This window comes from Leptodactylus fuscus, chromosome 2 (assembly GCF_031893055.1).
Source record: "Leptodactylus fuscus isolate aLepFus1 chromosome 2, aLepFus1.hap2, whole genome shotgun sequence".
Taxonomy (NCBI): Eukaryota; Metazoa; Chordata; class Amphibia; order Anura; family Leptodactylidae; genus Leptodactylus; species Leptodactylus fuscus.
The window spans coordinates 194,620,571-194,692,659 of NC_134266.1; positions in this window are offsets into that span (position 1 = coordinate 194,620,571).

The following is a 72,089-nucleotide window of genomic DNA, read 5'->3' on the forward strand; positions in this document are numbered from 1 at the left end:
TAGTAAAGTTTTAGATTTTAGTGGCTGTAATCTTAAACTTAGTGGGGAACATTTCCAGTGTTTCCTATGTCAGTCTTGCTCCCATGTGCATCAGAGTAAGAGATTGTGATCCTGCTGTATAGAATACTAATGAGATATCATGTAAAATACTGTGTCCATTTCTGGAGACCTCATCCTCTAAAAGACATAGCTGAAATAGAGCAGCACAAAGATGGGCTACACAAATGGTCTAAAGCATAAAACATCAGTAGAGACTTAAAGCAGTATTTCCATGAATATAACCCTTTATAAAATTGTAGATAATTAAAAGTTAAACATTTTTGCAAATACCGTATTTTTCGGACTATAAGACGCACTTTTTTTCCCAAAAATTTGGGGGGAAAAGAAGGGTGCGTCTTATAGTCTGAATGTGGCGCCTGGCATCCGCTCTAATAGAGAGGCGGAAGCCGGCAAGGGATAGACGCCGGGGCCTGAGACATCGCTGCGCTCCTCTGCCCTGCATGAAGCCAGCAGCGGCAGCGGCGATGCTATTCCGCTCCTCCGTCCCCCCGCCGCTGGCTTCAGGCCGGGCAGAGGAGCAATGTCTCAGGCCTGGCACCAGTGCCAGCGCCTATCCCTCACCGGCATCCGCCTCTCTAGTACAGCGGATGCCGGGTCAGTATCGGTGGCCCCTTCTCCCCCGGGGCCGGTCCCCACCGGCCCCGTACCTCTGAAGTTGCAGGCCGGCTCCTGCGCGGCGATATCACAGGAGCCGACCTGTTCGGGTGAGAGCCGGGAGCCTAATGAGGCTCCCAGGCCTGTCACGGCTATATTAGTATTGCGGCTGGTCTCTATGACCAGCCGTAATACTAATAGACAGAATGTCCCATAGACGGCAATACACTTGTATTGCCGTCTATGGGACTTGCAATCAAGTGACCGCAGGCTCAAGCCCCGGGGGAGGGGGGGGGGGAATAAAATAGTAAAAAAAAAAAAAAAAAAAGCTTTAAAAATATATAATAAAAATATGAAATAAATAAAAGTTCTAAATCACCTCCTGTTTTTTTTCAATACAAGGTGATCTAAAAAATAGACATCCCCCAAAATGGTATAACTAAAAAGTACATCTGGCCCCGCAGAAAAAAACACTCTATGCATCCCCATACAGCTGCAGGGTCACCTGTCAATGTGGCCTTGCAGCTGTTGCAAAACTACAACTCCCATATATTAAATATTTTACCAGTTTTTGCTTCAAATTTTTTTTCCCTATTTTCCTCCTCTAAAACCTAGGTGCGTCTTATAGTCCAGTGCGTCTTATAGTCCGAAAAATACAGTATATGTAATTAAAACTTTTTCAGAGTTTTGAAGATTTTCTCTAAATATCTTGTAGTTACTGTCTGTTGACTCGATCGGTTGCCATTGGACACGACCATGAATGTAGAACCTTTCTAAGCTCAGAAAAAAATTCATGATGTCTTTATTGTGGCCAGGATATCTTCTCATACATGTATTGTCCCTGTCTGATGACTCACCTACAATAAGGACATCAAGGTTGGGTTTTCCTTTTTTCTTATTTTTTATGTAGATTGTGAGCCCCATATAGAGCTCACAATGTACATTTTTCCCCATCAGTATATCTTTGGCGTATGGGAGAAAATCCACGCAAACACAGGGAGAACATACAAACTCCTTGCAGATGTTGTTACTGGCAGGATTCAAACCCAGGACTCCAGTGCTGCAGTGCTAACCACTGAGCCACCATGTTGCCCCATCATCTCAGAAAAAGTATATAAGTCCAGCTCACCATATATATGTAGTAAATGTCGGATACAACGAGCCCGGAACCTTTAGGATCCAAAGGTGAAGACAATCTTGGAAAATTTCTCCGAGATGTGGATTACAACGGGGGACAAAAGAATATGGCGTATAATCTACAGGAGTCAAGGTATTCATTGATTAGGGTATATTTGAAGTGTATTATGTATATCTATAACAAATTGTATGCTTGAGAGTTGTGGATATAATTTGTATTTATAAAGCATCATAAGGTTACTAAATGTCTTGTATAACAGTAAGTCTGGATATAGTTGTATATTTATATATATGTTAAATGGAAGTAATAGTACGTGTTAATTGGATTCATGATTGTAATGCAAGGGTTAAAGGTGGGGAGGTACAACTAATCAGGTGTGTATATTAAGACTAGAGTCAGTATGTGAAACTTAGGCCGTGAAGAAGGGAGACATCCCGAAACGCGTAGCTTTTCTGATGTGTTGTCCCTATAAGTCATGATGTGACTGTTTTATACTTTTTTAAATAAAAGTTATATTTTAATCACGTACGTTTGAAATTCATTGGATTACGGCTGGAGCTGGATTTTATTCTATTTTCCAATGTTGCCCCATCATGGCTGGGTTTTTGACAAGTCCCAGACCATAGAAAGTTTCTGCATTCATGGTCGTATCCATTGGCAACCGATCTAGACAACAGATGTCACCACTTAGAGTAAATCTTTAAAACTCTGCAGAATTTTTAACTACTTATATAGGCAAAAGTGTATAACTTTTAATTATCTATAAATAAGGATATGGTTATGTTCATGGGAATACCCCTTTAAGGAACTTAATCTCTATAACATTGAAGAAGAAGGGTAAGGCAGAGTATGAGTAAAGCCTTTAAATGTTAAAGGTATAAATAAGATTCAGAAGATAAATCACAATAAACACAATAAAAAGGAGAACAATCGGAAATTAGTTTGTGGGAAATCAGAAGGGATGTCAAGAAATATTTCACTGAAAAAATAGTTGTGGCTTGAAACAAACATCTAGAAGATGTTAGGAAATCTTCAGTAAGTAAATTTATAGTAAGTACATTTAATCATGCCTGGGCAAAACCTGTGTTTATCCTAAGATAAAATAGAAATACTATAACAATAGACTAGACAAAGTTTGTTCTCTTTTTCTACTATCAGTCTTCTATGAAATGATATAGGGGCAGACTAGATTGTACTGTAATACTCTATTCTTTTTCAATGGTTGTATTAAATGTACTAAACAAAACAGCACTGCTTATTTTAAGTCACCTCTCTTAAATTGTTGAAGTACTCCAAAAGGATCAAGTATAAAAAAAACATTTATTTACACATCTTCAAAGAGTGACATTTCAGTCTCTGTGTGAGACCTTTTCAAAGGAAACATAAAGTGTTGTGCTTTGAACACAAGTGAATACTTTTTTTTTTTTTTTTTTTACACTGGATCATTTTAAAGTGATGTAACATTTTCCCTACAGTGTATAAAAGTGGTGCTGGATCAAGGTCTGGTTGGCTGACAACCATTGTATTTTAAAGGATTTTAATACCTCCAAAATGACTTGCAAATAACCACGCATTGAATATGCACAACAGCTCATTTGCATGTGGATTCAAAGTTGATTTTCTCCAAAGCCACATTGTACTTTGACACAAAAAAGTATGTTAATATGTTCATTATGCCACTAATGGCCCCTACAAAAGAATATATCTGACATTTCTAGACTGGAAATCAGACATGTGATCTGATAATGCAGCAAGTTTTCTATGGATCAGTTTCAGTGTTAATCCTCATTAGAATAAGAAAATCTAAGCAATCTGAGTGACTTTGAATGAAACATAGTTATCGGTGCTAGACTAGCTAGGGCTCATAATTCTAAAACTGCCAACATTGTAAGGTTTTTTTTTCAAGCAACAGTTTAAAGGGTATCCTGAGAATGATATGACTGAGAAAAAGCATCCAGTGCAAGGGGTCACCCAGGGCACTAGGGGTAACTAGGCTTCTAGCTCTAGAAAGACTGAAGTAGTTGCTAAATGTAGAAGGTAGGATTTCATCCCAGAACTAGAAGAGGAATAGAGCAGGTCAGAGCTATAGAGTTCTCCATGAACAAGTACGTCTCAGAGAGCAGACTATAGGACCAGGTCAGAGTACTAAAGATGGAGTGACCAGTTAATGCAAAAAAAGAGATAGAGATAGATACCTGTTGATAGATGGGATGGATTCAGTAAATTTTGCACAGCAAACCCACTTGGAATTAGAAGAAATTTTTCCCTGATCAAATGTAAAGTTTAGGATGCAATTACTAGTGAACCAGGGAGATCCTGCAGAGCTTGGGTGGACCAAAGTAGCTTGGTTGTTGTGCTAAGTAACCAAAGTATAAGGAAAATGTTTGTTTTCATATCGTATTAGCCAGTGGTTAGGAAATATAAAAAAAAAACAAAAAACTTGCAAGTCTTCAGTGGGTGATACCTTTTTTAATGGCTAACTCATAATGATGACAGAATATAACATTTCAAAGCTTACTCTGGGATTCTTCTTCAGAAATATCTAAATTTATATAAATTGATATTTCTGAAGAAGAAGCTCAGAGTAAGCTTCAAAACATCATATTCTGTCATCATTATGAGTTAGCCATTAAAAAAGGTATCACCTACTGAAGACTTGCAAGTTTTTTTGTTTTTTTTTTATATTAAGTAACCAAAAAGAGACTTGGATTTGGCAGTGCTTTTCTCCTGTGTCTTCTTTTCACTTCCTGTATTCTTCAACAAGCTGGTGGTTGGGCTTGGACTGTTTAATGGAAAGGACACTATGATGTACCTTAGTAGATATAGACTTTCTTTTTACCATGAGAAATTATTAATTTTGATTACTAGAAATCTAATATGAATACAGATGAAATAATATGCACTGCAAAAGTATATTGAGTTACACATGTTTGGAGAGAAAAAAAAAACTTACATGCTTCTGGGGAGTGAATTGAAGTAAACTCAATATTATTTATATGCTTAAATAGAGAAGCAGTGAGACACGTCATCTGACTTGTTATCAGATATAGACCAGGGACCAAGGAAACGTGTAAGCAATGGGAGTAAAAATTTCCCATTGCAAGCAAACAACACAATTTCTAAAGCAATGTATTTAGGAAAACTCTTGAATTTACCTAAGCTAGCAGTATAGATAGGATCCTTGAAATCTTGATCTTGAAATACCCCTTTAAGTATAATTATTAGCAGAAAATAAAGTGTGATAATTAAGAGTCTAACCCTTACTTTCTGCATACAAATATGTCCACCTCAGCCTATCTGGACATGTATACATATGTTCATCAATAGTTAAATATCCTAAGCACAACATGTGTCAAGTTCACAAAGAGGTGTGCTGGCTAACTTATTTTTGCTGGGTTTGTGACCACCCAATGGGTGTGTGTGTGCAAATTTTAGTCTTTCAAGATTATTTTTAGCACGTCTTTTAGCATTATATGAATTGGTTTCAAATTGGAGCCTTCAACAAAAAATTGGAGTTAAGTCTGGGCTTGTATACCAGAATCTCTCTTAATCAAACATCTTAACAAACTGTATCTATCAACAACATGCAACAGTAACAATTGTCTGGCAACAAGGTATTTGACTATACAAAACAATGTGAATAGTTCAAAACACATTGTGCCTAGTATAAAATGGTAGCCACCATTTTGTGACATACAAACAGGACTCCAAAGTGGAAAAGTGACTACAGCAGGTTTCAAAGGCGGGTACCAGGTATGTTTACATTGGCTATGTATTGTCAAATTTGTACTTCAGACTAGAGGATCAAATTAAACGGTCACTCAACTTTTAAGAACCTGTTTAAGATTGTAAAAAAACTGTATAATACAGTATATCTTATTAGAGAAAAATGTTTTCTCTCTGCTTATCAACTTCTTTTAGTTCTCCTCTTCCTTCCTAAAATTATATTTACTCTGAAATTCTTGGCTTGTTTGGGTGTCAAATTTCTGTTCACAGCTATAATTTATGGTCAAGGAGGAGAAAAAGGAGTTGAGTAAGAGAAAAATAGAGACACAATTAAAAGTCAAGTTAAACTTTGCTATATCTAAAACATCCCAATGTTTTTAGTATTTTGTATTTGAACATGGCTTACTTTGGAACATTAAAGGGTGTTAAAACTGCAAAAAAAATTAATCAATTTTAATATTGTGTGTGAAAAGTAATTAGAACTTCTTGTACGTGAATATTCTTTTTAATATCTCATTAAGTAATATTGTGTACAAAATATAATACTCAACATCTCCCAAGGGTTTTCCTGAATCAGTTGTCTGCTATGTACCGTATTTTTCGGACTATAAGACGCACTTTTTTTCCTCCCAATATGGGAGGAAAATGTGTGTGCGTCTTATAGTCCGAATGCAGCGTGTGCAGCGTCTGTGTCCTGTCTATGAGAATCAAAAGGAGAGCAGCACGGTGCCTGCCTGCTCTGCCCCTCCTTCCCTGTCTGTGTCGCGTGTTTGCAGGAGCGAGATCTGAGAGGCAGGGAAGTAAGGGCGGGACAGACAGGTGAAGGAAGCGTGGTTTCAAACTTGCCGAGAAAACCACGCCTCTTTCACCCGTCTGGCTCGTCCCTCCTTCACTGCCTCTCAGATCTGGCTCCTGCAATAATGCCACACAGACAGGGAAGGAGGGGCGGGCCAAACGGGAGGAGGAGGCGTGGTTTTCTCGGCAAGCTTGAAACCACGCCTCCTTCACCCGTCTGGCCCGCCCCTACTTCCCTGCCTGTGTGGCATCATTGCAGGAGCCAGATCTGAGAGGCAGTGAAGGAGGGACGAGCCAGACGGGTGAAAGAGGCGTGGTTTCAAGTTTGCTTAGAAAACCACACCTCCTTCACCCTTCTGGCCCGCCCCTTTTTCTCTTCTTGCATAGCTTCACTGCAGGGTGTCTCTTTCCATCCATGGATGAGATTAGATAGAATAGATAGATAGACAGACAGACAGATAAATAGATTAGATAGATATGTTCAAATCACCCCCATATCCCTAGAATACATATAAAACAAAAACATTACTGTGAAACACATACACATTTGGTATCCCTGTGTCCGAAAGCCCCCGGTTCTATTTACATTTGTGAAATATTATATTATTAGGTTATTAAATATTTCACCAATTTTTTTTTTCCTTAAAATTTTTTTTCCCTATTTTCCTCCTCTAAAACCTTAGTGCGTCTTATGGTCCGAAAAATACGGTAGTCACTTCTTCATTTATTCTAAATGTAATAATATGCAATAACAGTGTATTGTAGCATCTAGATGGCGAGGTACATAATAGTGGCAATGACTTAAAATTGAAATGCCATAGAATAATTAATATCATATTAATGCTAATATCCTATTTGCATAACATTAAACATAGAAGTATCTATACATTAATAAATGTATTCTGAGCTTGAAAACTGATTTTACGCACAACACGGTTTTATGCTTTCAAGTAGTTCATGTTTTCTTTCAGTTTCATGTGTTTTGTATATAAGACATTAGATTTTGACCTATATGTGTGGAATAAAATTCTCTAATTGAGTAATCAAATGTTAATTCAAATAAAAATTAATTATCCATCATAAACAATTGATAGAGGAAAATTGATTTAATTAAAGTCAGTTAAATATCTATTCAATATATAAATGTATAGCGATAATACCTCCGTAGCTTAAAAGCACAAATGTATGCTGCATAGAATATGCTCACCATAGAAATGCATTAACAACCTATGTATATAACCCTAAGAGATCTAGTATAATATGCATAACAGTTTGATAATTCTTATAGTCAGATAGAAACCTGTGTATGTGTTGTTATTAGATGCTGCCTCCGCCCACTGACACCACATCCAACACATATTTTGGCTTCATCATGGGGTATTTTTAGACAACAAAGTTTAGTTCTATGGTGATAATAAGACCCATCTTTCCTGCAATTAAAAGAGTTTTCTCATCTCTCTCTCTCACCAGTTTTGCATGTTGTTTCTTCTTCTTGCTTCTTCTGTTCTTTGGCTGTTTAACTGTTTAAAGGAAACTATCAAGTACTTCACTAGATATAGACATTGCCTTTAGTATAGGCGAATATTTATTATGATATCTTGAAATGAATATAAGTGCAGATCAAATATGTCAAATATGGACTTGGGTGTGCAGTAAACTCAATGTTGTATTTGTGTGTACACTTTCCGAACATTTATCAGCAAACCGCAATTATCTGAACTGATTGCCAGAACATAACAGCAGGATAACAACTGTAAAACAGCTCATGGTCCTGAGAACTCAACCCCCCTCCCCTCCAGGGATCAATGAGTCACATTGCCTGACCTATAATGCTATAAAGCTAGATAAGAAGATAGAACAGGTTGTGGGCCAAGGTTAACAAGGTGTAAACAATGGGAGGAATAATTTCACATAGCAGGTAAATGAAGCAGCATTGTGAATAATAATAATAATAATAATAATAATAATAATAATAATAATAATAATGTTATTTATATAGCGTCAACATATTCCGTAGGGAGGATTTTTTCAATAGTGGCGTTATGAAAGCATGATTGAAAGAGGATGGGAAAATTCCAGAAGAGAGAGAGTTTAAATATTTTAGTAAGGTAAGTTGTGACAGCAGGCAACAGAGACTGGAGAAGGTGTGAGGGGAAGAGGTCACTACTGGGAGACTTCCCCTTCTCTAACAGGTTCAAAAGATGAGAATGGACAGTCTGAAGTGTGGTTGGTGAGGGGATCAGTACTGTTGAAGGTGAGGGGATCATTGCCACCTGGGGATTGAGCAGTTATTTTCTGACGGATCAAATAAATTTTATCATGGAAATAAGTGGCCAGGTCATCTGCACTAAGCAATGTATTTAGAAAAATGCATGAATTTACATAAACTAGCAGCATCTTTGAGATGTAAATACCCCTTTAAGTCTTGTTTTCCAGATCCAGGGAAGGCAAATATCCAGTTCAGTGGCAGTAACCATTTAAACAGAGCATCAAAAACATAAATATCTGAGAAGAATAAGAATTGACTTGGGCTTTAAGCACAGCACTGAACAGTTTAATTCTTAAATCCATGACAGTTTATATACATTTATTATTTTAAGTACCTTCTTTCTTAGCTCGCTGATCAGCTGGGACCCGGAGAAAACATCATAAATTAGAAAAAATAAATAAATAAGAAGTTCATTGCTTGATTCCTTAAGTACTAAATTGAATGTACCTCTGAGCTCCACTTAAATCTTATCTGGATGTTCACAAAAATCATAATGCTTATGAAACAATATTTTAAACATAATTTGTCACAGAGAACAGAATACTTGATTAAAAATGGGTAATGGATTAAAGTTCTGAAGAAAAATTGTTATCTTTTAGAACAGGCTTGAAGATAAAGAATTAGGGACCCTCTTGCAAGATTTTTGTACTACAAGCAAATAATTTGTCATATTACTTGAAACTGGAAAAACACATTACTGTATCTATATTACATTAATATAATTTATTACTATATCAAAATTCTAAATCCATTTCTAAAAGTATCAAGACCTCTAATCAGAAAGGTGTTTTCTACACCAATAGGCAAAATGAAGGAAGCGCCTTATAAAGATATATTATTATTATTATTATAAGTATTTTCCAAGACAATTTTTAATGTCTGTACAGTGGTTAGATGTGGTTACACAATTTTAATTTAAGGGAGTCTATCAGTTCTAAAATGCCTCTCAAACTAATAATCTTGCTATGTAGGACCTTTAATAGGAGCAGAAACAAATCTTTGGAGCCAGAAACCAATGAAGAAATACAGAGGTTGTTATTGTTAAGCAAATTAGCCTCTAGGTACATAGAGGCCAGAGTCTGATTTACTAGATGTGTTTGTAGACACCTCTGATTCAGACAACAGCTTAAAATGTCAATCAAAGCCAAAGGGAAAATTTTGGGCACCAATTACAAAGGAAAGCCAAATCATTTGCAACTGCCTGTAGGCAAATCTGGCAAATCAGTCTAACCCCAGTTGAACTTTTATGCAGATTTGAATATCCATAAAATTATGATTATTTCTGTATTGCTTCATAAGTTTCTGGACACAAAGGTATTGATTTTTAGAATTGTTTTATGATAGAAAATTAGCAAAACATAAGAAAACTTTTAGAAAGGTATAGTATCACTGACTGTGCAGACATACAGAAAAAAGGTGAACATGTTACAATCACCAACAAAAACATCTCATTTTATAATTAGAGCAAAAACGCTTGGGCACATCCAACAATTTACTGTTTCGAAAACAGGACATGTGACTGGCTAAGTTCAAAATATTTACAGTCTGTTCCAAAGTTTTCATTACCTATTTTTTTTTTTAAACTCGTTTTATTGAAGAAGATATAACAAAATAAACAATACAAACAGGAGAGTGCATATGCAATACAAAATTAAGGAAAAGAAAAGGGTTCCAAACAAACAAACAAAGGTCCACCACAGTGCCACCCCAACCCAGGCCCGACTATTTCGCATAATAAAAGTGAAACAGGAATGAAGCGCCTCGGCATTGGCAGCTGCATAGAAACCTAACACAAGTTACATTACCTATTTATGCCTAGTTTGTACCTATTTTCCACCTAAATATCTTTAGAGATTATCACATTTAACACTACACCTTCTTTCCCTTAAACCACAGCATTTTTTCCTATGCAAGACATGCACATAAGGTCCTAATAGGCATCTGGTCATGTGCAAAACATAATACAATAGAAATGTATTGCAGTATACTGTGCAGTAAAAAAATTGTAATGGAAAAAAAAGGCAGAATTTTTTCTAACCCCCTTTACTAGTAGCGGATAACTGATAATCTATAATAGTATTTTGACACTAATACCCAATCTGTTAGTGACACCTTTGTTCTCTGGAATGTGCATGATGTGTTTATGAGAGGCATATTTATTCAAGCATCTGCTCAAGAAAAACGCTACGAGGAAAAAAAGGTCACTGACTTAATATCTAAGATAGTCCAACTTGAGGTTTCCATTGACAACTCACATACCTTTCGGAACTTCCACACTCAACTACAAAATCTTTTATCTTCTAGATTTGATCTGATTCTTAGGGAGCATCAAGCTAATTTTTATGCCAACAATAGATTAGGGAAGTTATCGGTGAAGCAATTGAAACAAACACATCTAAAATATACTTTTTAACTAAGCTCAGAAAAGTGTAAAATGATCGATCCCAGAGTGCAGAATCTTCTGATTTTATTATGCCATGTTATATAATCTGGCATCCAACCCTGACACTCTCCAACCCAATGAGTAACCTTTTTAATTTTTTTGTCCACAATAAATCTCCCAAAAGTTATCTCTTCCTAGTTGGCCCCTTTGTCAGCTCTCTATGCCTCCAAAGATATATCTAAGGCCATTAAATCCCTAAAGCCGTTCAAGAGACCTGGCCTAAATGGATTTACTAACTTTTAATACAAGAACTATGCCCCACTTCTAGCATCTCCCCTTTCCCAAGTTTTTAATAAGGCTGCAATGTTATGTTTCTTTCCCTTGGAGAAGTTGGCAGCGACTACTGCTACTCTTCCTAAGCCACAGAGGGGTCCAGTCACTCCAGTTAATTTCCATCCTATTTCTTTTTTTTTTATTACGGATCTATGCCAAGTTTCTTTTAAATAGACAGTTTCATATCCTCTCCTTCCATCATGTCTCTTAAGTGGCTTTTGTTGCTGGGAGACAGGCCCCCGGGGGCACACGCCATTTCATAATTATGATTCAGTAGGTGGAGCACTCTCAAACATCTTCTCTGCTTCTTACTTTGGATGTGGGGAAAGAGTTCAATAGTAGAGATGAGCGAACAGTGTTCTATCGAACACATGTTCGATCGGATATCAGGCTGTTCGATGTGTTCGATTCGAATCGAACATCACGTGGCAAACTCCCAAAAAATTTGATCCCCCTCCCACCTTCCCTGGCGCTTTTTTTGCACCAATAACCGCGCAGGGGAGGTGGGACAGGAACTACGACACCGGAGGCATCGAAAAAAATCGGAAAAAGTCATTGGCTGCCAAAATCAGGTGACCTCCATTTTAGACGAATAGTGGATTTCAGATCCGGGTCATATGAGAATGTGAACTTTGTGACTATGAGACAGGGATAGCTGTACAGGCAGGGATAGCTAGGGATAACCTTTATTTAGGTAGGAATGTTATTAAAAATAACTTTTTGGGGCTCTATCGGGTGTGTAATTGTGATTTTTGTGACATAAACTTTTTCCAATAGGAATGCATTGGCCAGCGCTGATTGGCCAGAGTACGAAACTCAACCAATCAGCGCTGGCTCTGCTGGAGGAGGCGGAGTCTAAGATCGCTCCACACCAGTCTCCATTCAGGTCCGACCTTAGACTCCGCCTCCTCCGGCAGAGCCAGCGCTGATTGGCCGAAGGCTGGCCAATGCATTCCTATGCGAATGCAGAGACTTAGCAGTGCTGAGCCAGTTCTGCTCAACTACACATCTGATGCACACTCGGCTCTGCTACATCTGATGCACACTCGGCTCTGCTGCTGCATCAGATGTAGCAGAGCCGAGTGTGCATCAGATGTAGCAGAGCCGAGTGTGCATCTGATGTAGCAGAGCCGAGGGTGCACTAGAACCCCTGTGCAAACTCAGCTCACGCTAATAGAATGCATTGGCCAGCACTGATTGGCCAATGCATTCTATTAGCCCGATGAAGTAGAGCTTAATGTGTGTGCTAAGCACACACATTCAGCTCTACTTCATTGGTTTAATAGAATGCATTGGCCAGCGCTGATTGGCCAGAGTACGGAATTCGACCAATCAGCACTTGCTCTGCTGGAGGAGGCGGAGTCTAAGATCGCTCCACACCAGTCTCCATTCAGGTCCGACCTTAGACTCCGCCTCCTCCGGCAGAGCCAGCGCTGATTGGCCGAAGGCTGGCCAATGCATTCCTATGCGAATGCAGAGACTTAGCAGTGCTGAGCCAGTTCTGCTCAACTACACATCTGATGTAGTACAGCCGAGTGTGCATCAGATGTGTAGTTGAGCATAACTGGCTCAGCACTGCTAAGTCTCTGCATTCGCATAGGAATGCATTGGCCAGCCTTCGGCCAATCAGCGCTGGCTCTGCCGGAGGAGACGGAGTCTAAGGTCGGACCTGAATGGAGACTGGTGTGGAGCGATATTAGACTCCGCCTCCTCCAGCAGAGCCAGCGCTGATTGGTCGAATTCCGTACTCTGGCCAATCAGCGCTGGCCAATGCATTTCTATGGGGAAAAGTTAGCTTGCAAAAATCGCAAGCTGACAGGGATTTCCATGAAATAAAGTGACTTTTATGCCCCCAGACATGCTTCCCCTGCTGTCCCAGTGTCATTCCAGGGTGTTGGTATCATTTCCTGGGGTGTCATAGTGGACTTGGTGACCCTCCAGACACGGATTTGGGTTTCCCCCTTAACGAGTATATGTTCCCCATAGACTATAATGGGGTTTGAAACCCGTTCGAACACTCGAACAGTGAGCGGCTGTTCGAATCGAATTTCGAACCTCGAACATTTTAGTGTTTGCTCATCTCTATTCAATAGTGTACATTGGGACTACATGGTCGGGATCCTTACGAAATTTGTTCTAACAGGGTTCATACACTTGACTCTCCTTGCACTTTATGGTATTTGTTTGACAATATTTTTATCATCAGGCTTTCTATCAGATTTATTAGAATGACCTCAAATGCCAATGACGTGCTGGAGAGACTGTGGCCACAGTGGATCTCATATGCATGCATTGTGGTGTTGCCCTATCATCGCTCCCTTGGCAGTTTTGGTTACTAATAGAGATGAGCAAACACCGTTTGATCGAATAGGTATTCGATCGAATATCAGGCCTTTCGAGGTATTCGTTCCCAATCGAATACCATGCGGCATATGCAGCAAAAATTTGTATCCCCTCCCACCTTCCCTGGCACATTTTTTGCACCAATAACTGTGTAGGGGAGGTGGGACAGGAACTACGACAATGGAGGCAGTGAAAAAAATTGAAAAAACCCATTGGCTGACGAAAACATGTGACCTCCAATTTATAAGAATAGTCCAGCCCAATATTTGTCATTTCGCAGTGAGAGATAGGGAGAAAAAGACATCTGCTGAGGGATAGATAGCGATTAGTTTCAGATAGGCAGGGAACAACTGAACAACAACAGCTCTTCTCAGAGCTATTGTTAGGATTGGGTCCCGCAGGGCTCTCTCCCAGCGCACAGCGCCACCTGCGGGTCAATCTAACTCTTGCCCTCGGCCTTGGGCAGTGAGGTGTTGAGTGGAGTGTAAGTCCAGCTTTCGGCCTACTGAGCATGCTCAGACTTTTTGGAGCCGCTCAGAAGCTAAGTCCCTTGTAGCCTAGACTGAGCATGAGCTATTGGGCGGGGACTTGCCTTTAAATAGTGTGAGCCAACGCCCGCCCGGTGCTCACACTTTCTCCAAAAACACTTGAGACAGGAGGTTAGGACAGTAGCTTCAGGATGCTTCCAGTAGTTAGGAAGGTTGCTAGGCTGGGTTTCTGTGTGGGGTTAACTTAGCTTCTCCTGGCACTGTGAGTAAAGACCTGTAAGTCCTGAACTGGCAGCTCTACACTACGGTTTGGTGCAGTGGACTCTGTACCAGCCGGTGGGGCTTCCAGCAGGTTTGGTCTCTTAGCTAGCCTATCTATCACTGTCTACTTGTGTTGTAGCTCCAAGCTGTGCGGAGCCATTTGTGTTGCTGACAGGGGTGACGTTTAACCTCTGACAGCCTTTGTTGCAGCCTATTCACATGGTAGCTGAACAAACACATTTTCCCAGTGAGGTCAACTGGTGTAAATCTCTGTTGCAGTTTATTCACACGCTAGCGGCCCAAACCTTTTACCCAGTGAGGTTAACTGGTGTAAATCTCCATTGCAGTTTATTCACACGGCAGCTGCACAAACAGTTACCCAGTGAAGTCAACTGGTGTAAAACTTTATTGCAGCCTGTTCACACTGAAGCTGGGCAAGCTATTGTCCCAGTGAAGTTAACTGGTACAAACCTCGTTGCAGCCTGTTCACATTGTTGCTGCTCTAACGCATTCACCCAGTGAAGTGAACTGGTGCATGTGTATTACTCCCTGTTCAGACATACTGCTGCCTGGTACTGGCACGCGGCCGCCCATCTGGGCCTGTGGACCTCCCTGCAGTGTCCTGCAGTCTGGCGGTTCTGTAGTTGCAAAAAACATTTTTATATATACACACAGAACCGTAACAGCTATATACTAAAGGGACAGAAGTATATAGATCTTGGTATATACATTCCAACCAGCTGTTATTACAGGTGTCCGCACTCAAAATAGCAGCCATCCACAGCAGTTACTTCTTACTATATACCAGACAAGCAGCTTTTATTTAGGGGGACCACAACAAAATAGCAACAATCCATGTCCGCTATGTCCGCTCAATCCAGTTGTTCACAATGTGTAACCCCAAAACCTAGGTGGGAGAGACAGAAATTCAGTCAGGCTATGTCCGCTCAATCCAGTTGTTCACAGTGTGAAACCCCAAAACCTAGGTGGGAGAGACAGAAATTCAGTCAGGCTATGTCTGCTCAATCCAGTTGTTCACAATGTGTAACCCCAAAACCTAGGCGGGAGAGAAAGAAATTCAGTCAGGCTATGTTCGCTCAATCCAGATATCCAGGGTCAGTACCCCCAAAACCTAGGTGGGAGAGACAGAAATTCAGTCAGGCTATGTCCGCTCAATCCAGTTGTTCACAGTGTGTAACCCCAAAACCTAGGTGGGAGAGACAGAAATTCAGTCAGGCTATGTCCGCTCAATCCAGTTTTTCACGGTGTGTAACCTCAAAACCTAGGTGGGAGAGAGAAATTCATACAAGCTATATCAGCTCAATCTAATTTTTAAGGGTCTACCCCTTGTATTTTTCATTTATTTCTGTGACATTATTTTAACCAATAACTCAAGCAGTACAAGCACTGGACACTGGTACTAGAACACTGAAAACTGCTATATAAATGTAGTACAACTGCAGCCATTACTTCTCCTATAGCTTCAATGAGTAAGGGACATATTTTATTGTCCCGAAACGCGTAAGCAGTGTTTGTATTTGCAATATGGATCTATTTTTGTAAAGATTTTTTAATATGATTCAGTAAAAGTCAAGTTTTATCTATTTTTTGGCGCTGGAATTTTTATTACGGAACTTGTCTAAACGTCTTCGTCTTCAGTCGTGGAATTTCTGAGCAGCCTACAAAATGTGGTATGATCATTCCTTTATCTAAAGCTGGGGGTTTTGAGCGGATTTATTGTGTTTACTAGAGCATGTTGTTTGGACTATTAACACCTGATTAGAACCCTGTATAGGTAATGTAGAGTCCCACATTAGAGGACCATTACTGGTAGTAGTGGTTGCAGCCAATTCTTCACCTTTGCGGTCCTCTAAATAAAAGTTACCCCCAGGATTTGATGCCAAAATGTTATCAATTTCACAATCAAAATCAAGGTCAATGTCTGGGTCCTCAGCCCAATCCACTGCATCAGTCCCACACAATGAGAGTGATGGTTCTGGAACCACTGTTTTAGGGGCTAACAATTTTAAAGGGGCTAGCACTCTGCTGGTGCAAGGCTCAACTCACCCAATGGGCAAAAAACTCTGCTGGTGCAAGGCTGAACTAAGTTAAAGGGCCTAAAATTCTGCAGGTAAAAGGCTGAAGTCACCTGAAGGGCCTCAATCTCTGCTGGTAGCTCAGTTTAAGTGCCTCTAACTTAATTTGGAAGAGCTCATGTTAAGGGCCAGAAAAGTGAATTTTTGAAGGTCTCACCACATCACACACACAAACAATGACAGTTAAGGATGGGGCCTTTGGATTTCCCATTGCCTATTCCATCTGTGGTTGTCATGGGCAACATGATTTAAAGGGGTGCTTGTTATTATTTCTTTAGCTTTAAATTTGGGTATCTGTCCATCAATTGGGGAGGTAAGAAGGTTTCCAGGTATTTTTCCCACTTTGATAGAGGTTTTTTGAGTTTGGAAAGAGTGTAGTTGATAGGCTTTGATGGTGGGGTAAAACTGTGACTTGGACTTGTTAGATGCCCCAGGCATGCTTCCCCTGCTGTCCCAGTTGCATTGCAGAGGCGTTGGCATCATTTCCTGGGGTGTCATAGTGGACTTGGTGACCCTCCTGAGTCGAATGATGGGTTCCCCTGAAATGAAGCATTTTTCCCCATAGACTATAATGGGGTTCGATATTCGTTCGAATAGTCGAATATTGAGCGGCTATTCGAAACAAATAACTAATATTGAATATTTTACTGTTATCTCATCTCTATTAGTTATTAAGATTTAGAGATTTGTAAAGCAGCAGTAGTGTGTATAAGAGAATTCTATTATAGACTCATGATTAGTTTATTTTGTACAAGCTTTATATCAGAAGAACAGGGTTGGGTAGAGGGGCTGGTCCTGGTGTATACCATTTATAATGTTAGGTTGCAGAGAATACACTATTAATATGCTATGAAGTGTGTGTGTCCTGTAACAGAAAATTGGCAGACTTTGCTTTTTTGAGAAGGCAATTACTTTGGCTTCATTTTCTCCAGTACAATAAGTTCACTAAAATCTTTCACATTGTGAGACTTGATACAATTATTAGAATTCATTTAAACAATCTAAGAAAGTAGTAATTGATCAGATTGGGACTATTAAACAGGTATGTGATTCTTTTCATGGTAGTCATAAAACATTTGCAATTAACCAGTGGAGAGTATTTTCAGTACAGAATAGATAGTGAAGGTGCCCTTAGAAAGGGCAAAGGTGTGACTTAAAGTCATAACACCAATCAAGTGTGACATGTGTAATAGCGGTATATAGTACAGCACTCTAGGTTATTCTACTAATATTATAAAGGTGAAAGTTTGTGTGTTTGGATGTTTGTGTGTCAATCACGCAAAAACGGCTGAATGGATTTGAATGAAATTTGGCACATAGATAGATTGTAACCTCAATTAAAATATAGGCTACATTTTATCCCGGTAAATTATATGGTTTCATGACTGTTATGAATTTATATTCATATACTATATTACACTGCTCTTATCTCAGCTTCTGAGAAAGCGAGGGCTGTTATCTCTCTGTGTAAACACACACTAACCCTCGGTGTTCATGCATTTGCATATTATCTGATCTGCTTCAGTCACTGATGACAAACTGACATGGGCAAACACCTTCAATCCAAATTGACAGTTTGCCAATTTTCAACATGCCTGGAAAAAGAAAATCTCATTTGTTGCAAACAACGAGAGCTATAAAGGTAGCCAGAAGTCACAGAGTTCTCCTCAAGTGGAGCTGAGGGGAATCATCAACACCAACAAAGCACTCATTATATGGTGTCCCAGCGTGATGCTGAGATACCGGAACAATCACGGGCACAGCTTGAGGAATGAGTTCAGCAGCAGGCCAGCTTGACAGCTGCTGAAACGCTGTAGCAGGCGGATCATCAACACCAACAACACGCTCATTATATGACGTTCCAGCAAGGTGCTGAGATGTCGGAAGAATCACAGGCACAGTGCAAGAGCCAAATTCAGCGGCAGGCCAGCTTGAGAGCTGCCAAAACGCTGGAGCTTGCGGATCATCACCGCCAACAACACGCTCATTATATGGCGTCCAAGCAAGCTGCTGAGATACTGGAACAAGCATGAGCACAGCGCGAGGAACAAGTTCAGCAGCAGGCCAGCTTGACAGCTGTCAAAACTCCACAGCAAGCGGATCATCAACACCAACAACACGCTCACTATATGGTGTCCCAGCGAGCTGCTGAGAAGCCAGAACAATCATAGGCATGGTGTGAGGAACAAGATCATCAGCAGGACAGCTTGAGAGCTGCCGAAATGCCGGAGCAGGCAAACCATCGACGGCAGCAAATTCCTGAATATAGGTGGATCATCAATGCCAAGAACCCACAGAGGAAGTTGCGGGCAGAATCTAGTAAATGCTTATAAATTGTTTTTATTAGCGATCAAAATAAATTCTGTGCAGTATTACAAGTAGATGATAGTTATGCGGATAATATCTCTCCCTAAGCAGAGACTACCTTCTCAGGCATGTGGAGTCTTACAAAAAGCCCTTTTAGCTCCACTGGGGGATTATGGGAAAAATATGCAAATCTGTTTCCAAAGATGTACATAGGAAAACAGTGCCTTTTTTTGCTATTTTTCCCAAGTGGATGATGAGAACAGAAGATGTTTCGGCCACTAACTTAGACCTTTATTAGAGATGAGCGAACACTAAAATGTTCGAGGTTCGAAATTCGATTCGAACAGCCGCTCAATGTTCGTGTGTTCGAACGGGTTTCGAACCCCATTATAGTCTATGGGGAACAGATACTCGTTAAGGGGGAAACCCAAATCCGTGTCTGGAGGGTCACCAAGTCCACTATGACACCCCAGGAAATGATGCCAACACCTCTGGAATGACACTGGGACAGCAGGGGAAGCATGTCTGGGGGCATCTAACACACCAAAGACCCTCTATTACCCCAACATCACAGCCTAACAACTACACACTTTACACACTCAATACCACCTCTCTGACAGTAGGAAAACACCTTGAAACATGTGTATTTGGCACTTGCAGTGAGGAGAGCTTGTCACCAGCAGTGAATTTGGCCCTTGTAGTAAGTTGAGGTTGGCACCAACATTTGTTTTGAAAATCAGGGTGGATTGAGCCTCTAACCAGCAGAGTTTGGGCAAATTCATGGTGGAGGGAGCCTCTAAAAACCCCAGTTTGGACCAATTCATGGTGGAGGGAGCCTCTAACCAGCCCAGTTTGGGCAAATTCATGGTGGAGGGAGCCTCTAAAAAACCCAGTTTGGACCAATTCATGGTGGAGGGAGCCTCTAACCAGCCCAGTTTGGGCAAATTCATGGTGGAGGGAGCCTCTAACCAGCCCAGTTTGGACCAATTAATGGTGGAGGGAGCCTCTAACCAGCCCAGTTTGGACCAATTAATGGTGGAGGGAGCCTCTAACCAGCCCAGTTTGAACCAATTCATGGTGGAGGGAGCCTCTAAACAGCCCAGTTTGGGCAAATTCATGGTGGAGGGAGCCTCTAAAAAACCCAGTTTGGACCAATTCATGGTGGAGGGAGCCTCTAACCAGCCCAGTTTGGACCAATTAATGGTGGAGGGAGCCTCTAACCAGCCCAGTTTGGACCAATTCATGGTGGAGGGAGCCTCTAAACAGCCAAGTTTTGGGAAATTCATGGTGGAGGGAGCCTCTAACCAGCCCAGTTTGGACCAATTCATGGTGGAGGGAGCCTCTAAACAGCCAAGTTTTGGGAAATTCATGGTGGAGGGAGCCTCTAACCAGCCCAGTTTGGACCAATTCATGGTGGAGGGAGCCTCTAAAAAACCCAGTTTGGACCAATTCATGGTGGAGGGAGCCTCTAAACAGCCCAGTTTGGGCAAATTCATGGTGGAGGGAGCCTCTAACCAGCCCAGTTTGGACCAATTAATGGTGGAGGGAGCCTCTAAACAGCCCAGTTTGGGCAAATTCATGGTGGAGGGAGCCTCTAACCAGCCCAGTTTGGACCAATTCATGGTGGAGGGAGCCTCTAACCAGCCCAGTTTGGGCAAATTCATGGTGGAGGGAGCCTCTAAAAAACCCAGTTTGGACCAATTCATGGTGGAGGGAGCCTCTAACCAGCCCAGTTTGGGCAAATTCATGGTGGAGGGAGCCTCTAACCAGCCCAGTTTGGACCAATTAATGGTGGAGGGAGCCTCTAACCAGCCCAGTTTGGACCAATTCATGGTGGAGGGAGCCTCTAACCAGCCCAGTTTGGACCAATTAATGGTGGAGGGAGCCTCTAAACAGCCAAGTTTTGGGAAATTCATGGTGGAGGGAGCCTCTAACCAGCCCAGTTTGGACCAATTCATGGTGGAGGGAGCCTCTAAACAGCCCAGTTTGGGCAAATTCATGGTGGAGGGAGCCTCTAAAAAACCCAGTTTGGACCAATTCATGGTGGAGGGAGCCTCTAATTAGCCCAGTTTGGACCAATTAATTGTGGAGGGAGCCTCTAACCAGCCCAGTTTGGACCAATTAATGGTGGAGGGAGCCTCTAAACAGCCCAGTTTGGGCAAATTCATGGTGGAGGGAGCCTCTAACCAGCCCAGTTTGGACCAATTAATGGTGGAGGGAGCCTCTAACCAGCCCAGTTTGGACCAATTAATGGTGGAGGGAGCCTCTAACCACCCCAGTTTGGACCAATTCATGGTGGAGGGAGCCTCTAACCAGCCCAGTTTGGACCAATTCATGGTGGAGGGAGCCTCTAAAAAACCCAGTTTGGACCAATTCATGGTGGAGGGAGCCTCTAAACAGCCCAGTTTGGGCAAATTCATGGTGGAGGGAGCCTCTAAAAAACCCAGTTTGGACCAATTCATGGTGGAGGGAGCCTCTAACCAGCCCAGTTTGGACCAATTAATGGTGGAGGGAGCCTCTAAACAGCCAAGTTTGGACCAATTCATGGTGGAGGGAGCCTCTAAAAACCCCAGTTTGGACCAATTCATGGTGGAGGGAGCCTCTAACCAGCCCAGTTTGGACCAATTAATGGTGGAGGGAGCCTCTAACCAGCCCAGTTTGGACCAATTAATGGTGGAGGGAGCCTCTAACCACCCCAGTTTGGACCAATTCATGGTGGAGGGAGCCTCTAAACAGCCAAGTTTGGACCAATTCATGGTGAAGGGAGCCTCTAAAAACCCGTTTGGACCAATTCATGGTGGAGGGAGCCTCTAACCAGCCCAGTTTGGGCAAATTCATGGTGGAGGGAGCCTCTAAACAGCCCAGTTTGGGCAAATTCATGGTGGAGGGAGCCTCTAACCAGCCCAGTTTGGACCAATTAATGGTGGAGGGAGCCTCTAACCAGCCCAGTTTGGACCAATTAATGGTGGAGGGAGCCTCTAACCACCCCAGTTTGGACCAATTCATGGTGGAGGGAGCCTCTAAACAGCCAAGTTTGGACCAATTCATGGTGGAGGGAGCCTCTAAAAACCCCAGTTTGGACCAATTCATGGTGGAGGGAGCCTCTAACCAGCCCAGTTTGGACCAATTAATGGTGGAGGGAGCCTCTAAACAGCCAAGTTTTGGGAAATTCATGGTGGAGGGAGCCTCTAACCAGCCCAGTTTGGACCAATTCATGGTGGAGGGAGCCTCTAAAAAACCCAGTTTGGACCAATTCATGGTGGAGGGAGCCTCTAACCAGCCCAGTTTGGACCAATTCATGGTGGAGGGAGCCTCTAAACAGCCCAGTTTGGGCAAATTCATGGTGGAGGGAGCCTCTAAAAAACCCAGTTTGGACCAATTCATGGTGGAGGGAGCCTCTAATTAGCCCAGTTTGGACCAATTAATTGTGGAGGGAGCCTCTAACCAGCCCAGTTTGGACCAATTAATGGTGGAGGGAGCCTCTAAACAGCCCAGTTTGGGCAAATTCATGGTGGAGGGAGCCTCTAACCAGCCCAGTTTGGACCAATTAATGGTGGAGGGAGCCTCTAACCAGCCCAGTTTGGACCAATTAATGGTGGAGGGAGCCTCTAACCACCCCAGTTTGGACCAATTCATGGTGGAGGGAGCCTCTAACCAGCCCAGTTTGGACCAATTCATGGTGGAGGGAGCCTCTAAAAAACCCAGTTTGGACCAATTCATGGTGGAGGGAGCCTCTAAACAGCCCAGTTTGGGCAAATTCATGGTGGAGGGAGCCTCTAAAAAACCCAGTTTGGACCAATTCATGGTGGAGGGAGCCTCTAACCAGCCCAGTTTGGACCAAATAATGGTGGAGGGAGCCTCTAAACAGCCAAGTTTGGACCAATTCATGGTGGAGGGAGCCTCTAAAAACCCCAGTTTGGACCAATTCATGGTGGAGGGAGCCTCTAACCAGCCCAGTTTGGACCAATTAATGGTGGAGGGAGCCTCTAACCAGCCCAGTTTGGACCAATTAATGGTGGAGGGAGCCTCTAACCACCCCAGTTTGGACCAATTCATGGTGGAGGGAGCCTCTAAACAGCCAAGTTTGGACCAATTCATGGTGAAGGGAGCCTCTAAAAACCCGTTTGGACCAATTCATGGTGGAGGGAGCCTCTAACCAGCCCAGTTTGGGCAAATTCATGGTGGAGGGAGCCTCTAAACAGCCCAGTTTGGGCAAATTCATGGTGGAGGGAGCCTCTAACCAGCCCAGTTTGGACCAATTAATGGTGGAGGGAGCCTCTAACCAGCCCAGTTTGGACCAATTAATGGTGGAGGGAGCCTCTAACCACCCCAGTTTGGACCAATTCATGGTGGAGGGAGCCTCTAAACAGCCAAGTTTGGACCAATTCATGGTGGAGGGAGCCTCTAAAAACCCCAGTTTGGACCAATTCATGGTGGAGGGAGCCTCTAACCAGCCCAGTTTGGACCAATTAATGGTGGAGGGAGCCTCTAAACAGCCAAGTTTTGGGAAATTCATGGTGGAGGGAGCCTCTAACCAGCCCAGTTTGGACCAATTCATGGTGGAGGGAGCCTCTAAAAAACCCAGTTTGGACCAATTCATGGTGGAGGGAGCCTCTAACCAGCCCAGTTTGGACCAATTCATGGTGGAGGGAGCCTCTAAACAGCCCAGTTTGGGCAAATTCATGGTGGAGGGAGCCTCTAAAAAACCCAGTTTGGACCAATTCATGGTGGAGGGAGCCTCTAATTAGCCCAGTTTGGACCAATTAATTGTGGAGGGAGCCTCTAACCAGCCCAGTTTGGACCAATTAATGGTGGAGGGAGCCTCTAAACAGCCCAGTTTGGGCAAATTCATGGTGGAGGGAGCCTCTAACCAGCCCAGTTTGGACCAATTAATGGTGGAGGGAGCCTCTAACCAGCCCAGTTTGGACCAATTAATGGTGGAGGGAGCCTCTAACCACCCCAGTTTGGACCAATTCATGGTGGAGGGAGCCTCTAACCAGCCCAGTTTGGACCAATTCATGGTGGAGGGAGCCTCTAAAAAACCCAGTTTGGACCAATTCATGGTGGAGGGAGCCTCTAAACAGCCCAGTTTGGGCAAATTCATGGTGGAGGGAGCCTCTAAAAAACCCAGTTTGGACCAATTCATGGTGGAGGGAGCCTCTAACCAGCCCAGTTTGGACCAAATAATGGTGGAGGGAGCCTCTAAACAGCCAAGTTTGGACCAATTCATGGTGGAGGGAGCCTCTAAAAACCCCAGTTTGGACCAATTCATGGTGGAGGGAGCCTCTAACCAGCCCAGTTTGGACCAATTAATGGTGGAGGGAGCCTCTAACCAGCCCAGTTTGGACCAATTAATGGTGGAGGGAGCCTCTAACCACCCCAGTTTGGACCAATTCATGGTGCAGGGAGCCTCTAAACAGCCAAGTTTGGACCAATTCATGGTGAAGGGAGCCTCTAAAAACCCGTTTGGACCAATTCATGGTGGAGGGAGCCTCTAACCAGCCCAGTTTGGGCAAATTCATGGTGGAGGGAGCCTCTAAACAGCCCAGTTTGGGCAAATTCATGGTGGAGGGAGCCTCTAACCAGCCCAGTTTGGACCAATTAATGGTGGAGGGAGCCTCTAACCAGCCCAGTTTGGACCAATTAATGGTGGAGGGAGCCTCTAACCACCCCAATTTGGACCAATTCATGGTGGAGGGAGCCTCTAAACAGCCAAGTTTGGACCAATTCATGGTGGAGGGAGCCTCTAAAAACCCCAGTTTGGACCAATTCATGGTGGAGGGAGCCTCTAACCAGCCCAGTTTGGACCAATTAATGGTGGAGGGAGCCTCTAAACAGCCAAGTTTTGGGAAATTCATGGTGGAGGGAGCCTCTAACCAGCCCAGTTTGGACCAATTCATGGTGGAGGGAGCCTCTAAAAAACCCAGTTTGGACCAATTCATGGTGGAGGGAGCCTCTAAACAGCCCAGTTTGGGCAAATTCATGGTGGAGGGAGCCTCTAACCAGCCCAGTTTGGACCAATTAATGGTGGAGGGAGCCTCTAAACAGCCCAGTTTGGGCAAATTCATGGTGGAGGGAGCCTCTAACCAGCCCAGTTTGGACCAATTCATGGTGGAGGGAGCCTCTAACCAGCCCAGTTTGGGCAAATTCATGGTGGAGGGAGCCTCTAAAAAACCCAGTTTGGACCAATTCATGGTGGAGGGAGCCTCTAACCAGCCCAGTTTGGGCAAATTCATGGTGGAGGGAGCCTCTAACCAGCCCAGTTTGGACCAATTAATGGTGGAGGGAGCCTCTAACCAGCCCAGTTTGGACCAATTCATGGTGGAGGGAGCCTCTAACCAGCCCAGTTTGGACCAATTAATGGTGGAGGGAGCCTCTAAACAGCCAAGTTTTGGGAAATTCATGGTGGAGGGAGCCTCTAACCAGCCCAGTTTGGACCAATTCATGGTGGAGGGAGCCTCTAAACAGCCCAGTTTGGGCAAATTCATGGTGGAGGGAGCCTCTAAAAAACCCAGTTTGGACCAATTCATGGTGGAGGGAGCCTCTAATTAGCCCAGTTTGGACCAATTAATTGTGGAGGGAGCCTCTAACCAGCCCAGTTTGGACCAATTAATGGTGGAGGGAGCCTCTAAACAGCCCAGTTTGGGCAAATTCATGGTGGAGGGAGCCTCTAACCAGCCCAGTTTGGACCAATTAATGGTGGAGGGAGCCTCTAACCAGCCCAGTTTGGACCAATTAATGGTGGAGGGAGCCTCTAACCACCCCAGTTTGGACCAATTCATGGTGGAGGGAGCCTCTAACCAGCCCAGTTTGGACCAATTCATGGTGGAGGGAGCCTCTAAAAAACCCAGTTTGGACCAATTCATGGTGGAGGGAGCCTCTAAACAGCCCAGTTTGGGCAAATTCATGGTGGAGGGAGCCTCTAAAAAACCCAGTTTGGACCAATTCATGGTGGAGGGAGCCTCTAACCAGCCCAGTTTGGACCAATTAATGGTGGAGGGAGCCTCTAAACAGCCAAGTTTGGACCAATTCATGGTGGAGGGAGCCTCTAAAAACCCCAGTTTGGACCAATTCATGGTGGAGGGAGCCTCTAACCAGCCCAGTTTGGACCAATTAATGGTGGAGGGAGCCTCTAACCAGCCCAGTTTGGACCAATTAATGGTGGAGGGAGCCTCTAACCACCCCAGTTTGGACCAATTCATGGTGGAGGGAGCCTCTAAACAGCCAAGTTTGGACCAATTCATGGTGAAGGGAGCCTCTAAAAACCCGTTTGGACCAATTCATGGTGGAGGGAGCCTCTAACCAGCCCAGTTTGGGCAAATTCATGGTGGAGGGAGCCTCTAAACAGCCCAGTTTGGGCAAATTCATGGTGGAGGGAGCCTCTAACCAGCCCAGTTTGGACCAATTAATGGTGGAGGGAGCCTCTAACCAGCCCAGTTTGGACCAATTAATGGTGGAGGGAGCCTCTAACCACCCCAGTTTGGACCAATTCATGGTGGAGGGAGCCTCTAAACAGCCAAGTTTGGACCAATTCATGGTGGAGGGAGCCTCTAAAAACCCCAGTTTGGACCAATTCATGGTGGAGGGAGCCTCTAACCAGCCCAGTTTGGACCAATTAATGGTGGAGGGAACCTCTAAACAGCCAAGTTTTGGGAAATTCATGGTGGAGGGAGCCTCTAACCAGCCCAGTTTGGACCAATTCATGGTGGAGGGAGCCTCTAAAAAACCCAGTTTGGACCAATTCATGGTGGAGGGAGCCTCTAACCAGCCCAGTTTGGACCAATTCATGGTGGAGGGAGCCTCTAAACAGCCCAGTTTGGGCAAATTCATGGTGGAGGGAGCCTCTAAAAAACCCAGTTTGGACCAATTCATGGTGGAGGGAGCCTCTAATTAGCCCAGTTTGGACCAATTAATTGTGGAGGGAGCCTCTAACCAGCCCAGTTTGGACCAATTAATGGTGGAGGGAGCCTCTAAACAGCCCAGTTTGGGCAAATTCATGGTGGAGGGAGCCTCTAACCAGCCCAGTTTGGACCAATTAATGGTGGAGGGAGCCTCTAACCAGCCCAGTTTGGACCAATTAATGGTGGAGGGAGCCTCTAACCACCCCAGTTTGGACCAATTCATGGTGGAGGGAGCCTCTAACCAGCCCAGTTTGGACCAATTCATGGTGGAGGGAGCCTCTAAAAAACCCAGTTTGGACCAATTCATGGTGGAGGGAGCCTCTAAACAGCCCAGTTTGGGCAAATTCATGGTGGAGGGAGCCTCTAAAAAACCCAGTTTGGACCAATTCATGGTGGAGGGAGCCTCTAACCAGCCCAGTTTGGACCAATTAATGGTGGAGGGAGCCTCTAAACAGCCAAGTTTGGACCAATTCATGGTGGAGGGAGCCTCTAAAAACCCCAGTTTGGACCAATTCATGGTGGAGGGAGCCTCTAACCAGCCCAGTTTGGACCAATTAATGGTGGAGGGAGCCTCTAACCAGCCCAGTTTGGACCAATTAATGGTGGAGGGAGCCTCTAACCACCCCAGTTTGGACCAATTCATGGTGGAGGGAGCCTCTAAACAGCCAAGTTTGGACCAATTCATGGTGAAGGGAGCCTCTAAAAACCCGTTTGGACCAATTCATGGTGGAGGGAGCCTCTAACCAGCCCAGTTTGGGCAAATTCATGGTGGAGGGAGCCTCTAAACAGCCCAGTTTGGGCAAATTCATGGTGGAGGGAGCCTCTAACCAGCCCAGTTTGGACCAATTAATGGTGGAGGGAGCCTCTAACCAGCCCAGTTTGGACCAATTAATGGTGGAGGGAGCCTCTAACCACCCCAGTTTGGACCAATTCATGGTGGAGGGAGCCTCTAAACAGCCAAGTTTGGACCAATTCATGGTGGAGGGAGCCTCTAAAAACCCCAGTTTGGACCAATTCATGGTGGAGGGAGCCTCTAACCAGCCCAGTTTGGACCAATTAATGGTGGAGGGAGCCTCTAAACAGCCAAGTTTTGGGAAATTCATGGTGGAGGGAGCCTCTAACCAGCCCAGTTTGGACCAATTCATGGTGGAGGGAGCCTCTAAAAAACCCAGTTTGGACCAATTCATGGTGGAGGGAGCCTCTAAACAGCCCAGTTTGGGCAAATTCATGGTGGAGGGAGCCTCTAACCAGCCCAGTTTGGACCAATTAATGGTGGAGGGAGCCTCTAAACAGCCCAGTTTGGGCAAATTCATGGTGGAGGGAGCCTCTAACCAGCCCAGTTTGGACCAATTCATGGTGGAGGGAGCCTCTAACCAGCCCAGTTTGGGCAAATTCATGGTGGAGGGAGCCTCTAAAAAACCCAGTTTGGACCAATTCATGGTGGAGGGAGCCTCTAACCAGCCCAGTTTGGGCAAATTCATGGTGGAGGGAGCCTCTAACCAGCCCAGTTTGGACCAATTAATGGTGGAGGGAGCCTCTAACCAGCCCAGTTTGGACCAATTCATGGTGGAGGGAGCCTCTAACCAGCCCAGTTTGGACCAATTAATGGTGGAGGGAGCCTCTAAACAGCCAAGTTTTGGGAAATTCATGGTGGAGGGAGCCTCTAACCAGCCCAGTTTGGACCAATTCATGGTGGAGGGAGCCTCTAAACAGCCCAGTTTGGGCAAATTCATGGTGGAGGGAGCCTCTAAAAAACCCAGTTTGGACCAATTCATGGTGGAGGGAGCCTCTAATTAGCCCAGTTTGGACCAATTAATTGTGGAGGGAGCCTCTAACCAGCCCAGTTTGGACCAATTAATGGTGGAGGGAGCCTCTAAACAGCCCAGTTTGGGCAAATTCATGGTGGAGGGAGCCTCTAACCAGCCCAGTTTGGACCAATTAATGGTGGAGGGAGCCTCTAACCAGCCCAGTTTGGACCAATTAATGGTGGAGGGAGCCTCTAACCACCCCAGTTTGGACCAATTCATGGTGGAGGGAGCCTCTAACCAGCCCAGTTTGGACCAATTCATGGTGGAGGGAGCCTCTAAAAAACCCAGTTTGGACCAATTCATGGTGGAGGGAGCCTCTAAACAGCCCAGTTTGGGCAAATTCATGGTGGAGGGAGCCTCTAAAAAACCCAGTTTGGACCAATTCATGGTGGAGGGAGCCTCTAACCAGCCCAGTTTGGACCAATTAATGGTGGAGGGAGCCTCTAAACAGCCAAGTTTGGACCAATTCATGGTGGAGGGAGCCTCTAAAAACCCCAGTTTGGACCAATTCATGGTGGAGGGAGCCTCTAACCAGCCCAGTTTGGACCAATTAATGGTGGAGGGAGCCTCTAACCAGCCCAGTTTGGACCAATTAATGGTGGAGGGAGCCTCTAACCACCCCAGTTTGGACCAATTCATGGTGGAGGGAGCCTCTAAACAGCCAAGTTTGGACCAATTCATGGTGAAGGGAGCCTCTAAAAACCCGTTTGGACCAATTCATGGTGGAGGGAGCCTCTAACCAGCCCAGTTTGGGCAAATTCATGGTGGAGGGAGCCTCTAAACAGCCCAGTTTGGGCAAATTCATGGTGGAGGGAGCCTCTAACCAGCCCAGTTTGGACCAATTAATGGTGGAGGGAGCCTCTAACCAGCCCAGTTTGGACCAATTAATGGTGGAGGGAGCCTCTAACCACCCCAGTTTGGACCAATTCATGGTGGAGGGAGCCTCTAAACAGCCAAGTTTGGACCAATTCATGGTGGAGGGAGCCTCTAAAAACCCCAGTTTGGACCAATTCATGGTGGAGGGAGCCTCTAACCAGCCCAGTTTGGACCAATTAATGGTGGAGGGAGCCTCTAAACAGCCAAGTTTTGGGAAATTCATGGTGGAGGGAGCCTCTAACCAGCCCAGTTTGGACCAATTCATGGTGGAGGGAGCCTCTAAACAGCCCAGTTTGGGCAAATTCATGGTGGAGGGAGCCTCTAAAAAACCCAGTTTGGACCAATTCATGGTGGAGGGAGCCTCTAATTAGCCCAGTTTGGACCAATTAATTGTGGAGGGAGCCTCTAACCAGCCCAGTTTGGACCAATTAATGGTGGAGGGAGCCTCTAACCAGCCCAGTTTGGGCAAATTCATGGTGGAGGGAGCCTCTAACCAGCCCAGTTTGGACCAATTAATGGTGGAGGGAGCCTCTAACCAGCCCAGTTTGGACCAATTAATGGTGGAGGGAGCCTCTAACCACCCCAGTTTGGACCAATTCATGGTGGAGGGAGCCTCTAACCAGCCCAGTTTGGACCAATTCATGGTGGAGGGAGCCTCTAACCAGCCCAGTTTGGACCAATTAATGGTGGAGGGAGCCTCTAACCACCCCAGTTTGGACCAATTCATGGTGGAGGGAGCCTCTAAAAAACCCAGTTTGGACCAATTCATGGTGGAGGGAGCCTCTAAACAGCCCAGTTTGGGCAAATTCATGGTGGAGGGAGCCTCTAAACAGCCCAGTTTGGGCAAATTCATGGTGGAGGGAGCCTCTAACCAGCCCAGTTTGGACCAATTAATGGTGGAGGGAGCCTCTAACCAGCCCAGTTTGGACCAATTCATGGTGGAGGGAGCCTCTAAACAGCCCAGTTTGGGCAAATTCATGGTGGAAGGAGCCTCTAACCAGCAGAGTTGTGGGAAAGCAGGGTGGAGGGAGCCTCTAACCAGCAGAGTTGGTGGAAATCAGGGTGGAGGGAGCCTCTAACCAGCAGAGTTGGGGGAAATCATGTTGGAGGGAGCCTAGTATTAGCAGAATTGTGCAACGCTTATGGTGGATGAGTATGAGGATGCGGAGGAATTGGAGAGGTTGAGTACAGACATGGAGTTTCATGTTGGGGTGCTTTACACAGGTGGGCACAAAAATGAAGGCTCTATCCAGTGGTGGTTCATTTTTATCAAAGTGAGCCGGTCGGCACTCTCAGCTGACAGACGGGTGCGCTTGTCAGTGATGATGCCACCGGCTGCACTGAACACCCTCTCAGATAGGACGCTGGCGGCAGGACAGGACAGCACCTCCAAGGCATATAGGGCAAGTTCAAGCCACAGGTCCAACTTCGACACCCAATACGTGTAGGGCGCAGAGGGGTCGGAGAGGACAGGGCTGTGGTCGGAAAGGTATTCCCGCAACATGCGCCTATACTTCTCACGCCTGGTGACACTAGGACCCTCCGTGGCGGCACTTTGGCGAGGGGGTGCCATCAAGGTGTCCCAGACCTTAGACAGTGTGCCCCTCGTTTGTGTGGACCGGTGAGAACTTGGTTGCCTACTGGAGGAACTGCCCTCCCTGCCGCCACTGTCACATGCTGGAAACATCTCCATCATATTCTGCACCAATTGCCTGTGGCAAGCATTGATGCGATTGGCCCTCCCCTCTACCGGAATAAAAGACGAGATGTTGTTTTTATACCGGGGGTCAAGGATAGCAAAGATCCAGTACTGGTTGTCCTCCATGATTTTGACAATACGCTTGTCGGTTGTAAAGCACCCCAACATGAACTCAGCCATGTCTGCCACAGTGTTAGTTGGCATGACTCCTCTGGCCCCACCGGAAAGTTCAATCTCCATTTCCTCCTCATCCTCCATGTCTACCCATCCGCGCTGCAACAATGGGACGATTCGAAGTTGCCCGGAAGCCTCCTGTATCACCATCACATCATCGGACAACTCTTCTTCCTCCTCCTCCTCCTCCTCCTCCTCCTCCATTAAACGCAGTGAAGCGGACAGATGTGTGGACCTACTCTCCAGCTGTGACGGATCGGATGCTATCCCTAACTCCTCTGTGTGATCTGAGTTATCCCTGATGTCAATCAGGGATTCTCTCAGAACACACAAGAGCGGGATTGTAAGGCTCACCATCGCATCCTCAGAGCTCACCCTCCTTGTGGACTCCTCAAAGACCCGTAGGATGTCACAAAGGTCTCTCATCCATGGCCACTCATGGATGTGAAACTGAGGCAGCTGACTTTGTGGCACCCTAGGGTTTTGTAGCTGGTATTCCATCAAAGGTCTCTGCTGCTCAACCACTCTATTCAACATCTGAAACGTTGAGTTCCAGCGTGTGGGGACGTCGCACAAAAGCCGGTGTTGTGGCACATGCAGGCGTTGCTGGAGAGATTTTAAGCTAGCAGCGGCTACTGTCGACTTGCGAAAGTGGGCGCACATGCGCCGCACTTTCACCAGTAGCTCTGGAACATTGGGGTAGCTCTTTAGGAAACGTTGCACCACTAGGTTGAAGACGTGGGCCAGGCATGGAACATGTTGGAGTCCGGCAAGCTCCAGAGCTGCTACCAGGTTCCGGCCGTTATCACAAACGACCATGCCTGGGCCCAGGTGCAGCGGCTCAAACCATATTGCCGTCTCATCGAGGAGGGCATCCCTCACCTCGGAGGCAGTGTGCTGTCTGTCCCCCAAGCTGATCAGCTTCAGCACAGCCTGCTGACGTCTACCAACGCCAGTGCTGCAACGTTTCCAACTCGTAGCTGGGGTCAATCTAACAGCGGAGGAGGAGGCGGTGGCGGAGGAGGAGGCGGAGGAGGAGGCGGTAGAGGAGGAGGAGGAGGGGGGTGTTCTTCTCGTGTCCCTGCCAGGAATGTTAGGCGGGGAGACGAGGTACACCGGGCCAGTTTGGGAAGCAGTCCCAGCCTCAACTACATTTACCCAGTGTGCCGTCAGTGAAATGTAGCGTCCCTGTCCGCATGCACTTGTCCACGCGTCGGTGGTCAAGTGGACCTTTGTGCAAAGCGCGGAACTAAGGGCCCGCCTGATGTTGAGTGACACGTGCTGGTGCAAGGCGGGGACGGCACACCGGGAGAAGTAGTGACGGCTAGGGACGGCATAGCGAGGTGCCGCAGTTGCCATCAGGTCCAGGAAGGCGGGAGTTTCAACAAGCCGGAACGCCAACATCTCCTGGGCCAGCAGTTTAGCGATGTTGGCGTTCAAGGCTTGCGCGTGTGGGTGGTTAGCAGTGTATTTCTGCCGCCGCTCCAATGTCTGAGAGATGGTGGGTTGTTGTAAAGAAACGCCTGATGGTGCCTTTGATGGTGCAGGAGAAGGAGATAAGACAGGACCAGGGGAGGATGAGGTAGAAGTCAACAAAGTGGCGGAGGCAGATGAAGTGGTGTCCTGGCTCGTCCTCTGGAGTGCATCGCCAGCACAGTCAGCAGTGGCAGTGGCAGAGGCAGAGGCAGAGGCAGTGGCAGTGGCGTGAACGGCAGGCGGCCTTTGTCCTGCCGTTGCTGCCTGCCACTGATTCCAGTGCTTGGATTCCAAATGACGGCGCATTGAAGTGGTGGACAGGTTGCTCTTCTCAGAGCCCCTAATCAATTTCGAGAGGCAAATTGTGCAGACAACACTATATCTGTCCTCGGCGCATTCCTTGAAAAAACTCCACACCTTCGAGAAACGTGCCCTCGAGGTGGGAGTTTTTCGGGGCTGGGTACGAACTGGAACATCTTGGGAGATTCCGGGTGTGGCCTGGCTTCGCCTAAGCTGCTGACCTCTGCCTCTGCCTCTAGCTACCCTTTTTGGTGCTGCACCTGCCTCAACATCCACACTACTTTCCCCGCTTGACATCCCCCCTGTCCAGGTCGGGTCAGTGTCCTCATCATCCACCACTTCCTCTTCCAACTCCTGTCTCATCTCCTCCTCCCGCACAATGCGCCAGTCAACTGGATGCCCTGACGGCAACTGCGTCACATCATCGTCGATGAGGGTGGGTTGCTGGTCATCCACCACCAAATCGAACGGAGATGGAGGAGACTCTAGTGTTTGAGCATCTGGACACAGATGCTCCTCTGTTAGGTTCGTGGAATCGTGACGTGGAGAGGCAGGTTGAGGGACAATGAAAGGAGCGGAGAACAGCTCTGGGGAGCAGGGACAGTTTGGGTTATTGTTCTGTAAAGCTTCGGAATTTTGGGAGGAAGGAAGACAAGACTGTTGGGTAATAGGAGGAGAGGAGGCAGAGTCTGACTGGCTGCTGGACAATGTGCTGTAAGCGTTCTCTGACAGCCATTGCAAGACCTGTTCCTGGTTCTCGGGCCTACTAAGGTTTGTACCCTGCAGTTTAGTTAATGTGGCAAGCAACCCTGGCACTGTGGAGTGGCGCAATGCTTGCTGCCCCACAGGAGTAGGCACGGGACGCCCTGTGGCTTCACTGCTACCTTGCTCCCCAGAACCATTCCCCCGACCTCGCCCACGGCCTCGTCCACGTCCCTTTCCGGGAGCCTTGCGCATTTTGAATTCCTAGTTAGAAATTGGCACTGTATACCAGTAGTAAAAATTGTGGGTGCACGTAACCCCAATATATTCTTTGAATTCCCAGTCAGACACTGGCACTATATGGCAGTAGCAAGAAATGAGGGTATTTGTATTCCCAATATACTCTTTGAATTCCCAGTCAGACAATGGCACTGTATACCAGTAGTAAAAATTGTGGGTGCACGTAACCCCAATATATTCTTTGAATTCCCAGTCAGACACTGGCACTATATGGCAGTAGCAAGAAATGAGGGTATTTGTATTCCCAATATACTCTTTGAATTCCCAGTCAGACAATGGCACTGTATACCAGTAGTAAAAATTGTGGGTGCACGTAACCCCAATATATTCTTTGAATTACCAGTCAGAAACTGGCACTATATGGCAGTAGCAAGAAATGAGGGTATTTATAACCCCAATATATTCTTTGAATTCCCAGTCAGACAATGGCACTGTATACCAGTAGTAAAAATTGTGGGTGCACGTAACCCCAATATATTCTTTGAATTACCAGTCAGAAACTGGCACTATATGGCAGTAGCAAGAAATGAGGGTATTTGTATTCCCAATATACTCTTTGAATTCCCAGTCAGACAATGGCACTGTATACCAGTAGTAAAAATTGTGGGTGCACGTAACCCCAATATATTCTTTGAATTACCAGTCAGAAACTGGCACTATATGGCAGTAGCAAGAAATGAGGGTATTTATAACCCCAATATATTCTTTGAATTCCCAGTCAGACAATGGCACTGTATACCAGTAGTAAAAATTGTGGGTGCACGTAACCCCAATATATTCTTTGAATTCCCAGTCAGAAACTGGCACTATATGGCAGTAGCAAGAAATGAGGGTATTTGTATTCCCAATATACTCTTTGAATTCCCAGTCAGACAATGGCACTGTATACCAGTAGTAAAAATTGTGGGTGCACGTAACCCCAATATATTCTTTGAATTACCAGTCAGAAACTGGCACTATATGGCAGTAGCAAGAAATGAGGGTATTTGTATTCCCAATATATTCTTTGAATTCCCAGTCAGACAATGGCACTGTATACCAGTAGTAAAAATTGTGGGTGCACGTAACCCCAATATATTCTTTGAATTTCCAGTCAGAAACTGGCACTATATGGCAGTAGCAAGAAATGAGGGTATTTATAACCCCAATATATTCTTTGAATTCCCAGTCAGACAATGGCACTGTATACCAGTAGTAAAAATTGTGGGTGCACGTAACCCCAATATATTCTTTGAATTCCCAGTCAGACACTGGCACTATATGGCAGTAGCAAGAAATGAGGGTATTTGTATTCCCAATATACTCTTTGAATTCCCAGTCAGACAATGGCACTGTATACCAGTAGTAAAAATTGTGGGTGCACGTAACCCCAATATATTCTTTGAATTACCAGTCAGAAACTGGCACTATATGGCAGTAGCAAGAAATGAGGGTATTTATAACCCCAATATATTCTTTGAATTCCCAGTCAGACAATGGCACTGTATACCAGTAGTAAAAATTGTGGGTGCACGTAACCCCAATATATTCTTTGAATTACCAGTCAGAAACTGGCACTATATGGCAGTAGCAAGAAATGAGGGTATTTGTATTCCCAATATACTCTTTGAATTCCCAGTCAGACAATGGCACTGTATACCAGTAGTAAAAATTGTGGGTGCACGTAACCCCAATATATTCTTTGAATTACCAGTCAGAAACTGGCACTATATGGCAGTAGCAAGAAATGAGGGTATTTATAACCCCAATATATTCTTTGAATTCCCAGTCAGACAATGGCACTGTATACCAGTAGTAAAAATTGTGGGTGCACGTAACCCCAATATATTCTTTGAATTCCCAGTCAGAAACTGGCACTATATGGCAGTAGCAAGAAATGAGGGTATTTGTATTCCCAATATACTCTTTGAATTCCCAGTCAGACAATGGCACTGTATACCAGTAGTAAAAATTGTGGGTGCACGTAACCCCAATATATTCTTTGAATTACCAGTCAGAAACTGGCACTATATGGCAGTAGCAAGAAATGAGGGTATTTATAACCCCAATATATTCTTTGAATTCCCAGTCAGACAATGGCACTGTATACCAGTAGTAAAAATTGTGGGTGCACGTAACCCCAATATATTCTTTGAATTCCCAGTCAGACACTGGCACTATATGGCAGTAGCAAGAAATGAGGGTATTTGTATTCCCAATATACTCTTTGAATTCCCAGTCAGACAATGGCACTGTATACCAGTAGTAAAAATTGTGGGTGCACGTAACCCCAATATATTCTTTGAATTACCAGTCAGAAACTGGCACTATATGGCAGTAGCAAGAAATGAGGGTATTTATAACCCCAATATATTCTTTGAATTCCCAGTCAGACAATGGCACTGTATACCAGTAGTAAAAATTGTGGGTGCACGTAACCCCAATATATTCTTTGAATTACCAGTCAGAAACTGGCACTATATGGCAGTAGCAAGAAATGAGGGTATTTGTATTCCCAATATATTCTTTGAATTCCCAGTCAGACAATGGCACTGTATACCAGTAGTAAAAATTGTGGGTGTATATAGCCCCAATTCTATTGCTAGGGGACTTGCAGGGTATTTCTGGGGTGAAGGTGGGGGGGCACACCGTTGGAACGGGTATCGGGGTATATATCGGGTATACGGGAATACACTGACAGTGTATTCCATTCAGGATCCTGGGAAAGCTGGGTTGCGGCGATTGAGCCCGTCAGTGCCACGTTACACTGACAAGCTTCTCCCTGGAATTTAGCTCTTACAAGAGCTGTTGGTTGTCTTCTCCTTCCTATCCTAGCCTGTCCCTGCCTACCCAGAATCTAAGCCCTAGCTAGCTGGACGGAAACCTCCGTCCTCGGTGAATTGCAAGCTCAGAATGACGCGAAGCTGGGCGGCGCTGTTCTTTTAAATTAGAGGTCACATGTTTTCGGCAGCCAATGGGTTTTGCCTACTTTTTTCAACGTCACCGGTGTCGTAGTTCCTGTCCCACCTACCCTGCGCTGTTATTGGAGCAAAAAAGGCGCCAGGGAAGGTGGGAGGGGAATCGAGTAATGGCGCACTTTACCACGCGGTGTTCGATTCGATTCGAACATGCCGAACAGCCTAATATCCGATCGAACATGAGTTCGATAGAACACTGTTCGCTCATCTCTAACCTTTATCAATATTGCTACAGTTGAAACAAATATATAACATTAACAACAGTGTCATGGTAAGTAAAAGAAGACTAGACACATAATATATAATAAATGAAACAAACAAAATAATAATCAAAATAATTAAAATAATTTCATCATTAATCCTGTAGATGGAATCTATTTTTTGATCGTCAAATAATGTCTGTTTATTCACCTTCTGATTTGTAAAGTGCATTGGGATATGTTCATGCAACAAAGTTGTTATTTTTATCATTATTATTAGTATGATCATATAAGTAGGCTTATGAAAATAGCCATGGGGAAATTCAGTGTGTTACAGCAGCATGGATAATACAGTAATATGTTACAAGAAAGAACACATACAAGCTCAAAGCAGATAAAAAAAAGATACTAGGAGTCATAGCACCTAAAAAGAAAAGACTTCAGGATCATTTAGTTCTCTGTGCGGAGTGATCTTTACTTAGCCTGATGTTGATTGTACAGCCTGACCGCGGTTGAGAGGAAGGACCTCTGATAGTGTTCCTTCTCACACTTGGGGTTCAGACACAAGGATCATCTTTGGAAGATAGTTCATCTTTGTCAGCTGGTAGTCAGACCAGAACACTGATAGTGCAGCCAAGTTTTTCTGGAAATTTTGTCATATGTCACTCTGCCAACACAATATTGATATGGCATCTTGTTCCACACAGGGATAACTGGCAGAATGATCCAGGTTCTTTTCTGTCTCCCAAGTTTTGTTCTCAGGGTCATAGAATCCTTTCTATTTCAGAAGATATTCTAGTATTTTCAACTGTCAGGCCAGGAACGTCTTCCAGTAATCATATATTGATGCTACAGCAAATTCAAGATTGCTAGTCAACATGCACTTTACCTCCTAAGCAAGTAGTTTAGTGACACTGAATGAGTGACAATTGACATAATTTCAAGAAAAAATTAGAGCCCACTGTCAGTGTACCTGTTGCCTAACTTGTCAGCTGAAAATCTTTACTATCTTTCAAAAGTGATCATTGTGTCTGCGGTTTGCTGCATGCAGTAATTATTCCCCATATACTGCTGCTCAAACTGAAGCTCCAGCATATGCAACATCACCACTCAATATGCACTTCACATTACATGCAAGCTATGCTTTCTGACCACAACCATCTTACATTTTCATTCCTTTCCTCTTTAACAGACCCCCCAACCCATAAACTAACACACCCCTCCAGGAACCTTAAAGGAGTTGACGTTCAATCAAATATTGAGAGACAAATGTAATCAGACATCTACTTGGTAATTAGTTGTGTACCTGTGTGTCCATCACATGACCATGGACCATTAACTCGCATGACCATGGTCAGGATTTTATCCACTAGAAGTAACAGAATGAATGACAGCAAACTTCTAGAAAAACATGAGGAATTGATACAGAAAGTATATTGGAAAATTGTATATCTTTTTATTATACTAACAATAACATTTGTCTCTCTATATTGGTCTGACAGTGGTCAATCCCTTTAATAGTCTTGAAATCTACACTCTATCTGACTTTCTTCTACCACTTTCTGGCATATCCTTACTCCTGAACACAAATGCTACCACTACTTTCTAAAACACCACCATTACATAAACCCTCATCTCAGTGGCCCTACTTTAAGGATTACAGAATGTCTCTGGAAGAAAAGTTACTCCAAAGAAGAATTCAACAGGCGGTTCTCAACTCAAGAATGTGCTAACTTCTGCAAAACAGGTTTACTTCACCATACTCATATCTTCCCTACCCTACAACCCTAGTTATTTAAAAAAAAATTGAAAGGTACCTGAATTTTCGATGGGACTTATAAATCATGCAAAGTATTATTGGGGACATCATATTGTTGATGTATGACCTTTCAAAAGTGTTTATCGGGGGATAATCTCATTTCCATTGCACCTTGATTTGTCGTTTACTCAGACAAAGTGAGCACATACTGTATATAGTATGGACTTCTGGCAGTAGTTCACTGTACAACACATATCACGAGGCTCAGGAGTGTGCACAAAGTCTTACGCAGCTGTTCATGTATTATACACTTTTATGCTAATCATGGCACTATTAAGGATGGGTGAACCTCTCCGATCTGACCTTTACTTACTAACTATATTAAGAGCTAATTTTCACTATTCTTAGGTACTGTATATAAAGCCTATTTTCTGTTGCAAATCTGTTGGTTGTGTAAGCATTGGCATGGAAGTGTGCTCAGATGGAAATCTTATCTGTAATTTCATTACCAAAGTCAATGTCTGGTGTTTGCAACTTAACACTTAGATAAGCAAAAGCTGCTTCAGAGCAAAGCACTGTGGTCTAATGAAACAAAAACTGAGAGAAAAGAAAAGCAACTGTTAAGATTAACCCCTTACTGCTCACTATTAACCCCTTACTCCTTACTATTATGTTATGCTGAGTATATAGTTAGAGGGGTTTTTTTCGGGCAAAAATGTTTTCAATAAAGATCTGTTAGTGTTATTAATGGGTTAATAAGTACACTCATCTAACATTAGCAGTATTTTGAGTGATTTCTGAGTTTCTCTGGGAAGCATCTTCTGTATTTGTTTACATGGTGCATTGCTTCCTGCTGCAATGCTTTCTGGTAGCTGTAGGCTCTCACACAATCTCCAGATCCCCCTTCCCCCCTGCCCCTAACACCCCCTCCCAGTCTGTCTAGCTATTCCTCTCACTGCTAGCCTTTTCTAACTCACTCAGCCCCCCCCCCCTCCCCCCGCAACCCCACTCCCCACTCCCCACTCTGTTATGCTTTACCTGTCTTTTTCCTTCTGCCGGGAACGTGCAGCACTCTATGTGTTGCCTTTAATACATCTCTATTGCGGATGCTCCCAGCTTGCTCAATAGAGGTGTATTGTCGGCTTCAGTGCTTCTATTATGCATGCGCAGGCCAACATTATCGGAGGAGGAGGAGCTGTTCCCCCCGGGGAAGGAAGCCCAGACAGGAACAAGATAGGCAAGTATAATAGTGTGGGAAGAGTAGTGACGATCCGTTTCTGAAAATGCAGAAATGGATCATCACTGGATAATCAGAATATATGGGTAACTATACATTTTTGATAATCAATGTTATTTAGAAAGTAGGAGGGGGGAAAGTTTTTAGATTAGCGTAGGGATTTTAGGCTATCCCAGACAACCCCTTTAAGGTCAGTGTTACAATAATATGACACTGTGATGTAGATGGCGCAGAATCACTTCCTGCTTCCTTACTGCAAGGGTTTGGCAGTACCATACAAAAGGGACCCCTCTGATTAATAGAGCTTCTTCTAGCCCCTGGCCCCATCAAAGCTTCTACTGCCCACAGGCAGCTGGGTCTTCTTATCAGTGCTGGGTCTGGGTGTTAGACCCTCACCAATCAGATACTAATGATTTCTCCTGTGGACAAGTCATCAATATCAAGAGTGCATTGGGTCCTGGATAATGCCTTTAAAGGATACCTGATTTTTCATTAGAAGTTACCTAGTTCTCCCTTACCAATCAGTCTTGGGGAAATGCATAACGTGTTTTTGCCATGAAAAATGCTCTATTTTTTATTTTCTTTGTGTTTAATCTTTTTATGAAGCTTATGGAATAAATTTTTTCATATATTGAATTTTGGTGTGCTGAAATATTATACTACAATTCATAACAGAGAGAAGAGCCTAGAGACACTGCAATATTTCAAGAATCTATTGTTAACATTTTACCTGTACTTGTTAATCCTATGTAATTATTGGATCATGCACCCAGTGTATGGTATTATAGGTTTCATGTACAAGGTTATACTGTATTTGACACAAAAGATTTAATTGAAAAGACCTCTTGTTTCAAAACTGAGCTAAAGCTTTTGCCTTGTGCACAATGTTACTGAAACACAAGTAAATGTACCAAATATATTGGCTCTATGAAGTAATAGCAACAAATGAATGGACAGATGTTATGCTTTACCGCCTTGTCGGGTATACAATATTCCAGAGCATAGAGGACATTCAGATTACTATGTTACCTTTTGCTTTATTAAAAGTGCCCTGAATCAGACATATTATCCAAGAACTAACCAAAATAGTTTACTAACAGCTACATACATCTTGTAATTCATGGATAAGAGTCATGTGAAGGGGGTTGTTATTATACATATGGCATTCAGCCTTTAATGTATATTCTGTGTATATGTTATTGGTATTTTATTCTGCTGTGATCCTAAACTTGACCCTCTCATGGGGAGTAGTCCAAATTGGACAGTTGATATTTATATCTGGGGGGTGAAGATATATGTCAACATCTTCTGATTTTTACACTTACCGTATATACTCGAGTATAAGCCGAATTTTTCAGCCCAGTTTTTGTGCTGAAAAAGCCTCCCTCGGCTTATACTCGAGTCAGCAAAAAAAATATATTTTTTTTTTTTTTTTTTTTTTTTAGGAGGGTGAGGGGGGTCTATGATCAGCCACAATATCAATGTATAGAATCTCCCATAAAATAGTGCAAAAAAATAAATAAAAAAAATAAAAGTTCTAAATCCCTCCTTTCCCTAGAATACATACAAAAGTAGAAAATGACTGTGAAACACAAACACATTAGGTATCCCTGTGTCTGACAGTGCCCGTTGTACTGAATATAGGGGATCTGCAGTGCTCCTGTTCCGTCGGGAAGGGGTTAATAGGAGCACTGCAGATACCCTATATGCAGCCAGGCTGAATTCCAAGTGGGGGAAGAAAAAACAGTCCTCAAACTCAGGGAAGGGGCAGACAGACAACCAAAACACCCCCTCCCCTTCCCCAGCACCCAGCATCTACTGCACCCAAAAACTCCGACCATTTTAATTTTTGAAATTTTCCAGTAGCTGCTGCATTTCCCCCCTAGGCTTATACTCAAGTCAATAAGTTTTCCCAGTTTTTTGTGGTAAAATTAGGGGGGTCGGCTTATATTTGGGTCGGCTTATACTCGAGTATATACGGTAATACTAATAGGGGCAAATACCATCCCTTTCCCTAGAACACACATAAAAGTACTTAAAAGGGATTTTATGGTTTAAAATGCAAATTCTACATTAATCGTGACTCCCTTCCCCTGTCTACTTTCTAAATTAATTACTTTAGCAAAAATGTATATTTACCATATCCCTGTGGCAGTCATGTGACCACCTCAGGGACATTTTCTGATAATCCAGTGACGTTCCATTTCCCTGTTTCTGTAAGTTCATGCCAAGTATATAGTGATTTACTATCTTACATTTTAAATGTATATAATAAAAGTTAATAATAAAGGTTTTTGACATTTTTTCAGTCATCTATATTGAACCTTTAAGAATTCAGCCCACAGGGATCAATGTCTAACACAGGGAGCAAAGACACTAGCAATTTGAATGTCAAAAATATCCTCACTTGTCATGGGAACATCCTATTGAATGACTATGTTAAACAAACCTAATAAGACATTTAGAAGGTTTGATACATACTAGACATTTTTCCATCACTTGGAGCCTTTACGAGTGGCAAGCCAAAATGTTTGTGTTGCAAGAAGAGGAGCAGATCACAGCCGTCACAGCTGACAGCAAAAAAGGACCAGATGCCTTTTTAGAGAAAAATAACATTGATGCCTATGGAAATGTATAGAATGTCATGTCTTTTCCCATCCATTGGATGAACTTGATCAACATATGTCTTTTTTCAATTGTATTAAGTATGTCACTATGTAACAGAGCACAAGAGAAAAAGCTTTAGTTTAGTTGTGTCACAAAAGTTCTCTAATTTTTCCATTTTTCATTTTTATTCATATACTTATTACAATGCATATATACCTACAATATATTATGGGTGTAAGGTCCAAGAATTCCATGATAGGCGGCTTAACAAACTTAGTTCCAATGTCAGTATTACTTTCTTGAAGCATAGAGTCTAAGTACTTTTCTTTGTTATATAATTGTAATTTCAATAGCATTTCTGTTCTTCCCCATGAGCAAATGGACAACTTATTTTGTCTCCAGCATAATGGTGTCAATGAGATCACTGAAACTTTCTTTGACTTTATAAGTTGGTTATTCACTAGAGATGAGCGAGTAGTACTCGATCGAGTAGGTATTCGAAATACTCATACTCGATCGAGTACCACTCGCTGTTCGAATGTAAAAGTTCGATGCAGAACCAGCATTGATTGGCCGAATGCTATACAGTCGGCCAATCAATGCTGGTTCTTCTCCTACCTTTAGAAGTCTTCTCCGTGCAGCTTCCCCGCGGCATCTTCCGGCTCTTCACTCACTCTGCCAGGCATCGGGCCTGGGCAAAGCCGACTGCGCATGTCCGCTTGTAGTGTGGGCATGCGCAGTCGGCTCTGCCCAGGCCTGATGCCTGGCAGAGTGAGTGAAGAGCCGGAAGAGGACACGGGGACGCTGCGCAGGGAGAAGACTATACAGAGGATCCAGCCCGACCCTCAGTCGTGGACTTGGTAAGTATAATTTGATCGAACGTTGCCTACCCCTGAAACGAGCATTTTCCCCCCATAGACTATAATAGGGTTCGATATTCGATTCGAGTAGTCGAATATTGAGGGGCTACTCGAAACGAATATTGAACCTCGAACATTTTACTGTTCGCTCATCTCTATTATTCACATGTCATTCTTGTCCATATAATTATCCTTTTTTAGCATCTTTTTATTGGTTTCATAAAAAATCTATAGTAAAAACAAGCCATATACATAGCAATGTATAGTCAGCATAGCAACAGATATAATCTGCTAATAACAGGGTACATTAGTATTCAATGGGAGACTACAAGGGTTCAAGTGCATAGAAGAACAGAGAATAATAGAACTCAAAGAGCAAACTCAGAGGGTGACTGAAATCAATCCCTGCCGAGCCACAAAACCCACAAGTGATGATTTCAGACTTACAGCATTTTGAGACAAAGTATTGTACAGAGACTTGTAAAGAAGAGGACGGCAGTACAATTACTTTACATTTCAGTAAGCACCCCCCAACCTGTTCAGATAATGTGAAATATCTGCTATTAGGTGACATGTAATTCTGAAAGAAAATATCAAGTGTCCAGAATCATGGAGCATCCCTAAATTCCAGACCAAAGGCCTCCATTTGTTAAGCAGTTGCCCACTGTGCCTATTGACGTTATACATCTGGGTAGCAATTAGTTAACTCTGCAAGGATTTATCTGTACATACTTGCTGAGTTAAGTAGCTGTATGAGATTGTGCAAAAGCAGGAGCAGGAGCCATCCCAGAGACCACCCCTGTTTGTATATACAACTTAGCACTCGTTACATCTCATTCACTTTGCAAGGTTTGTAAATAATGTGTTATTAATTATTATTAAAATGTAGCACCATCATGTTCCACAGCACTTTACACATTTTGTCAACACTGTCGCATATAGAGACAGGGAATCTAAATTCCCTATCAGTATGTCTTTGGAGTATGGGAGGAAACCCATACAAACACAGGGAGAACATACAAACTCCTTGCAGATGTTGTCCTTGGCTGGATTTAAACCCAGGGCACCAAGGATGCAATGGTACAGTGCTAACCACTGAGCCACTGTACTGTTTTTACCTACTCTGAAATTTTGGAACAGTTAAAATTGTTGCGTTTCTGCAACATGTGTCCTCTGAGATTTTCCACAGGATATGCCTAAATGTCTCATTGATGTGAGTCCCACTTCTGGGCCATCTATTGTGAAAAGTAAGGCCTGTCTGCTCTTTCCCATACAAGTTAATACAGAAAGCAGCACTTGTGCTGCAAAGTCTTCATTCAAAGCATTCTTGGATTGGGTGTATCGGGCCCTGTTCTCAAAATAGATATCTCAACCATTAATGCTATTAATGCTAGATAGGGAATACCCCTTTAAGCTTTAGTTATTTTCACTTCTAAAATAGAGATGAGCGAGTAGTGTTCGATCGAGAAGGTGTTCGATCGAATACTACGGTATTCAAAATACTCGTACTCGATCGAACCCTACTAGCTGTTCGAAGTTTAAGGTTCGATGCAGAACCAGTGTTGATTGGCAGAACACTATACAATCAACACTGGTTCTTCTCTTACCTTTCCGAAGTCTTCTCCGTGCTGCCTCCCCGCGTCTTCTTCTGGGTGGAATTCACTCTGCCTAGGCATCCGGCCTAGGCAGAGCCAACTGCGCATGCGCAGGCATGCACGTGCATACACAGCCGGCTCTACTCAGGCCGGATGTCTAGGCAGAGTGAATTCCACGCGGAAGAAGACGCGGGGACCCTGCACGGGGAGAGAACTTCAAGCAGAATCCAGCCCGACCGTCACTCGTGGACTTGGTATGTATGATTTTATCGAATTTTGCGTACCCCTGAAACGAGCATTTCCCCCCATAGACTATAATGGGGTTCGAAATCCGTTCGAACAGTCGAACAGTGTGCGGTTGTTCGAATCGGATTTCGAATCTCGGACATTTTAGTGTTCGCTCATCTCTATTCTAAAATTAAAAAAAGAAATAGTTTGAAGTTGTTACAAACTGACTGTACATTAATATAGAAAAAATAAAAAATATAATAATCAGAAATACTTTTAGCGATCCATACCTGTAAAAGAGCATTTAAAGCGCTGTTCATATTACATACTGTACATTGTGTGCTTGATGCATTTTACTCTATTAATTGATTAAATTGGGATCAACACAGCAGAAAATTCATTTTTAAGTATGCAATAATGATTCTTGCCAGCATTAATTGGTGTATGTGTCATAAAAAATCTGTCTAGTCCCATAAGAATTCTTTATGGTTTTCCTTTCTTAGCCATTCACAAATACATTTAAACGTTTAGTGCCTAAAACATCTACTTGCTAACTGCAGAATATGCCAGCAAGAATCTGGTGCAGTCTATTTAGATTTTACATTTATGCCACCTTGTGGATCCCTTTAGTATTTTACACATTTAAAGACACATAGCAAAAAAAAAAAAAAAAAAAAAAAAGTCATTGTATTATTTAGAATGGCATGATTGAATATGATACTTTGATTTGCAGTTATTTTAATACATTTTTATAAATTGACAGAAAAAAACAAAAATAAAAGAAGAAATAATAGCAATTGTAGTAATAGTAATGATAGTAGAAGTGTCATCGATATACACTGCTCAAAAAAATAAAGGGAACATTTAAGCAACACAATGTAACTCCAAGCAACACTGATTGACAATCAATTTCACATGCTGTTGTGCAAATGGAATAGACAACAAATGGAAATTATTGGTAATTATCGAGACACACTCAATAAAGGAGAGTTCTGCAGGTGGGGACCACAGACCAGATCTCAGTGCCAATGCTTTTTGGCTGATGAGTTGGTCACTTTTGAATGTTGGTTGTGCTTTCACACTCGTGGTAGCATGAGACGGACTTTACAACCCACACAAGTGGCTCAGGTAGTGCAGCTCATCCAGGGTGGCACATCAATGCGACCTGTGGCAAGAAGGTTTGCTGTGTCTGTCAGCGTAGTGTCCAGAGGCTGGAGGTGCTAACAGGAGACAGGCCATTACACCAGGAGATGTGGAGGGGGCCGTAGGAGGGAAACAAACCAGCATTAGGACCGCTACCTCCGCCTTTGTGCAAGGAGGAACAGAACGAGCACTGCAAGAGCCCTGCAAAATGACCTCCAGCAGGCCACAAATGTGCATGTGTCTGCACAAATGGATAGAAACCAACTCCATGAGGATGGTATGAGGGCCTGATGTCCACAGATGGGGGTTGTGCTCACAGCCCAACACCGTGCACAGCGCCGCACCTCCCATGAGGCGACCTGAAGTAACCGATTCAGGCGGCGCTATGCCAGGGCCCCGGGGAGGGCATTTTTGCTGACCTAAGCCAGTCCAGTCCAAGCTGTCCTGGACTGGCTTAGGGTCACCGTCACTGAGTGGTGGATTGGGGAGGCCGCTGGAGCAGCCCCTCACGCTCAGGCAGAGAGCAGGTCCTCTCCCTGCCTGCTAAAGACGCTCGCTCCACTCGGCCCCGCCCCCTCCGCTCGGCCCCGCCCCTCCACTCCACCCCCTCCTCCGGGGGGATGGCGGATTTCTGACATCCGCCTCAGGCGGCAGAATCCCATGTGTGACGTATCGCCCCTTTCCGCCCCGGCGTCCGGCCCCACAAGGCGCGAGGACACGGCCCGCGCCTCAGCCACCCGACCGCAGCCGCTGGCCCACCCGGCCTTCGCCACGGGCGGAACCCGCGATCGCCTTTTTAACTATACCGTCCGCTCCCACAAACCCAGAGAGAGGACCGGGCCTTATAGGATAATACGAGAAGAACCTTCTAAATTTTTAAAGTTTTATTAACCCAAGATGGCCGATACTAGGTCAACCAGAAATATATATAAATATATACCCTGGCGGTCACAAGCTTATACGGTTACAGAGAAGGTATGTTACAGTGCAGTGAGATAAAACAGATTAAAGAGATTAAAAGATTAGAAACGGAAACAGTCCTTAGGCACCCGGCGATTCCGCAGCCAACGCATGGTACCCACAAGGCAGGAGATACAGTCCATTAAAGACTCTGGTGGGGGCACCCGCAGCACCCCCCCCCCCCCCCCAGCATATAGCAATAAAGAGAGTTTTTCCATACCGATGTAAAAAGTCCATAGTCCATAAATCCATGATCAGATTGGAGTTACATCATATTCCTCATAATTCCATAAGTCCATTAGCGTTAAAGGAGTACATGGCTCTCTTTCAAAGTCCCTCGGCCGAATGGCATTCTTTGTCTCTCAGCACATGGCCGCTTCTGCCCCGCCCTTCCCCCCAGCAAGGGTGGAGGGGGCCACACAGAGAGCCAACTTTCTCACATGTGTCCAGATGTGTCAGAGGAGAAGAACAAGAACAAGAAGACCAGAAGCTCCGCCCCAGGTCAATCTTATATTGACCCTGGGCTCCACCCTGAAATGACATCATCAGGGCTTTCGGACCACCCTCTATCTTGGCAGTCAAATAACTATCAATGCTCATAATTCCTCATCACATGATCATACGGTCAAACAAGTGGCATGTCTTTGCTCACCGCGAGTTTCCCAACATATTGACACCAAACATGATACCCCAATTACCCATGAGTAACAAGAACTGGGCCTGGGCTCTTCCCAGGCCCGTAGGCTTAAAGTTTTTGGGTTGAAAACGTGCGTCTCACTACTACGCACCGGCAGATATAATTGTCATAATGGTAACATCTTTCCCTGGCGCAATATCATCATAAAACCATAACTGTTTGAAGTTATCTACCACCTCAACCCGACTCCGCAGAGTCTAAGATGCAGTCTAAGGGTCCCTGCTACACAGGACAACCCCTGCCAGGATAATGAGATTCACATAGATATGCTAAAGTCCTTGGCCTAGGAGAGGCTTTGATCCAAGCAACTTCCAGCAGGTAATTAGACTCAGCCATTTGTCACCAGCCTTCACACTCTGCTAAGGTAACGACATCACTTAGCCAGAGGGTGCATTGGCATGGCAAATGGCAATTCCATACCAGATAGGCCCCCCAGATATCTAATTGAGGGTCAGGTCTATACACTGATACATTACATAGATAGTTATAAACATAGCTGAGAATGATGATTGAGGGCCGATTCATCACACCATGGTTCACCCCTGATCAAGCAGGACGCTTGGGATTTGCCACCGAACACAAGGATTGGCAACTTCGCTGCTGGCACCCTGTGCTCTTCACAGATGAAAGAAGGTTCACACTGAGCACATGTGACAGACGTGACAGAGTCTGGAGATGCCTTGGAGACTGATCTTCTGCCTGCAACATCCTTCAGCATGACCAGTTTGGCAGTGGGTCAGTAATGGTGTTAGGTGATATTTCTTTGGATGGCCATACAGCTTCTTTGGATGGCCACACAGCCATCCATGTGCTCGCCAGATGTAGCCTGACTGCCATTAGGAACCAAAATGAGATCCTCAGACCCCTTGTGAGACCATATGCTGGTGCGGTTGGCCCTGGGTTCCTCATGTGGTTGGAGTGTGTCAGCAGTTCCTGCAAGATAAAGGCATTGAAGTTATGAACTTGCCCGCCCATTCCCCAAACCTGAATCTGATTGAGCACATCTGGGACATCATGCCTCACTCCATCCACCAATGTCACGTTGCACCACAGACTGTCCAGGAGTTGGCAGATGCTTTAGTCCAAGTCTGGGAGGAGATCCCTCTGGAGATCATCCACAACCTCATCAGGAGAATGCCCAGGCATTGTAGGCATTTGTGTGATTTTGTTGTCATCACATTCAGCTTTGTACAGAACAAAGTATTCAATGAGAATATTTCATTCATTCATTCAGATCTAAGATGTGTTATTTGAGTGTTCCCTTTATTTTTTTAAGCAGTATACTTACAGATGGTGGAACTCACCTTTAAAATGTGTTTATATGATTGACTGTCAGACTTTCAATATGATTCTGGTTCTTGTTTTGTTGCAGAAATTTTCTGATGAGTTGGCTATGGTAGGTTGTATAAATTCTGGTATGACAAGGGATACTTGGAATGGTGGGGATCTTCTCATTATGGTGTGGTCAGAATGGGCTTATTTTGAATGTAGCCAAAACTGAGAAGATGGTAATAGACTTTGGAAAGGCTTGCACTGATGTTACATGAGTCAGATCAAGGGGCAAGAGGTAGAAAGGATTAAAGGGAGTCTATCATTGGCTATAGTGATTTTTAACTGAGCATATATTTGCATAGCCTTTATAAAGGCTATTTCATGTATATCTTTTATTCATTAATCCTCCCAGTCATTTTTCAATTAGCCTGCTTTTATTGATATGCTCCAGCACAGAGCACCCGGATGTGTCTATGATGCTCTCTGAGCACTGCTTGTGTGATATGTGTAAAGAAGGGGGAGGTGAGAGCCAGGGAAGGCTGGTGAGTCATCATCATCATCATCATCATCATCATCATCATCAGAAGCAGCAGCCTTCCCTGCTCTCATCTCCCCCTTCTTTACACATATCACTCAAACAGTGCTCAGAGAACATCACAGACACTTCCGGATGCTCTGTGCTGAATAATTAGCATATCAATAAAAGCAAGCTAATTCAAAAATGGCTGCGAGGATTAATGAATAAAAGGCATGTCTAGAATAGCCTTTCTAAAGACTCCTTTCTGATAGACTCCCTTTAAGTTATGCAAGTTCTTGGTACTACTATTATAAGTAATCCGTTAACCCTCTCTACCAGGTCATGAGTCAACAAAGCTCTTTCAGTGCTAAATTCATATTTGATAATTCTTTACAGAGAATGGGCTCAAAGCAATTATAAAATTACGCCTCTCTTTATGGTGTCAGGTTTACCACTGTGGACACAAGATCCTCAGATTTATTTCCCCTTCAGTATCTCTTCAATAAATTTGAGTCAATTTTCCACCCACTTTTTAGCTAACAATGCAGTTGCTCTGAATATATGAGAACGTGCATAGGTCATTGCCACCTAATATCTATAGGAATGGCAATCAGCAGCACTCGTCCCCTTCTTCAAGCGCTTCATGTTACGGTATCTGCATGGCTTGCCTCTATGGCTAGCATGACTTTACATATATACATGCAGAAACACACATGGGTACTAGTGACAATCTTATAGAATGTCAATTATAATAGAATAATTGAAATGTGGGAATACACCGGAGAACTATATGATAACTGATACAAGATAAGAATTGTGAACCTCATTCACGTTGCTCTGATCAGAATGAACGACACACAACAGATTGTCTTTTTTATTAAAAAAAACTTGTACATGATTAAAGAGGACCTTTCACCACTTTTGGGCACATGCAGTGTTATATACTGCCAGAAAGCTGACAGTGCGCTGAATTCAGCGCACTGTCGGCTTTCCCGATCTGTGCCCGGTGTGAAGAGCTTACGACCCGGTACCGTAGCTCTTCTATGGTCAGAAGGGCGTTTCTGACCATTAGCCAGGAACGTCCTTCTGCCTCGCGGCGCCAATCGCGCTGTGCTGTGGAGCGGGGAGGAACGCCCCCTCCCTCTGCTCACACAGCTTGTCCGTAGACTAGCATTATCAGGAGAGCGAGGGGGCGTTCCTCCCGGCTCCACAGCACAGCGCGATAGGCGCCGCGAGGCAGAAGGACGTTCCTGGCTAATGGTCAGAAACGCCCTTCTGACTGTAAAGTGCTACGGTATCGGGACCGATAGCGCTTTACACCGGGCACGGATCGGGAAAGCCGACAGTGCGCTGAATTCAGCGCACTGTCAGCTTTCTGGCAGTATATAACACTGCCTGTGCCCAGATATGGTGAAAGGTCCTCTTTAATAGTGTGGTTGCTTAGGTTCAATGCATCCTTGGTAGGGAGCTTGTTGTTGCTATATTTTATCTAATATATGACAATAACTTAGACCTCCACATAATACAGTAGATAAAACTCTGTACCCTTGAGCTGCTATACTTACATTAGATCTACTACACTAAATATATATATATATATATATATATATATATATAATCAAATATCACATAATAAACTAGCACTTCATGCCCCAGTATTAAAGGCGATATGGAGCGTTCACATTACCATTGTTAGTGTCCATTATTAGCATCCATCATAAAATGTTAACAACAGACACTAACAGACTTGTCAAAAATCCATTAAAAATCTCATTGATTTTAATGAGATTTGTTCTGTTATCCATTAGCATCAAATCCGTCAAATTTTCTCTATTTTGACTGAAATAGCGCAGGTTCAAGGAATTTTGGTTCCATTCAAAAGAATGGACTGATTATAGATGTGAACTGTCCATTACTTTTATTAAGAGATAGTAATAGATGGTCGACGATTGTTTCAGCCCATTTTTTTCTGTGCATGTTCGGAAAACAGAGCAAAAAAAGACTATAAAATGAACGATATAATAGAGGACACTAAGTGATGTTAATGTGTTCCTCTTTTTAGCTGATCCATTTACTGGATCAGTTAATAAAACAGATGAATTAGTATGACTTAATGTCCATTATGATAGGTGTCATTTATTTATTTTTTTAACCAACCCTATCATAACAGCCCCCTTATTGATAAAGTGGACAAACTACAGAGGGATCCAGTACTCTGTTGTCCACTGCTGCAGTCTGTTGAGCGACACCTCAATTCACTTCAATTCCCAGAAGCTCAAACCGGTGAGAGATGGGTAGTGTATGTGAGTGACAGCACATACCTTATAGATTGTAAGCTCCTGCGAGCTGGGCCCTCAGTCCCATTGTGTGAATTAACTACTTCTTTGTAATGTATCTTTTTGTCTGCACTTGAACCCTACAAATTGTACAGCGCTGCGGAATATGTTGGCGCTATATAAATAAAAAAATTATTACTAGTTAATACTTTTCTAAGCTGGCATCAAATGTGCCAGATAAACTACACTATTCACGGACTGAAATTACTTCTTGTAAAAATATCATTTTATTATCAATTCATAATTAAAATTTAATAACAGTTAAAAAACAACCCATTCAGGTAAAGAAAACAAGGATTATCTCCTGACAAGTACATCTAACATGACATGCAGATGTCAATTACTCACATGGCTAAAACAGACACTTTGTTACAAGGTATTAATATGGCTGGTAATTCTATATTCCTAATGGACCACTTAGTAACTCTTCTACCTATAGCACAATACCATATGTACCACATGAGGACCATTGTCTCCCTAACCCTTCTGAATAACTACAACAACAACAACAATGATATTGCCCTTGTTTCATAAATGTGTCGCAAAGTGAGACACTTCTAAATCTCACCCATTCTGGTATATATTTTTGAAAAGTGTCTAGCTGGTAATATTTTTATTTTCTTTCTGGTGGACACTATTCATAAATATGTCGGAAATTCTGTGCACTATGAAATTTAGTGCAAACGTAGACAGTAAAGTGTCGGACTTGGATTGATAAACCTGCCCCATTGTGTCCTATCAGTTTTTCTGCCAATATTAGCTTCATTATGAATGTAGAATATGTTACACTTCTGCCTGAGGCAGAGGACATGTATATTACAATGAAGTCCCCCATTCATTATTACTACTACTATTTTTTATGTAAATTTACCAAAAGTAACTGTAAAATAATAACCAAATAGTGAACATAATATAGAAGATCCAGGGAAAGTGAACTGTAATTTCAGGTTATGATGCAGCTAAAAATATCTCTGACAAAAAATGAGAGATCAGAGCACAATAAGGAAAATGGTTTGCTGTATATGACCAACAGCCCTTCAGAAATAATACAAACAGCTAGTCAGAAGTAAATACACTGATTTTGAGCTGTAAGGGTGCATTCACACGGAGGAAAATGGTGAGGATGTGGTGTGGAATTTCAGCACTGAAAAAAAGCCTCCCATTGACTTCAATGGGTTCCTTTTTCTGCTAGAAATTCACGCTGAAATTCCACACCAAATTCCTCACCATTTTCTTCCGTGTGAATGGACCCTTACTCCCCTCCACTCACTGTGTTCTTGAGCCTGCTAGTATATAACAGACCGTCCTACTAACAGCACATTAGCTAGAAAGCAGACATCTAATGGCAGCAAGTTTAGATATTTCAGGCACAAACAACATTTTTAATCAAATGCACATAGACAAAATAGACCTGTGCAAATGCAAGTAATTTAGCTAGTAACCAATAAATGAAAAAAAATATTTTCATAAACCAGACATACAGTATGTTAAAAAGAGTTAAAATGAGAATAAATAACAATACAAGCAAGTATTGATCCCCTTAAATAAAAACCCATACCATATCTTAAAATACCATTGTATCTGCAGAAAAGACTGTAATAAAATTAGCAAATAGAACATTTCCTTTCATAAGAAACCCCTCCAATACTTTACTTCTTGGCTCTTAGATTATACTTGCAAAACCACATTGGCTACATATAACATTTCCTCTGGTGATGATTCTCTGTAGCCACATAGTATGGTAGCTGCCACTAAAAAGAAAAAAAAAACAAACAAACAAAAAAAAAACACTTATCAATAGGTAGTGCTATCAACAAAAATAGCAGTAAGTACAAGAAATATCCATTTTACAGTAACTGCAAAGTATTGTTATTCAACAAATGTTTCTCACAGAGATGTTGGATTTATCTGCTTGTAATAGTAATGCTGTTCAGCATGTATAGGTCCTTGTACGCCATTCCAGTGACGCACTGTCAGACTTATATTTACTACAGAATATAATACAGCTTCTGCTATATTCTCAGTGAAAAATCAAATACGCTTTTTAGAGCAGTTATAAAGTTGCTCTAACTTGCATTTGAAGAATACTTGTTGCCATTTTTATTCATTGGAATAACCTATGTAAGGCATAAAAGTAAAGCGTGTGGTTTGTTTCATACGCAATGGCATAGTTACCATGTAAGCAGGGTAGGAAATTGGAGAGAGGTGACCTGAGATCCCCCTCACAAAATATAGATCTCATTTGATGCCTGGCTACAGAATTCTGCTGCAATTGCAGCAGAGGATTATTATTTTTATTTTTTCATCCCCATAGTATCAAAAGAAATTACATTATTTCTACAACCACTGACTTTCTTTATCTTTTTTTTTTTTTTTTGGAAAAAGGGGCCCAATTCTGACTTTTGCTATGGGGCCCCATGATTTTTACGCACCCCCTGTTTTAAGTCAGGGTCACTTTCAATTATATGGCAGATTTTATAACAGTTTCTAACTCACTGTGCTTTGCCTTTTGGTTTCAGGAGACTTCCTTGAGAAAGACGTCTGTGTGAGCTGAAACAGTGACCTGGATCACTTAATTTTAGTGGTGCTTCCATTATCTTTATAGAGTATACTTCCTATCTGCTTTATTTTCTACTTTACTTCTGTCTTCCACATGTTTGCTTTCAGTTACACACAGGACCAACTGATTCTCAATTTGTGAATTTGATATTAGACTAAAAACCAGTTATATATAAATACAATATTTATTTTTTTATTTCATGAAAAAATCTGAGATACTGCAGCTTTGTCCAGTATAAGTGAAAGAGGCAACACTTCAATACTCAGAGCAGCCTCACTACAGCATTGTGAGTATAGTCAGCACCAATATCTGATGTTAAAAAATGAAGAGGATGTAGCATTCGCATTACCACTGTGGCACTTTCCAACTGCTGATAAGCAGGAGGGCCAAAATCTGGACGCTCACCAATCTGGTATAGGTGATTAATAGAGATGAGCGAACACTAAAGTGTCCGAGGTTCGAAATCCGATTTGAACAGCCGCACACTGTTCAGCTATTCGAACGGATTTCGAACCCCATTATAGTCTATGGGGGGAAATGCTCGTTTCAGGGGTAGGAAACATTCGATAAAATCATACTTACCAAGTCCACGAGTGACGGTCGGGCTGGATTCTGCTTGAAGTCTTTTCCCGGCGCAGGGTCCCCGCATCCTCTTCCAGGTGGAATTCACCGACTGCGCATGCGCGTGTATGCGCGTGCATGCCAGCGCATGCACAGTCGGCTCTGCCTAGGCCGGATGCCTAGGCAGAGTGAATTCCACCCGGAAGAAGACGCGGGGACGCAGCGCGGAGAAGACTTCGGAAAGGTAAGAGAAGAACCAGCGTTGATTGGCAGAATGTATAGCATTCTGCCAATCAACGCTGGTTCTGCATCAAACCTCAAACTTCGAACAGCTAGTAGTGTTCGATCGAGTACGAGTATTTTGAATACCGTAGTATTCGATCGAACACCTACTCAATCGAACACTACTCGCTCATCTCTAGTGATTAACTTTAAAAAGCTGAAAAACTCCATTAGGGTATGTTCACACTGAGGTTTTTGAAGGCTGATTTTGAGGTTGACTCCGCCTCAAAATCTGCCTCCCATTCATTTAAATGGCTCTATCATTGGGAAAAGTCATTTTTAACTAATCACATCCTTGCATAGCCTTTAGAAAGGCTTTTCCACACCTACCTTTTGTATGTAAATTGCCTCAGTGGTTTCTGAATACGCCCGTTTTTTAATCATATGCTAATTAGCTTCTATCCAGCACAGGAAGTTCCCAGCAGCCTCATCGTTGCTAATCTCTGCTATCTGTGTATGCAAACGAAGCAGGATTTCATCAGTAGCAGCAGCCTATGCTGTATACATATATATATATATATAGGAAAGAAAAGGCAGAGGGTGCACAATGAGATTTCCGGGGTGCACCAAGAGGCTAATTAGCATGTGAATATAAACGGGCTAATTCAAAAACCACTGAGGTGATTTACATAGAAAAGGTAGGTGTGGAATAGCCTTTCTAAGCTATGCAAGGATGTGATTAGTTAAAAATGACTTTTCACAATGATAGAGCCCCTATAAGGGTGCATTCACATGGAGGAAAATGGTGCTGAATTTGGCATGGAAAAATAGCCTCCCATTGACTTCATTGCTAGCTGAAAAAGGAACCTATTGAAGCCAATGGGAGGCTTTTTGTCAGCGCTGAAATTCTACACCAAATTCCTCACCATTTTCCTACATGTGAATGGACCCTAAATGGGAATCAGTAGCAGTTTTCTTCTCTAGCTGATTTTTCCCCCTGGCAGGGGTGGTCATTTAGTGTGAGCATGTAACCATGGCGTCACACATCCTGGCGCGTACAATGGAGACGCGGCCAATAGGTGTGTCTATCCGACGGTGATATTATTAGTATGTTTGGAAGTAATGTTAAAATCTTTTCTTTTTTTTTTTTTATAAAATAAATAAATAAAATTGATACTTCAGGTTTGCAGCTACACTTAGAAATTATTTATTATTTTTTTTACATAAATCAACATTTTCTGCAGTACTTTAGAGATATTGTCAGGGCTGCACCTAGTCTTTCTGCTGCCTGAAGCAAAAATGAAATGCCCACTACCCATACACACAATACACAACACCTCCAAATAGAAACAGATGTTGATAATTAAACTCAGCACACTGGACAAAGTGGCCCTGTGCAGTATGGATAGATAAAATAAGAGCAAATACACCAAGAGAAGTGATCCTGGGCAGTGTGCAGGGCTGCTTTAACCATAAGGCCACCGGTGCACTTGCAAAGGGGCCATAGGGTAAGGAGGGCCCCATTGGGACAGTGGGACAGCCCTACATATCCTCTCATGCCATTCCAGGCCTCACCAGTTGCATACAATGATGAAACAGGAAGATATCCACTCCCTGATTCACTACTCATCCTCTCTTCCCCAGGAGCTGCAGGCGCAATGTGATGATGTCATCTACATCGCGCCTGCAGCTCCCTGAAGACACCGAATCGGAGACAGCAGGGGAGTAAGGAGAGTTGAAAATTAGTGGCTTGTTTTTTTTTTTTTTTTTTAAGGTTGCAGGGTCAACTGTAGGGCTATGAAGATGACCACCTTGGATTCATTTTTAAGATGTGACTCTCACCTTTAAACGATATCAAGATTATGATAAACCTTAGAGATCTGGAGTGATTTGCTGGAGAAAATGATGTTCAGCATTGAGATCCCAATGTAAATCCCTGTTCCCGACAATGTGTTTAACAGTGAATGACTCCTAATCATAGTCCTAATGGATCCTGAGATATGGGGATCTATCATGTGCTGTATATATTCGTTAGTGTGTACTATGCCTGAATACTGTACTTGTTAGATGAAATTAATTATCTTTCTCCATACTTTCTGAATGGCTGGGCTCTTCTTTATATAATGGTTATGATGTGTGATCTATGCCGATCTGAATTCTCTGCTCCCTTCTCACAGCATACAATCTCACAGACAGAGATAGAAGCTGCATCACTTTTATTCCCCATTCTTCCTGTATGTTAATAACTATATTTTGCTAAATGAAGTTTATGTTGGCTAAAGAGGCTCTGAGTATTTACATAGATCTTGCTGACAATGAAGAGGTTACTGATATTAAGAAGATTCCACCCTAACACTGCCATCAGTATATTGGGATCATCAATGTGGCCTTCATATATGTATATTTCTTTCATTCAATATATCAGTTATGCCCCTGCACATATTACATAGCTGTTCACTTGCTTACACACTCCTATTCAGTAGTAGGCAATGCCTGGTCTAATGTATTCCTATGACATTGTAGAAGGAGAGAGGATAATCTGTCAACACAATTAGAACTAACTGCAGATCTGTGGTTTATGTTAATTGTTTCTTCAAGCTAAAAAGTTTCAAGAGCACATAAACAAATGTTTCTACATACTTGGACTTCTATTGTAATATTTGTGCAATGTTTTATAACAACTTATTTCTGATTAGAAAACAATTGTTTAGCATGTGCATTTGGATTGTGCTTTTTTCGCTTGGTGTTAGGGCCCCTTTCACACGGAGTTTACGCTCCGTGTATTCTGTCTACGCTCGGTGTATTCTGTCCATTTTACACGTTTAAATATACACATGTAAAATGTAGTTAGCAATTGAGTTCAATGGCATATTCGTATAATGCGCGTCTACGCGCGCGCAAAAAGACGCACGATATAGGAACATGCCATTGAACTCAATGGCTAGCTACATTCTACACTTGTATTTTTACATATGTAAAATGGACAGAATACACCGAGCATAGACATAATACACAGAGCGTAAACTCCGTGTGAAGGGGCCCTTAGTCTGCTAAAATATTGCTTAAACAGGTAGTTTCACACTAACATTTTATTGTTTATGGTTCAGATCTGTCAGAGGATTGAATAAAACACAGTAAAAGTGCCAGAACAGAAGCAGAATGTTTTTTGTTTGTATCCATGTACATTGACTGCAATATAAAAAAGACAGAAGATATGTTCCATTGATTCCACCCTTGTGCACCCTCGGCTCTGCTACATCAGAGCCGAGGGTGCGCTTGAACCCTTGTGCACACTCTGCTTCATCAAGCTAATAGAATGCATTGGCCAGCGCTGATTGAAGCAGAGCTGAATCTGTGTGCTTAGCTCAACTACTCCACCGGTGTAGTTGAGCTAAACACACACATTCAGCACTGCTTCATCACGCCAATAGAATGCATTGGCCAGCACTGATTGGCCAGAGTACGGAATTCGGCCAATCAGCGCTGGCCAATGCAGCCCTATGGGAAAAAGTTTATCTCACAAAAATCACAATTACACACCCGATAGAGCCCCAAAAAGTTATTTTAACATTCCCCCCTAAATAAAGGTTATCCCTAGCTATCCCTGCCTGTACAGCTATCCCTGTCTCATAGTCACAAAGTTCACATTCTCATATGACCCGGATTTGAAATCCACTATTCGTCTAAAATGGAGGTCACCTGATTTCGGCAGCCAATGACTTTTTCCAATTTTTTTCAATGCCCCCGGTGTCGTAGTTCCTGTCCCACCTCCCCTGCGCTGTTATTGGTGCAAAAAAGGCGCCAGGGAAGGTGGGAGGGGAATCGAATTTTGGCGCACTTTACCACGCGGTGTTCGATTCGATTCGAACATGGCGAACACCCTGATATCCGATCGAACATGTGTTCGATAGAACACTGTTCGCTCATCTCTAATAAAGAACATTGGAATAATCTAGAAAGAGGCTGTCACCATTTATAAGTGTTCGAGCTACCAGTTTGCCCGTGTTCCTCTTTATAGATATCTGTACTGAACCACTTGCCGAAGAAGTTCTTGAGTAAAATATCCAGTTCTATCATACTCCATTATGGTCTCTCTCTCTATCAAGCTGGAGCAAACCTAAAAGGGATTACTACTATACTCCTAACAAACCACCCAAAATGGCATTTAAATGTGGTGGGGGTGGAGATTCTCAAAGAAGGTGGTTAGTATAGAAATCTTAAAATCCGTTAGTGAAAATGTTGTCTTGGTCTTCTCGAAGAGGTGGTCTTTTGGAGAGTTTTAACTGTATATTGATATTCATATTAAAACATGAAAGAAAGTCCTATAATCATAGTGATAGAAAAACATTTTCCTAAGAGCTCATAGTAATGCATGTGCAGGAAACCATGGAATTACAGTATCTGTTCCATATCCCTTTCAGACTTAATCTAAATGCAACATTATGAATAGAAAAAAGTCTCCTTCATTAAGGTCTTCACAGAATCCCAAAGCAGCAAACAGGGAGATTGCTTTGCAGTAACAAATAATTCTACAATACTTTTATTATTCTATATGAAATCCAAGAGATAAATTGACTAAATCACTTCTACTTATCTGCAATTATACAGATACAAAAGCAGGTAACTTATTTCAATAATACCAAACGACAAATTGTTTTTGTCTGAAAGCTGTAGACTTTCATGGAGACCACTTATTTTCAAACAAGTGTATAAATAAGTAGATACGATACAGTATACAATGCAACCACTGAATCCATGGACATCACTTTATATAAAGGACTTTTAACATTAAATTCTTAAGGTCACAAACTAGTTAAGGCTTTTTATTTTTTTCATTTTCGCTGCATTTAATTTTTTTATTTTTTTGTTATACCGTATTATTAGCTGGCACAATTTTGATGCTATGCTATGATTCTTAGAATATGTTCACACAGTGTAATTTGCTACTGATTTTGAAGCAGATTCCGCCTCAAAATCTGCAGCAGGTTCCACCCTAATGCTATAAAATAAGCATCCTGATCAATCTTGCCAAGGGTTCTGTGGCAGATTCAACTGCAGATTCTGCAGAACATTATTCCATAGCAGGGAAGTCAGGAAAAGGTGGAAAATGAAGAGGAATCTGAGGCAGATGTTAGGCTATTTCTCTTCATATTCCACTGTTTGAACTTACATCTGAAAATACTGCAATACTGTCATTTTTTTGTCTTACTTTTTCTGACTTCATTACTAGAGATGAGCGAACAGTGTTCTATCGAACACATGTTCGATCGGATATCAGGGTGTTCGCCATGTTCGAATCGAATCGAACACCACGTGGTAAAGTGCGCCAAAATTCGATTCCCCTCCCACCTTCCCTGGCGCCTTTCTTGCACCAATAACAGCGCAGGGGAGGTGGGACAGGAACTACGACACCGGGGGCATTGAAAAAAATTAGAAAAAGTCATTGGCTGCCGAAAACAGGTGACCTCCATTTTAGACGAATAGTGGATTTCAAATCCGGGTCATATGAGAATGTGAACTTTGTGACTATGAGACAGGGATAGCTGTACAGGCAGGGATAGCTAGGGATAACCTTTATTTAGGGGGGAATGTTATTAAAAATAACTTTTTGGGGCTCTATCGGGTGTGTAATTGTGATTTTTGTGAGATAAACTTTTTCCCATAGGGATGCATTGGCCAGCGCTGATTGGCCGAATTCCGTACTCTGGCCAATCAGTGCTGGCCAATGCATTCTATTAGCTTGATGAAGCAGAGTGTGCACAAGGGTTCAAGCGCACCCTCGGCTCTGATGTAGCAGAGCCGAGGCTGCACAAGGGTTCAAGCGCACCCTCGGCTCTGATGTAGGAGAGCCGAGGGTGCACTTGAACCCTTGTGCACCCTCAGCTCTGCTACATCAGAGCCGAGGGTGCGCTTGAACCCTTGTGCACACTCTGCTTCATCAAGCTAATAGAATGCATTGGCCAGCGCTGATTGGCCAATGTATTCTATTAGCCTGATGAAGTAGAGCTGAATGTGTGTGCTAAGCACACACATTCAGCTCTACTTCATCGGGCTAATAGAATGCATTGGCCAGCGCTGATTGGCCAGAGTACGGAACTCGACCAATCAGCGCTGGCTCTGCTGGAGGAGGCGGAGTCTAAGATCGCTCCACACCAGTCTCCATTCAGGTCCGACCTTAGACTCCGCCTCCTCCGGCAGAGCCAGCGCTGATTGGCCGAAGGCTGGCCAATGCATTCCTATGCGAATGCAGAGACTTAGCAGTGCTGAGTCAGTTTTGCTCAACTACACATCTGATGCACACTCGGCACTGCTACATCAGATGTAGCAATCTGATGTAGCAGAGCCGAGGGTGCACTAGAACCCCTGTGCAAACTCAGTTCACGCTAATAGAATGCATTGGCCAGCGCTGATTGGCCAATGCATTCTATTAGCCCGATGAAGTAGAGCTGAATGTGTGTGCTAAGCACACACATTCAGCACTGCTTCATCACGCCAATACAATGCATTAGCCAGTGCTGATTGGCCAGAGTACGGAATTCGGCCAATCAGCGCTGGCCAATGCATTCTATTAGCCCGATGAAGTAGAGCTGAATGTGTGTGCTAAGCACACACATTCAGCACTGCTTCATCACGCCAATACAATGCATTAGCCAGTGCTGATTGGCCAGAGTACGGAATTCGGCCAATCAGCGCTGGCTCTGCTGGAGGAGGCGGAGTCTAAGGTCGGACCTGAATGGAGACTGGTGTGGAGCGATCTTAGACTCCACCTCCTCCAGCAGAGCCAGCGCTGATTGGTCGAGTTCCGTACTCTGGCCAATCAGCGCTGGCCAATGCATTCTATTAGCCCGATGAAGTAGAGCTGAATGTGTGTGCTTAGCACACACATTCAGCTCTACTTCATCAGGCTAATAGAATACATTGGCCAATCAGCGCTGGCCAATGCATTCTATTAGCTTGATGAAGCAGAGTGTGCACAAGGGTTCAAGCGCACCCTCGGCTCTGATGTAGCAGAGCTGAGGGTGCACAAGGGTTCAAGTGCACCCTCGGCTCTCCTACATCAGAGCCGAGGGTGCGCTTGAACCCTTGTGCACACTCTGCTTCATCAAGCTAATAAAATGCATTGGCCAGCACTGATTGGCCAGAGTACAGAATTCGGCCAATCAGCGCTGGCCAATGCATTCTATTAGCCCGATGAAGTAGAGCTGAATGTGTGTGCTAAGCACACACATTCAGCACTGCTTCATCACGCCAATACAATGCATTAGCCAGTGCTGATTGGCCAGAGTACGGAATTCGGCCAATCAGCGCTGGCTCTGCTGGAGGAGGCGGAGTCTAAGATCGCTCCACACCAGTCTCCATTCAGGTCCGACCTTAGACTCCGCCTCCTCCAGCAGAGCCAGCGCTGATTGGCCGAATTCCGTACTCTGGCCAATCAGCACTGGCTAATGCATTGTATTGGCGTGATGAAGCAGTGCTGAATGTGTGTGCTTAGCACACACATTCAGCTCTACTTCATCGGGCTAATAGAATGCATTGGCCAGCGCTGATTGGCCGAATTCCGTACTCTGGCCAATCAGCACTGGCTAATGCATTGTATTGGCGTGATGAAGCAGTGCTGAATGTGTGTGCTTAGCACACACATTCAGCTCTACTTCATCGGGCTAATAGAATGCATTGGCCAATCAGCGCTGGCCAATGCATTCTATTAGCGTGAACTGAGTTTGCACAGGGGTTCTAGTGCACCCTCGGCTCTGCTACATCAGATTGCTACATCTGATGTAGCAGTGCCGAGTGTGCATCAGATGTGTAGTTGAGCAAAACTGACTCAGCACTGCTAAGTCTGCATTCGCATAGGAATGCATTGGCCAGCCTTCGGCCAATCAGCGCTGGCTCTGCCGGAGGAGGCGGAGTCTAAGGTCGGACCTGAATGGAGACTGGTGTGGAGCGATCTTAGACTCCGCCTCCTCCAGCAGAGCCAGCGCTGATTGGCCGAATTCCGTACTCTGGCCAATCAGCACTGGCTAATGCATTGTATTGGCGTGATGAAGCAGTGCTGAATGTGTGTGCTTAGCACACACATTCAGCTCTACTTCATCGGGCTAATAGAATGCATTCGCCAGCGCTGATTGGCCAGAGTACGGAATTCGGCCAATCAGCGCTGGCTCTGCTGGAGGAGGCGGAGTCTAAGATCGCTCCACACCAGTCTCCATTCAGGTCCGACCTTAGACTCCGCCTCCTCCAGCAGAGCCAGCGCTGATTGGCCGAATTCCGTACTCTGGCCAATCAGCACTGGCTAATGCATTGTATTGGCGTGATGAAGCAGTGCTGAATGTGTGTGCTTAGCACACACATTCAGCTCTACTTCATCGGGCTAATAGAATGCATTGGCCAGCGCTGATTGGCCGAATTCCGTACTCTGGCCAATCAGCACTGGCTAATGCATTGTATTGGCATGATGAAGCAGTGCTGAATGTGTGTGCTTAGCACACACATTCAGCTCTACTTCATCGGGCTAATAGAATGCATTGGCCAATCAGCGCTGGCCAATGCATTCTATTAGCGTGAACTGAGTTTGCACAGGGGTTCTAGTGCACCCTCGGCTCTGCTACATCAGATTGCTACATCTGATGTAGCAGTGCCGAGTGTGCATCAGATGTGTAGTTGAGCAAAACTGACTCAGCACTGCTAAGTCTGCATTCGCATAGGAATGCATTGGCCAGCCTTCGGCCAATCAGCGCTGGCTCTGCCGGAGGAGGCGGAGTCTAAGGTCGGACCTGAATGGAGACTGGTGTGGAGCGATCTTAGACTCCGCCTCCTCCAGCAGAGCCAGCGCTGATTGGTCGAGTTCCGTACTCTGGCCAATCAGCACTGGCCAATGCATTTCTATGGGGAAAAGTTAGCTTGCGAAAATCGCAAACTGACAGGGATTTCCATGAAATAAAGTGACTTTTATGCCCCCAGACATGCTTCCCCTGCTGTCCCAGTGTCATTCCAGGGTGTTGGTATCATTTCCTGGGGTGTCATAGTGGACTTGGTGACCCTCCAGACACGAATTTGGGTTTCCCCCTTAACGAGTTTATGTTCCCCATAGACTATAATGGGGTTCGAAACCCATTCGAACACTCGAACAGTGAGCGGCTGTTCGAATCAAATTTCGAACCTCGAACATTTTAGTGTTCGCTCATCTCTATTCATTACTACTACTTTTTGTAAATAAAACCATTATGTGTAATATACATTAAGCTTGTGGGCACCATATTTTGGCAACCATAAAGTTCCATTGATGTAGCTAGAAGGCCTTTTTTGTAGGAGGGAGGTCAGAAAGCCAAGGGTTCTGTAAGAGTCGAGTAATGCAGTGTCAAAATCGATATCCAAAAGAGTAGTCTATAGGGAAAGCCCGAGGTCAAGAATCAGAATACACGAATAAACAGCAAGAGAAAAAGCCAGCATGCACAAAGCAATAGCAAGCATCAATGTGAATGTGAGCCTAGAATAAATGGGGAGGAAGAACCCGCCCTGAACCTGATAGGAAGGCAGGCTGTCAATCACAGGGCAAAACAAAACTTAACTCTTAGAGGAGCAGAGGGAAATGAAGGTGAAGGAGATGGGTGTGGTGGAAAATCAATTAACAAGGTGAAGGAATAGGACAGATAGCAAAACGTAACGGACCTGAAAGGGTAGTGAAGTGAAAGCACATGACTATATAAGGGATGAGAGCAGCTAGGGCAAGTTAAGGTAAGGGGTTAAGTAAGGGACAAGGGGAGGGTTAAAGCAGGGATATTTAGTAAATAATGTAGTCTATGTGGGGCTCATTACAACTAGGAGAAGCGTGGTGAATAGTTGTGCCACTTACTATGTCTGACCTTGACGCGCTGCTTCGGGAGATCCGCCAGACTGCCCTACACCGGGGCTCTGGCTGGCTCCAGGAACGTTTCTTGGGGGCCCCTCCGGTGGATGTTTCTCCTGCCCCTGGAGGGGATGCTCGGCCGGCGAGGCGTCGTGCCCGGCCTCCTGAACGGCTCAGTCCTGAGCTGTCCCCGCAGCCCAGGCGTCGCAGACGGAGCCCCGCAAGGGACCCTCCGGCGTTGCCTCCTGGCCGGCGCTCCTTGCCTGCTGGGAGCGACGTGGGGAGGAATCCGGCTTTGCGGCCTGGGCGTGCGGTTCCGGGGGGATCCAGGCGCGTGTCCCCCTCCCCCCGGCATCGGGATCCTACCAGTGCTGCTGCGGCCGCCCCCGTCGCTGATGTTCCTAGCCGGGGGCGGGCTCGTCGAGAGAAGAGGTCCGGTGCTGTCCAGGATGCCTCCGCTGACCCTCTGCAACCTCTCCCGTCTTCCCAGTCCGGGGGCCGGGCCTCAAGTCTGGAGCTGGCTGCCGCGGTCCCACCGGAAATGCCTGGCCGGCGGCCATCTTTGGATTTCCCTGTGCGGGCCGGCGGTGGGGCGGGTGCTTCCGGAGATAGCCCCGCCCCATCTGATGATGACGCGGATGATGATTCCGGCGAGGGGGAAGAGGCGGATGCTGCTCCTCCCCCTCCGGCGCGGCCTAGTGCTGAACGAACGCCCGGAGGGCGGGCTGGCTGCAGGAGCAGCTCAGCTACTACGTCAGCCCCCGTGGAGGACCCTGTGGGCAGCGCTGTGCTGGCCTATCACCCCGGACTGCCTGCTGCATCGCTGCTGCCTGGAGGTGGCTTCTCGTCGGGAGGGATGGCTGCCGGGCCCCGGGTGCCCGCTCGAGCTGGTGAGTATTACGTCACCCCTTCTGCTTCTGTGGGGGGAGAGGGAGGGGGTGTGGGGGGGATCCGTCGCATTTAATAGCTTCTTTGCAGGGTGTTTTGTGTGGTTTTCAACAGCTCCTGGGTTCTCGTGGGGGCTTGGTAGGGGGTCCCCGGTACCGGTTTGGGCGGCCCCGGGTGGTCCGGTGGGGGCGTGCGGTGTTGGGGCCCCTAGCGTTAGTGGTGTTGGGTTGTTCCCGGCGGTGGTTGCGGCTGAGGGCGGGGGTAGTGGTCTTGCTGGCGTGGGCTCGGGGGTGGTGCAGGGTGTCATTGAGGTGGTTGCGGAAGCTAATACTGGCGTTGCTGCCCCTGAGTCTGGTTCGGCGGCGGTGAAAGAGGATATGCGTATGGCGGATTCGGCGAAAGGGGAGGTTTATGTGTGCTTTGAAGGGCCGCTGGGGGTGCATTTGAAGCAGGAGGTGCGGGAAAAAATTTGGAAGGGGGAGTATGTGGAGATCTTCTCCCTCCTCCCCCTTGAAAAATTTAATTTGGATAGGGTTAAACCGGACGAGTGCAAGAAGGAGGAGGAGGAACGGCGCCGTTATCGGCTCATTCCTCGCACCTTCTCCAATTGGCTTCAGGCCTTTTGTATTCTAGCGAGTGTTGTGGGCGAGAAGGCACCTGACAATTGTTCGGGACTCTTCTGCTACCTTGACTCTATTGGGGAAGCGTACCGCGTTTACGGGGGGAATGCGTGGCTCCGGTACGATGAGCACTTCCGTCAGCGGAAGGCGGTGCGTCCTTCCTTAAGATGGGACCACAAGGATATCAGCTCATGGATGAAATTAATGGCTGCTGCAAAAGGGGGTGGGGGTCAGTCCTTTTGGGATGGGTTCGGCGGATCCGGGTCTGCGTCGGGACGTCCGGCTGGAGCGGGAAGGGTTGCTGATGGCAATACAACGAGGGGCACTGTAAGTTTGGGGGCGACTGTCGCTTCAAACACGAGTGTTCCGGTTGCGGGGGACTCACTCCCTTACCCGCTGTTTTAAAAAGGGCGGGGCCACACGGTGGCTCAGTGGTTAGCACTGCAGCCTTGCAGCGCTGGAGTCCTGGTGTTCAAATCCCACCATGGGCAAAAAACCATCTGCAAGGAGTTTGTATGTTCTCCCCGTGTTTGCATGGATTTCCATCCCATATTCCAAAAAAAGACTTACTGATAGGGAAAAAATGTACATTGTGAGCTCTATGTGGGGCTCACAATCTACATTATAAAAAAAATAAATAAAATAAATAAATAAAAAGGGCAAGGGGAGGGGCGGAGATACTGACAAGAGGGGCGACTCCGGTGAGGGTGGAAAGGATGGCGGAGTTTCTCGGGCGGTATCCAAATAGGTCTGCGGCCGCGCGTTTGTTTTAAGGTTTTTCCGAGGGTTTTCGTATTCCATGTTCTAACTTGGGGGGCGGGGGCGAGCCTAGGAATCTGGCGTCGGCTTTGGCTCACCCCGAGGTGTCTGACAAGTTGGCGAAAGAGGTGGCCTTAGGCCGCATGGCGGGGCCGTTTGAGCGTCCTCCTGTTGAGGGGCTTCGGATTTCTCCTTTGGGGGTGGTGCCCAAAAAGGAGCCCAACAAATTCCGCCTCATTTACCACTTGTCACACCCTGAGGGGTCGTCGGTTAACGACGGTATTGATCCTGCTTTGTGTGCGGTGTCTTATGCCTCTTTTGATGCGGCCTTAGCTTGGGTTAGGAGGTATGGGAAGGGGTCGCTTCTTGCAAAGACTGACATAGAGGCGGCTTTTCGTCTTTTGCCGGTGCACCCTGACAGCTTTCACCTCTTGGGGTGTAAGTGGCAGGGGGGGTACTTTCTTGACAAGTGTTTGCCGATGGGGTGCTCGATCTCCTGCGCCTTTTTCAAGGAGTTCAGCACCTTTTTGGAGTGGGTAGTGCGGTACCGGATTCAGGTGGACTCGGTGCTGCACTACCTTGATGACTTCCTTTTCATCGGCCCTCCTGGTTCGTGGGTCTGTCCATTGCTTCTACAGGCCATGGAGGATACCTGCAGGAGCTTTGGTGTTCCGCTTGCCCCTAAAAAGACGGAGGGCCCGGCCACTGTCGTTAAGTTTTTGGGCATTGTTATCGATACCGAGCGGCTGGAGTGCAGGTTGCCAGAGGATAAGGTGGGGGAGTTGCGGGAATTAGTGGGCCGGGCGGTGCGGCAGAAAAAGCTTCGTTTACGGGAGTTGCAGTCCCTATTGGGTCGCCTTAACTTTGCCTGCCGCATCATTCCCATGGACAGGGTTTTCTGTCGGCGCCTGGCTGCCGCCACGGCGGGCGTTCGGCTGCCTTTTCATTTTGTTCGCTTGGGGTCTGAGTTAACCCCTTCCCGACATGCACCGTAATAGTACGGCGCGTGTCGGGTCTGTAACTATGGCGACCGCCCGGGAGCCGGGCGGCCGTCATAGCCGCCAGGTGTCTACTGCTTTAAGCAGTAGACAACCGGCTCTAATCGGTCCGGGGACCGATCGGAGGCATTAACCCCTCCGGCGCTGCTGTCAAAGGCGCCGGAGGCGCCATTTTCCCGGCGGCGCATGGGCGCCGTCATTTTGGCAAGGATCGCCGGCTCCTGGAGCATGCTCCAGGGCCGACGTCATGTTGCAGTGACAGCCGGGAGCCTTGTTAAAGGCTCCCAGCCGGTCTGCAAATTCTCTCTTTTGCAGGCTGGTGTATACAGCCTGCAAAAGAGATGATGCTTTTTTGCAATGCATTGCAATGCATTAGCATTGTAATGCATTGCATTAGTGATCAGACCCCCTGGGGTTCAACACCCCTAGGGGGTCTAATAAATGCAAAAAAAAAAAAAAAAAAAAAGTAAAAAAAAATATAAAAAAATATAAAAAGTATTAAAAGTTCAAATCACCCCCCTTTCCCTAGAACAAATATAAAAGTAGTTAAAAACTGTGAAACATATACATATTAGGTATCCCCGCGTCCGAAATCGCCCGCTCTACAAATCTATAAAAATATTTTTCCTGTTCGGTAAACGCCGTAGCAGGAAAAATAGTCAAAAGTGCCAAACCGCCGTTTTTTCACTGTTTTAATTCTGATAAAAATTTGAATAAAAAGTGATCAAAGCAATAACATTTCCCGAAAATGGTAGAACTAAAAAGTAAACCTGGCCCCGCAAAAAAAGACGCCCTATGCATCCCCGTACACCTATGTATAAAAAAGTTACGGCCGTCGGAATATGGCGACTTTTAGAAAAAAAATTTTTTAACACTGTTTTGGAATTTTTTTTAGGGGTCAAAATGTAAATAAAACCATATAAATTTGGTATCCCTGGAACCGTACCGAAACACAGAATACAGGGGACATGTCATTTTGGCTGCACAGTGAACGCCGTAAAACCAAAGCCCGTAAGAAAGTCGCAGAAATGCATTTTTTCTTCAAATCCACCCCATTCTGAATTTTTTTCCTGCTTCCTAGTACATTATATAGAATAATTAATGGTGGCATCATGAAGAAAAAATTGTCCCGCAAAAATTAAGACCTCATATGACTCTGGGAGCGGAGAAATACAAAAGTTATGGGGTTTAGAAGGAGGGGAGTCAAAAACGAAAAACGAAAATCAAAAAATGCCATCGGCGGGAAGGGGTTAAGGGAGGATTTGCTGGTTTGGGAGGGTTTCTTGTCCAAATACAATGGGCGGTCGTTACTGCAGGGGGCTCTAGTTTCTAACGTGGATTTGGAACTGTTTACGGATGCGTCCGGGGCGCACGGGTTTGGGGCTTATTTCCGGGGTCAGTGGTGTGCTGGGGAGTGGCCTCAGGCTTGGCGTGCGAATGGATGGGTCCGGAATCTAGCCTTGTTGGAACTTTTTCCAATTGTGGTAGCTACTATGGTTTGGGGTGATCAGCTATGCAACCAGAGGGTCCGCTTCTTGTGCGATAATTTGGGTGTTGTCCAGGCCATCAATTCGCAGTCCGCGAATTCGCCGCCTGTAGTCCGGTTGTTGCGGCGTTTGGTTCTGAGAGGGCTTGAGCTTAATGCATATTTTGTGGCTGTGCATTTGCCTGGTTCGCGTAATGTTATAGCAGATTCCCTCTCTCGTTTTCAGTGGGACAGATTTCGGGAGGTGGCGCCGGAAGCCGACAAGGAGGGCCTCTGCTGCCCGGAAGAGCTTTGGGCGATGGTCTGAGTTTGGCGGTGTCTTTGGTGCGGCGGTCCCTGGGCGACGCAACGTGGTCTGGATATTCGCAGGTTTGGTTAGAGTGGGAAGGTTTGTTGCAGGAACTGCATGGGCCGGCGGTCCCGGAGGATTTGGAAGCGTCCTTGTTGGTGTTTGTGGGCCTGGCTTTTAGTTCGGGTGTGTCTCCGGCTGGATTGTCTCGGCGGATGTCCGTGGTGGCATTCCGTCTCAAGTTTCGGGGTTTTCGTGCTTGTACCAAGACTTTTTTGGTTCGGCAGGCAGTTAAAGGCTTTCGCCGAGGGGCGTCGGTCTTTATCTTTTTCGCTTGTTCGGGATTTGGTTGGGGCATTGGGACGTGTATGTGCGTCCGATTACGAGGTGGTCCTGTTTAGTTTGGCCTTTTCACTGGCATTTTTTGGGGCCTTTAGAGTTTCTGAGTTGGTGTCTCGTAGTCGGGTGTGCCTGGGTGGGCTGTTGCTTGGGGATTGCCATATTGTTGGGGATGACTTAGTTTGCCGGGTGCGTCGTTCAAAGACCGACCAGGAGGGTAGGGGCATGGTGGTTCGCTTGCGAGTTGTTATGAGGATTTTTTGCGTCTGCGCCCGGTGGGCGGTATGTCCTTGTTGATTCATAGGGATATGTCGTGTCTGTCGCGTTTTCAATTCGTTCAGGTTTTGCGGAAGGGTCTGGCAGCATTGGGGCTGTCGCCGAAGGATTTTAGCTCCCATTCCTTCCGGATTGGGGCCGCCACTGAGGCGGCACGCTGGGGTTTGCCGGACAGTGTCATACGGCGCATTGGGCGTTGGGAGTCCGACCGTTTCCGTTTATATGTCAGGCCGCATTTGCTTTAAACGGTTGGGGTGGTTTGGGGTTGTTGCCTGTGGGGGGGTTCTTTGTTTCTGATTTTTTGTTTATTGTGTTGCAGGCTCGTCCACGTGTTTGGTCTGGATCGCTGGCCATTCTTATGTCCACTGGGGTGGAGTTCGTGCGGAGGCTCGGCCGGCTGGGCGACAGTTAGGATTTGACAGGATGGAGGTTCAGATCAAGTGGATCGGGGTTAGGGGTTTGCTGTGGTCCTGGTTGTTGGGTGAGCTTCAGTATTATGTCGATATGGACAGGTCCCCGGATGTTTTGGTTGTGCACGCCGGGGGAAATGACTTGGGGTTACGCTCGGCCAGGGAGGTGACTCGGGATATTAAGCTAGACCTTTTGCGCTTGTTTACGACTTTTCCAGGCATTATTATTGTGTGGTCTGACATCATGGCTAGATTGTCTTGGAGACATGCTCGCTCGCCGGCGGGCATTAACAGGGCTAGGATTAAGCTTAATCGGGCGGTGGGTAGGTTCGTAGCCCGGAATGGCGGTATCGTGGTTCGGCACCATGAGCTGGAGGTGGTGTCCCCTGATCTTTTCGACCCGATGGGGTTCACCTCAATGCCATCGGCATTGATAT